The 72,089-nt window shown below is 45.2% G+C and overlaps 1 protein-coding gene across 2 annotated transcripts; it reads left to right on the top strand.

The window, feature by feature from the left end:
- Positions 1 to 2,361: 2,361 nt before the first annotated feature.
- On the top strand, positions 2,362 to 56,844 carry znf385a (zinc finger protein 385A). 2 transcript variants are annotated; one of them, XM_071524885.1, is made up of 8 exons: positions 2,362 to 2,622; positions 30,333 to 30,484; positions 37,236 to 37,346; positions 43,175 to 43,349; positions 50,657 to 51,016; positions 55,312 to 55,496; positions 56,075 to 56,167; positions 56,596 to 56,844. In XM_071524885.1, exons 1-8 carry the CDS (start codon positions 2,613 to 2,615, stop codon positions 56,842 to 56,844), a joined length of 1,335 nt encoding a protein of 444 aa, XP_071380986.1. In that variant the 5' UTR covers positions 2,362 to 2,612. The 2 variants fall into 2 exon arrangements, with proteins under 2 accessions (XP_071380986.1, XP_071380987.1); XM_071524886.1 differs by lacking the exons at positions 2,362 to 2,622; positions 30,333 to 30,484 and adding an exon at positions 33,993 to 34,408.
- The last annotated feature ends 15,245 nt before the right edge of the window (positions 56,845 to 72,089 follow it).

Consider the following 72,089-nt stretch of genomic DNA (forward strand, 5'->3'; position numbering starts at 1 on the left):
ATGACAGAGGATCTCCGTGCTCCGATTTCACCCTCTCATCATGACATCCATTAAAGTGGTGCTGGGCCATGGGCCCCTGTCGGCCCCGACAGCACATTAGCACTCGGCCCATTGAACGGCAACAAGGACCAGCTCTGAATTATTGATAGCAACACAACTAATGAGGGAACCTTATCCTGGTTCTTTTGCTGACACACACACACACACACACACACACACACCCACAGATGCTCACAGAGGGACGTGCACGCATAGGCCGATTGATGATAGCTATTGTTCCAGCCCGCCAGTGTCCCATACTCAAAAACTCAATGTCTGATGCTCAGTCCACCCACTGCAGAAATTGTGTGTGTGTGTGTGTGTGTGTGTGTGTGTGTGTGTTGAGGGGGCTGGGGATCCAATGGGCCCAGGGGGCTCAAATTCCATTTCCAAGCTGTCTGTCCTTCCTCTGTGTTAAAAGACATTTGCCCCACATCTACCACTTAGTGAGTCCATTATTTCTGTGTGTGTGTATGATAAACTACTTGTTTTTATTGCTGTCGCTAGAGTCAGAGCTTGGTGGCGGTAGAGGGAGTGCGGTAAGGATTTATGCACCTTAGCTAAGAACACCCTCATATGCTAGATAATACCATAGCAGCTGTTTGTGAGTGGAATTCACCATAAGTTACTATGTGTAAGAATTTGTGTGGGTGTTTGTGGCCCCCAGTATGCCAGTGTTTACATACAATGGCTTAAATGTGTGCAGTGGAGCTGCTGTGCAGTGTGCAGTGAGGTATTGGAGGTGTCAGCCAGCCTCTTTAGTATTCACTCCAACACCCTGTGACTCACAGCCTCAGCCTGAGAGAGAGAGAAAGAGAGGGGGGGGGTGTAGAGGCAGAAAAGGAAAGAGAAAGAGAGAGAGCAGGACAAGGGGAGGCACTATGAGCGACAGGCAGCGTTTTCTCTAGCCCCAGGCTCACGTGTTTGTATCTGTGTGTTTGCAAGCATGCCCGCCCGAGGGGATTAATTTTTTGACAGCTTTGTTAAGCCTTCTCTTAAGCGCAGAGCTTCTCAGTAACGTCGTGGCTGTGTGCTTTTCAAAAGGTCTCTCTAGCTATCCTGTGATTCCTCTTCACAGGCGAAGTTGGAGAGAGAAAGACAGAGAGAGAGAGAGAGAGAGCAGAGCCCGGACAGACTGTGTGACAGCAGACGTTGCTTGAGTGGCTTTTTGGTTGGGAGGAAGTGGACCATAAGAAGCTGGCTGTGAAGCTCCTTTTCAATTAGTGACTGCATTGCTACAGTCCGCAGTTTAATTCAGCAGCCCCTCTCCTGTGTCCAGCTCCCTGTCTCTCTTTGTCTCCCTCTGTCTCTGCGTTCCATCCTCCCGGTCGTCTCCTCTTGTCACTCCACGTCTCTTCATCCCTCTGTCAGTTTGAATTTAGTTTCATCTCTGCCCCTCCTTCTCCTGCTTCCTCCGCTCTGTCGCTTTCTATTTCATCTCTCCTTTTTGCCTGCCCCCCCCCCTCCCTCCCCCAGTCTAAATTCTATCCTTTTGAAGACAGCACAGGGGTTGATAACATGTGTAACCTTGCCCAGGCAGGTTAAGAGGTGGAGAGGGAAAAGGGGAGAAGGACAGAGCCACAGAGATAAAAGGTTAATCCTTAAACAAGTCCACGTACACATGGAGTCAAAGAACAGAGGGGGGAGGGGGAATAAACAACAAGCGAACAGACGCAGTAGACAAATCTGACCAACAAGCTATCCTTATGACTGGAGAGAGAGCGTCAAGGGGAGATGGGAGTCGGGTGAGGAGAAAGGGGGGGAACAGAGGGAGAAACAGTGGGTGGGGGGAGACGGGCATTTTCAGTCCAGCTCTGTCTCTCCTTCATGACTTCCACTCTGCATGATGACAAGTGTCTGCCGCTGTTCCCATTGGTCGAGGCTGCCACCAATCAGAGCGGAGGCATGTAAGGTGCCTTTAGGTTATACCCAACCCCAAAAAACAAGAAGCAGAGAGAGGGAGAGGAAGGCAGAGAGTGTGTTTTACAGGGAGAGAGGACCAAAGCAGGCAGCAGCACTGAAGACCTTTCCTCTGAAGCCCCTTTGTGAAATGTTCGAGTTGAGAAGAAACTGCTTGTCAGCTGTTTGTTGGAGACCACTGCAATTCCTCGTGGCTGCTGTGGAGGAGAAGATCTGAGCTCTGTAGCCTCCCCCTCTGATTGGCTGTCACACTTTAGGCTCCCCCTCCTTGCTCTGACTCCCCCCTTTCTTTCTCCCCTGCAACTCCCCCCCCCCCCCCCCCCCCCATACTGTCCTCAGGCTTACCTGAGACAGACAGCACAACTGCAGAAACACGGGACCCCTCCTCCACACACACACACACACACACACTCTCTCTCTCTCACACACTCACTCTGTGCTTTTCACCTGGAGAGGGCAGACGCAAGGGACGGCATGGGCAGCAGCAGTCTCTCCTCACATCTAGTGGTGCCTCTCTGACTTGCCTCTTTCTGGAGAGAAGAGAGGAGCGCTGAAAAGAGAATTTGGAGCCATTGTCCCTTGGCGAAAGCGGGAGAGACGGGGGGAGCGAGGGAACACTTGTCAACCCGGGGACAGCGAAGGGAACACACAACATGATTTTGGGTGAGTTGTCGCTTTTGGTGCATGGGATTTTGGAGAGGTCAACCATGCTGTCGGTTCACTAATCCCTACTTAAACTTGGCCAACAACAGCTCTCTAATCGTCTGCTCTGCTTGGTTTCCATTCCACACCAGCCATCTGTCATTATTGAGCACGGGTACGAATCTATATATCATGGTTAGTGCTTGTAATTACAGTAACAGTGTGCCATTAATATGACAGGTGTGAATGATGACAGGGAAGGTCAAAGTGTTTGGAGCTGGACCATATCATTATGGGCTGTTTGGTCACATGACCGCGCTCCACCATTCTCATGTCCTGCCAGGAGAGGTGAAGTGACGAAGACAGTTCTGTACCAACTTAATGACAAGGCTGCAATCCAAATTTATGGGTTAGGTGGTAAACACAGAAATGATCAAGTAAATAAAGGTTTGCAAGGTGATTTGTCACTCTAGCCGACCTAGCACCTACCTAACATTTACTTTGATTTCCTTTTTATCCTGCTAATCAATGATGAGCAACTGGTCATACCACGAAAAAAACATTTTTTTGAGGAAAACGAATAAATGAGATTCAGTCTTTGGCATGCAGCACAACGTAGCCGTTAGTTATTATGCATGCTAGTTTTTCTATTCTGAGTCAGCCAGCGCTTTCTTCTTTAGTATTCTGGTCTCATAGTGGCCAAGTCTGAGAGAGGGGATTCTGTGTGGTCTCTGTGCTCTAGATAGTCAGCGTTCACATTCATATGGAGGATGGGAGCTCGCTTTTACCGCCACTGTAAGTCCAGTGATATGACCAATCCTGGATAGACTGCGTTTCCGTGTGCCGCTGTGTGAACGGATAGGAAGATTGTGTTTGTGTGTGTGTGTGTGTCTGCTCAGAAGCAAGGCAGTGCACGTCAGTGTGCGAAAGTCTTCGCCAAAGTGAGAGTCATTCCTAATTTGTGTATGGCAGTGTCTGTCAGGCTGTGTGTGTGTGTGTCTAACTGTGTTTATTGTGTGTGTGTCTGTTTGTGCCTGTGTTTGAAGTGTGTGTGTGTGTGTTGCTATGTGCTCTGCCAGAGAGGCCACATTGTTTTAACGCATGCCTGGGCTGATTCAGACGTTGCTCTGCTGCTCTGCTCTCCCGGCAGGCATGTTTTTCAAGGAGACAACTCTAATGATTATAGGGAGTCATGTAGTCTGAGGTGTGCGAGTTTGAAGAGCGCGTTCTGAAGAGTGTGTATTCCCGTGAGCTAAGGGCTCTGTGCGAGTCAGCAAAGTTCATGTCCATGTGAATATAATATGCATTTTGTGTATGGGTGACTTTTATGTTGTTTTTTTTCTCACATTTTGTCTTTTGTTTGTTTTACAAGGAGCTCTGTGTTCTCCTTTCTGTTGTTCTGTAAATGTATTCATAGTGTGTGTGTGTGTGTTTGCATAATGCTTTTCCAGTTTCAGCAGCTGGTCAAAAGTGACAGATTACCTGACTTGAGCCTCATTTAACAGTAAGACAAGCACCGTCTTGATCGGGCCGGTTGCAGCTCACCAGAGGCCTAAATGGTGTTTGAACAGGAGATCTGTTAGCAGCAACATTAACCCTCCACCAGCAGCTGTCTCAATCCACTTTTATTGTATAACGTAGGTACTTTGAACTGGCTCAATGGAGGAATGGCTTGAGTTCAGCCTGATTATTACAGTGCAGTCATTTTGGTTATTAACTGTCTAGCGCTACAGATATGGTAGCAATACTGAAAAAGGGAATGTGAGCTGTTGTTGTAGTGCAGTGCCATGAATTCCGTCTTCACAAGAACGCTGAATGCTGCCAGTATTAATTCAGTGCAAATGGGGCAGATTGAAGGGTGTTTAAAGAGTAATAATGCACCTCAGAGATGCACAATCCGGTGTTTTCCATCACATCCAACGGTCCGTAAAATCTTCCCCCCCCTCACAGATGCGAAAAAGCTGTAAACACCTAGACTCCCCCATATCAAATTGTCACTCAGATAGGTATCTTCCATTATTTCTGTCCGAACAGAGATTTTCCGCTGCCTAACATTCTGTTCTATTTGCATGATGATTTGGCTGCTGAGCGTTTTGACATTTCTGCCTTTCCTCCCCCGAAAAGGGTAATGTCATTGTAATGACCTTTACGATTCCGACGCCGGCCGATCTGGACCTCCCCCCACCTCAAATTTCCTGATTCAGCCCATTGATATCAATCGGCAAGATTCTGATAACATATCTCTGAGAAAGGGCACTATATCTCATTTGAAAATAAACAATCTGATAAAAAAAAGGTGTGCGCGGTGTGTGTGTGCGCGGTGTGAGTGCGCCTGTGTAAACTGCGTGCATCACCGATTGTGTCTGTACAGCTATTAGCCTATTCCCATCCTTTGTTCCATATGACCTTGAGCAAATAACCTTTCCCTGCGCTGCTCTATCCTTGATGTTGTATGCGCGGGTCTGTGATAACTAGCTTTGCAGGCAATCCGGGGCCCTGGCAGAGCTCTTCTTTGGCCACTGTGATAGCGATGACAGTCCTGATGCTGATAATGGCAATGGATGTGTGGTTGTGTTGTACAAAGTGTGCTCTATACACAGCCGCAGGCAGCCAGCTTAGCTCTCTGCCTGCCATGGGCTCTGCACCAAGTTAGGGGGTATGGGGCTGCTGCTGCTGTTTGTGTGTGCGCTTGTGCGTGTGTATGTATGTGTGTGTGTGTCATCTGGACAGAGAACAGAGCGAAACAACGGTAGGCTAATAGAGAACATGATCACTGGGCTCCTGGTGATGTAGAGCCACTCTATTCACTGTGGTGTCATTGTGATCAGCCGCCATGTTGTCTAAAAAACCTCCTACGCTTTCAGCACCCTGACGCCTGAAGGGAGCTCCTGGTATGGAATCGTCTTTGAGGAAAAGTTGCCTGTAAAGTCCTCTTATTGTCACCCAAATTGCTAGGAGATGACTCATTGACATGTGAGGAACATTCCCTGGGGGGGGCGTCACTTTGTTATAGCCTCATCTTTACGTTTTTTGGGGAGCCTCAATCAGGTTGGGTTCATGTTCGGATGTTGTGTTATGTCTCATCTGTCTTGTCTGTTTGAGTCAGAGCTGACCTCCTGAGCTCAGGGCCATGCAGTCTATCTGTCTCTTTGTCTTTGCGTTTTGTGTGCCCACTCCAGCCTCATCTGTCTTCATAATCTATCAGTCTCTCTGTTGACCTGTCTGCATAGCTATCGCTCATTCCATTCATCCACCCTTCCAGCTCTCCCTCCCTTCCTCCTGCAGCCTGCACACACTCACCTGGCTCCAGAGGTCGGCTCAAAGACAGGCCAGAATGTGTTGCTTTTAGCAGATCAGCGTTTCTCCCCCATTTTCTCCATGACTGCTCTACTCTCTGTGTTTGTGTCAGAGTGACACAGTAATTATAACTTTTTAATGAGCCAGATATTTGGTATGCGTGGCACAGTTTGTCCCTTTAGGCTTCTTTGCATACCCAACATATAATTGGAATGCTTTAGTGCAGCTGAAACTTGAGAGATCTGCAGCGAAACATGCTGAACAAACTCTTGTCTATGAATGCGTATTTCTTGATGCCTTGGCAATACTCAGACATCAACTTCCATAAGCCATTAGCACCTGTGAATGCTGAGTTGTCACTAAATCACTCAGCAAGTGAACTCACTCTACTAAAATAGTTGTTCCCTTTGGTTGATACTTAAAGCTCAATGTGAACTCTTCAAAAAGGCCATGGCTTCAAAGTTCACCACAGCATTTTGCAGAATATCCCTTTTCCTTTCTGCGGGAATAATCTTTAGGTGCCTGCGACATATGGCTGTGTGGTGAGATATTCCACTGCACTTGACCCATTTCACCTTTCAATGGCCCCTCTCTGTGACAGTGCTCCCATTGAAAAGACTTATTCCTATAATGGTAATTACAATAGGCTACATATCTCAGGAGTGACCTAGGATGCAAGATTGATGTGGCAGTCATCTCAAGAGAGACTGCAGTGTGTGTGTGTGTGTGCACATGTGTGTATGCACATGTGTGTGTGTGTGTGTGTGTGCATGTGTAGGTGTGTGTGTGTGTGTATGGTTGGAGGTTGGGTGGAAGTAGCAAACCATCACTCTTTTTCTCTGCTCTTTCTTCTTTCTCTATCTTTGTCCCACTCTTGCTTTGTGGTCAGGACACTACACAGATCTCTTCCCTTCTTCCCTCCCTTCCTTGCTCTTCTCTATTGCTCCATTTGTTTATGCTGGAGTGACTGTGTGTCAGCAGGTTGTCAATACTGTCTGTAAGAGACTCTAATGAATAGGCCTGTTATTGGACTGGTGGGAGGGCAACCCATTGTGTCTGTGAGTGTGTGTGTGTGTGTGTGTGTGCGTGCGTGTGTGTGTGTGTGTGTGTGTGTGGCCCATCGGCGCGTGTAGCACTGCAGAGCAGAGAGAGGTGGAGGTGTCTCTGCTCCTGTGCCTCCCACTGCTTCATTGGCCTCACTGCGGTGCCCTCTCTCAAAGACCATTCACTTAGTAAAGGCCAGCATGGCAGGAGGGGACGCGTGGTTTCCCTTTGTGAATTACAGTAATGAGGTCTTTTTCATCCAGAACACACAAGGAATGTAAACATGGTGCAGTTTATCATCCCATATGTATACACTTGAATAAAATGTACAGTTTATGTGACACACACCAATGCACCAGTGCCAGCACCTGCCACCACCAGCAGCCCAGTGCTGTTGCTCTGTGAAGCACAGAAGTGCACCTGTGCGTGATTATGGTGTCACATTAGTGCATTCACCAAGGCAGGCTGGCTGACTAGCTGACTACTTACTGGGGATCCTGGGGCAACAAGACACCTGGGAGTTGGAGCCTGGAAACTGTTCCTGCATGCTTCAACAGTCACTCTGATCACAAAGTGGAAAGAGGCACAGATGATTCTTCACACTGCAGCTCTCTAGTGTTTGCAAAGTGGCACTGTTACCGTCATCGTGTAGAATATCTAATGTTATCTCTTGTTAATGGAAAAGGTTTTTCTGAGAGTTAGACAGTTAGGACAGTGCAGTGACAAAATGCAACTCTGTAATGAGGCAGATTGCACCCTCACTGCCTGTTGTTGACACTGAGATGCACCGCTGCCTCTGTTTGCACACATTAGCATCAATATTGATACTGTAAATGAAATTCAGGGACTCAAATATAGACTACAGATGGACAGTGTATACTGAATGAATTAAGTTCAGTGTTGTACAAGGCCTTACAACTGCTGCGGCCCTCTTTATTCCAGAATGGTATGAGAATACATTCCACCCAGCTACATAGCACACATGCTTGGCCATATTTAAGAGCATTTGGTTTCACGGTGTGGTTCATTTAAATTCCACTTCACAAGAATTAAATGCAACATTCTGTGCTTTGACAGTGCTTGAAGAATGTTGTTTCCTCCTATAAATCTACCGCTCAGATTTTATGAAAATAGGGAGTTAGAGAGATACATGTGTAATGGATGTCTGATTCAGCCCTTGTATTTTCTCTTTACCAACCCTCCTCATCAAATGTAAAAAGTCAAATGAGTCCAAATTGCTCCATTGATCAACTGATGTGATAATTCAGCAGCGGAGCTGGAAGGTGCATGAATAACAATTTCCAAAACAGCAGCCAAGCATAAAAAGGTTGAGCAAAGCTAACGTTCGGCGGCGATAGATGTTGCATTAATCATGCCTGCTCTATTTCTGTGTGCTCAGAAGAGAAGAGGGGAAGAGAAGGAGGGGGGAGAGAAAGGCAGACAGATAAAATGGAGTGAAAAGTGTCCTCATGAAAGAGAATTAGCTCCATCCAGCTCTGGGGGGAAGAGGAAATTCCTCTGAGTGCTGTTGAGATAGGGTTTCACACAAAGACCAAAAGAGAAATCAATTCTCCTTGAGATGCAGCAAGGTCAATGCATGGGGGCATGGCTAGAGAGGAGGAGGCACAGGGGGAGGAGGAGGATGAGGAAGTTGATGAAGCGACTGAAGAGTGAGAGAGAGAGAGGGACTGAGCGAATAGTGAAGGAGGATAGAGATTGAGGGAACAGGGAGAGGATAAAGGCAGAGAGGAAATGAGCAAAGAGTGGGATGAGAAAGACTGGAGATGGGGTGGGGTGACAGTTTTTCTGCAAAAGCTGGCCCACACAGGGGGGAAATGGATGCTTCCTTCTACCAACATGCACAGAACCCCAGTCTCCCTGTGTATTCTGACTCAATGCAAACAGTGGATGTGAGCAGTATCTCTGGCATGCTGCTTTAATGAGCTATCCCCACGTTAGGAGTATCTTCCTACAGCCCTGCCTGACCCTTACTTATGGCCACAAGGACATCTCCTCAGTCTCTGACCCCATCCGTCCATTCAGGTCTCACTTACTACCACAGGTCCAGCCGGGCACAGCCGCACGCAGACTGATGGAATAGTACTAGCCTTTGCTTCCAAGAGGCCTCAAGCTAGTTTTTAATCCTTAATGTTACATGAACAGCCCAAAATAGCCTAAATCTCCACCCCTACCGCCTTCCCCCAGGCAGCTAAATCTGTTCCAATGTGTTTTAATGGTGTGTATAATGGCTGCTGAGATGCAAGAAGGCCCGGTGATAAAAGGTGCCAGTGGGTTGAGCTCAGACCTGCCCTGTGTGGCGCCATGCCTAGTAGTGACAGCTACTGTAGCGATACCTAGCAGTAGGCTTCTTTGGTAAGGGTTTGGATCAAGGTTGGACGAGAGCCGGGAAAGCCACGCTAGCAGGTAGTTATGGGATCGGCGTGGCGCAGGGCTCAGCGCAGGCGTCTGGTATGCACACCTGTCTCCACACAAGCTCTCCCCTGAACAAGCAGCCCTGCCCTCAGAGAGAGAGAGAGAGAGAGAGAGGGAGGGAGGAGAGGAGGCTCTGCCAGGACCTGCACCACAGCACCCTGCCTCTGCCTTGGGGGAGCGGGGGAGGGAGGGAGGATCAGGAGTGTAAGGTGCCAAAGAGAGGTGTGGATTAGAAGGCTGTAAGGGACACAGGGGTGGTGTGGTGTCTGGAGTGAGCCACTTCCATTACCACATTCATTTACCTTGTTAGTGGTGCTTGCCACATGCCGCACTCTTTGGAATGTAATCACTTTAATATGATATGTAAACCAAGCTGCAGCACAAGGTCTCTTGCTTTCCTTGCAGTGTGACTTGCTCTTATGACAGACACATGCTTTTACTATGACAATGATTTATTTTCTTTGTGGTGTATGAAGCTTATCTATCTGCAGATCCTATAAGGAAGGGACGAAATGGTTGCCTGGGCCGAATTCCTAATCTCCCACTGTCAGTTTCCCCTAATGCACTAGCAGTGTCTATTATGTGATACACGGATGACTGAACTCCAGTATACATGTTCAACACAGCTCTCAGCTCCCACTGAAATTCAGACAGTGGCTGTTAACGCGGTTCAAAAGAGCACTGATGAAATGTAACAAATGGGAGGCAGAGAGGAAGGATGGAAACAAGCATTTCCATAAAATTAGCATAGTCAGGATCGGTGCAATTGGCCCGATGAGACAGAAATAACAGCATAAACATCAGCGACTTCACATTGCATTCTTCACATCTGAATAATGTTGGTTAATGTTTGGGCTTGTTATGAGGTTGTTCATTAATTTTGCATCAGGGGTTTGACAATGTGTCAGAGCATGGCAGTAGCCCCTATGCATTGTAACAGCGGCGTTTTTGCCTCCATCCTATATTTTCCTATTTGCACCTATGATGGCTTGTGTAAATGTGAGAGATTGTATTTACAGTAGTGCCGAGGAAGTTTTTTGTCTCTGTGCTGGGCCAATAATCACCAACCAGCCACTGCCACAAATCTTCATTAGAGGATAAGCCAGCAGGGAGACAGCTTGTGTTCTTTTGCTTTTATTGGTTGCCCTGTGTCGGGCGCTTTCAGCCTCAGCTTCTCCCCTTCCTGTCTCCTCTCCTTAAACCTGTGAACATGGCTGCAGCTTACCCGAGAGTCACACACACACACACACACATACACACACACACACACACACACTGGAACACTTGCTTACTCACAAACACTCACACCTGCACACCTACACATGCACACACACTGTCTCTGTGTCTCTGTCTCTTTGTCTCCATCTCAATCCTTGTCTCCCTCTTTCTCTCGTTCTCTGTCTTTCTCTTTCATCTCTGTATCTCTCTCCCACATATGCTCAAATCCACATGTACATAATGCACACACAGCCTGTCAGTTTGTTCCCTTGAGGTGCATCAGCAGCCCAGTGGGCACTCATACTCAAGACAGAACAAATTAAGGTCACAGCAGGAAGAGCCAAGCCAGCAAAGGACAACATGGTCTGGCAAGTGTGCATGTGTGTGTTGTTTTGTCTCTGCCGACCTCTAAAGAGCCGCACGACTCCAGAGAGAGCCATTGTCATATGGCTCCCGTCCCACTCAAAGGAAAACCGACCCTCATTGCACCATTTTGCAGGATGAAAGGTGTCATTCCCCCTCTTTGAATCTGGGCTAGAAAACAGGGTGATGAATGCTCTTTTGAAGGCTCTTTGTGGGCTTGCAGCTCTTTGATATCACATGAGGAAGACTATGGGATTAGATTCCCTCTAGTGCCTGCTGGGAGCGCCGTGACTCATCTAGGGCTGTTGTTGGCCCATCAATGCTGTTCTCATACCTGAGGATTCCTTTCACACACTTTGGTGGAGTAATGGCCGCATCTCATGCACAGCAGCCCGGGACGCTTAACTGCGGCACACTGGTGTGTCTGTTCTTCTTTTTACCTGAGGCGAAATAAGAGAGAGAGAGGGAGGTAGAGAAAGAGGGAGGGAGAGATGCATTGTGAAGAGTCACAGCTCTCCTTGGGAGGGTCAGGATCTTGAATCCAATGACTTTTACATCTTCATATGTCATGCCGCTGTGCTCTTCATCTAGTCCCTCTCCCCTATTTTGCTTCTTTCTACATCGCAGCAGTTGTTTCCCCCTTCCTCTATTGCCCCATCTCCTTTCTTCATCTTTCACTCTCCGTTTCATACATCTGTTGCCCTCTTCTTGCACTGTCTGCCCCTGATCCTCTTCCACCATGAAGCACCTTGACTAGAGGTGGCTATGGCAGCGGACTAGCCGGTCCTGGTGGGTCCAGCAGTTGGAGAGGACTCCTCACTGTCAGCCCGAGCCCCAGACCTCCCCTCAAGGGCGGTATCGTATTCTGCCTGAGTGTGCGCGCCTGTGTAATCCATAGCTGCAGGGAGGGTGACCTTCACAGCAGGCGGCCTCACAGCAGGCTGCGACACTGGCACACAGGAAAGAGGACAGGCATGGCAGCAAGGGTGCTAGGGGCAGGACACGGCAGTTCTTAGATAATTACCCTTTCATATTACACTCTCTACATGTGGTTGTTCTCTTTCTCATATTCATCAGCTATGATGAATATTAAAGTGCTCATTTCCAAAACGCTACATATTCATATTGAAAAGAAAAAAAAAACATTCCTAAAGGTCAACATTTAGTATGTCTAAAATATAGTGTATCCAGTCTGTAAATGTGTTGTCATTTTGTCAAGTGTGGATTTAAGTTCCTATCCTTCCAAAAGTAACATCATTTGTTTTACTCTTTGCTATGAATCATTTTGTAAAAGTCACTCTTTCTCACTGATATCTCCTCCTGGAAAGAAACTCCTCTTGGAAAGAAACTTTCAAGCTGCTCCATGTTCCAGAAATCCAAGTTGCCTCCAGTTTGCTTTGGCGCACCAGCATGAATAAAACCATAGCTAACTATATTAGACATTCCTTCTTGCCGTGTCTAGGAAACGCTGCTATTTATTATTTAACATTTGCTGTTTATCTATGAACCCTATCGGCCGAGTAAAGGTGAAGCCAGTGAGTGACTAAACTTATTGACATACATGTGAGGAGATGACGCAGTCAAATACATCCCGGCTCATGAATGATGCATCTCCCCACTGGCCCTGATGGAGAGAGAGAGGGAAGCTGGGTGACAGCTGGGGTGCTGTGTGTGCATGGTGCAGAACAAGGTGAGTTTCTTTATGATACGCCCCAGCTCTGCCTCCCTCTCTCTCCCTCTCCCTCTCTCTGTCTCTCTCCCTCTCCTCCTCTCTCTCACTCACTCACAAATATACACACCATCAGGAGTTCTCACTGGAGCTGTTACCCTCTGCTAGTCTCCCCTGAGCCTATATAGCCACACAGTGACCTTAAAAATGGTCAGCTCTAATGCTCTCTCTCTCTTTCTCTCTCTCTCTCTCTCTCTCTCTGCCTTTCTTCCGTTCTCTCTCCTTCTCTTGCTCTGTCAGCCTTTCAATGACTCCCCCTCTCTTCTTCTAGCGTCTCCCTCTCACCGAGCCCCTCTATTTTCGTCAGAAACAATCACTGTATTTTCCGTCTCACTGCCCCGCACTGCCGCAGTCTGAGACTCTGATAGCAGGATGGAGAGAGAAGAGAAGGAGAGAGATGAGGGTAGGGGGTGGGTGGGATGTGTGCAACATGCGGGGCAGAAACAGGAAAGGCTACATAATGGTTTCTCGTCGTCGTCACCGTAGCGTCACATCTGTCTGTCCTCTTAGCAGCACTGGAGCAGCAGCAAGCGCACGAACACAGACCGTCTGCATCACCAAGGCATTCCATCACAGTGCCAGCGCCCTCACGCACACACATGCACAGTGACACGAACAAGCACGCACCCCAAAAGACAGATATATGCATATTGCATCTTCGCCTTTGAGTGGATACGCTGCTGTCTAGAGACGCTGCCATAATGCCTGTGGTTTTGTGGCTACGTCTGATACATAATCACAGAGCAAGAAGACCAAGAACAAGACCACAGATGTATTATGTCCAAGAGCAAGAGCAAATTTTGGATTCTGATGCCATAACTGTATATATATATAAAGCTGTGGTCAATTCCAGAAGCCCTCAGAGAACTACATTTGCAGCCTTTGATATGCGCATGTCATTTTAGCACAGTGCACAAACTCAAAATAGTAACAACTAGGCAAAGAGAGGAGTGAAAGGGAAAGAGAGACAGTCCTCTGCTTGTTTCCTGTGGCTGTTTGGATTGCTGCAGATACAAACCAATCCACCAGCTGATCCTCACTGGCTTCCATGTTGGGTCCACACTCACAGACAGGCACACACACACACATATACATATGTCAGCATTGGCCTAAGGGGCTGCATCAATATTCATTGAATCAGAAACTCTGACTTGTCCTATTTGCTTGGTCCGAGACAGACGAAAGAGGGTATTACTTGGAGGATAATTGCTGGTGATAAACTACCTCTTCAGACGGGGCCACATTGATTTGGACAGAGGGTTTGTGTAAGGGAAAGTAACAGTGATAGATCTCAACACTTATCACAAACGCACCCAACTCCCATTTAAATAAAACATTGGGCGAGGGAACGACATTGTTGGGGAAAGCCATTAAGTCATAGATTAGTAGCGAGTGGCTAATGCAGTCTGTCGCCGCGCAAAGCTGTGTAGCCCTGCACCACTCAAACAAACACATCAATCTGACTAGCGGTGTGTGTCAACATGTAGACGATTACCATGCTAATCCCAGAGCAACACACAGGAGACATGCAGGAGATCATTACATTCAGACAAGCACACTCAACTATAGTCTCCACTCAAACAAATGTAACATTCATATTCATACACTAGTATGCTCCATTTTACAGGCCATTGGTGAAGTGATGTTTTTGACAATCAGCACACTGTAAATGGGTTCTGAAGCTCCTGTTGTGCTTTGCTATCACACTCACATACATGCACACACACACACACACAGAGTACATCTCCGCAGTTGCTATTCAGGCAACAATTTTATAGCACTTCAGCAGTAATGTCATGTAAATGTGTTGTGAGTGTTAGAGATTTCATGGTGTGTTAGTGGAACGGGGAGTGCCTGGAGGGCAGAGAGGAGGACTTGGTGTATGTGTGTGTGTGTGTGTGTGTGTGTATGTTTGTGTGTGTGTGTGTTTGTGTGTGTGTGTGTGTTTGTGTGTGCAGGGTACATTGTGTTCAGCTGCTCTGCAGTTTTGGCATGAGGACAAGACCCCTTCAATTAGCGCCTATTAATTTCTCATCATTGATGGATAGATGACCGTTGAAACAGACGCAGACAGGAAGGTGGGGGAAGGAGGGATGGGTGGAGCAGGGGGGGAAGGTTGTCCTGTACTTCAGAGATGAACTGTAAGATGAGGTGTGGATAGTAAATGGCCATTGTTTAAACCAACAGTATAGTGCCCCACTCGAATGTGATGTGAAATGGCAGTGTGCCCTTGGAATAATATATGGCTATTAAACTTACTCCCACTCATTTTACTCTGCTGCAACACACACCACACTTTATTTCCAATGAATCCGGATGAATTATCAGTAAATTCAAAAGAACTTCATACATCAACTGAATCTGGGCTATTCAAACAGCACCTACCACATTCTTGGGATAGGACAAACATTGGCAAATTAAATCCAATGAGTCAGGATTACTCCTGGCATGTTGACACTATTGAGATTTCCCATTTGCCCTGCCGTGCATATTTGGGATATGAGTACTTCTGTGTACTTGACATATTTCATTGTCACCTGGTCTCCTCAGGAGTGGAAATGTGCTGGCGCTGCACATCCCAGGCTCATACACCCACCCCCCCCATGCACATGCACACACACACCTACACACACACACACACACACACACACACACACACACACACACACACACACACACACAGCATGGTACCATTGGGCTGTCCTCCAATATTAATATAGAGGGCTGATGATGCTGTGGGACTGCATGCATGTCACACTGTCACAGCAGAACAGAAGAGGACAGAGAGGGTAAGAGAGAGGGAGATGGGGAGGGAGGGCTGATTTTGGATGCATGGCACGTGGAGTTAGGATAACCATCTTTTCTGCAGCCCTCCTCCGCCACACTGTTTGCTCAATCACCATTTACTGCAGAGAAAGAGAGGGACAGACAGAGAGGGAGAGAGAGAGGGAGAGAGGGAGGGAGAGAGAATAAGGGAACAGAGAGAGAGAGAGAGAGAAGAGCAGAGAGGCAGCCAGAGAGTAAGTGAGGGCGACGGAGGGAGAGCGGAGGAGGAGGAGGGTGGGGGTTGCTCAGTGATGCAGGGAATGAGGAAGTAGATGTGAAAGAGTTGGGAGAGAATAGAGTGAGAAAAGAGAGAGGGAGAGGCTGAGAGAGAAAAGGACAAATCATTCTGTACACAAAGGCAGGTAGAGAGCAGAGGACAGGGTGTGATATGTGGCGCAGAGCTGAGCTCACAGAACGAACACACACACACACACACACACACACACACACACACACACACACATGCGGCCAGCTGTGTCCATGTATGTGTTAAGTGCAATGTCCTTATAGTACATGACAAGCCCTTCTGAATCATACTAGTAGTACACAGGATCTCGTGTAGTCTTTGCTTTGGCTCGCACATTCAGTATCATAAAATGTGTACAATATAATTGCCTTGTACAACAGCTCAGTTGTAGGTAGGATTTCTATTAAGAATGCTGCCATTGTTTCTGGTTTGATACGGTCTGAAGTGTCATAGGCTGTAAGTGTATATCTTTAAAAAGCTTATTCAAACAGCCAATCCCCAGCTCTCTGCATGGGGTCCCAGTCGTACCAAATTGAGATATTCAGAGATCTTGCTGGATCCACCAGCTCCTCTCTTTCCTGCATCCCTCCATTCAAATCCAAATCCCTCCCTCCCAATCTTCCTTCAACCCCCTCCTCCAAAGTCCTGTATACTCTCTCTCTCTCGCTCTCTCTCTCTCTCTCTCTCTCTCTCTCTCTCTCTCTCCCTGGCTGGCTCTGGCTCCAGTACGGAGCAATTACAGAGATGATATCCACTGTCAGTCAGCGGCTCACAGATGAAGCTGGGCCTCTTTAACATGCTAATGGAACGCCAGATTCAATCAGGCCTTTGTATGGCGGAGGGGAGGGCAGCGCCGCTCATTAAAAAATAAATCATAATAACAATGAGGTCCTGGCCGCAACGGCAAGCAGCACCTCAGCCACAGTGATGAACTCTCTCCCTCTCTCTCTCTCAAAACACTCCTGGCCCAGTCTTCCCTTCTTTTCCACCCTCCTCCCTTTTTCCTTCCCGTCTTCGGAAGGCACCCGGCCGCCCAATAGCACCCAATGGTGTGGGGGTGGGTGTGAGTGAGGAGGAGGAGGAGGAGGAGGAGGAGGAGAACGGAGGAGCAAGGGGAGGGAGGTAGGGTTCATGAGGGTGCAGGCTCCCTGAATCATCAGACAAACAAAAAGAGATTATGTCAAGTCAGCTCTCTCTCTCGCTCTCTCTCTCTCTCACTCTCTCAACCCTCTTTCTCATTCTTTCTCACTCCATTCTCATTCTCTCTCTCTCCATTCAGGCTTCTGCCCTCCCCCTACACTCTTCACCCCTAATTTGTTTTCTTTCACTTCCCCAACTGGAGCACAAGGTCATCTCCGGTTCTTATGTAAGTCCCGAACCACTGTGCCTTTGTCAGTGGTGCTACTGCATGAGAATTTTAGGAGTTTAGAGCAATTAGTCATCATATTACAGAAAGTGTAATTAGGAATTGTTTCTTTGCATAGCCCACTGAGACACATAATGTCTAAATGTCCTCAGAAGACAGTGGCAGCCAGGTGTTCAGTGTTACTGTAAGTTCAGTGTCTTTCTCAAGGACACTTCTACAGGTACGGACACATGTGGCTTTTTTGAGGCTATGTGAGTCTATGACCTGTCAGTTATGGGACAGTGTTGCTAACCACCGGGCCTCCCTGCTACCCCTGTTTCCAGGCTGTGTGTATGTGTGTGCGTACCTCTGTGACCATGTCTCTGTTCTTGCAGCGTGTGCTTAAACCTCAAGGTGAAATTAGAAACGTTTGGCCGTAGGACAGAATATTTGCTTCAGCAGATCCTTGTGTTTTACTTTACTGAGATGAACCTCTGATGTAATTCAGCTGTCATATTTAACAAGCATATTGCACCCCGTTCAGTGTCCTCATTACTCTCATTACCATGCAGCTTTGGATAGACTTTCAAAAGCCCAGCTCTCCTTTCATCCATGCTACGCTTTGTTTAAGATCTCTCCACAGAGGTGTGATTCTTGGATGTGTGATTCCCTTTATTCATCATGAATCAACACAGGAGAATGCAAGTGTGTGTGTGTGTGTGTGTGTGTGTGTGTGTGTGTGTGTGTGTGTGTGTGTGCTTGCGCGCGTGTTTGTGTCCATGTGTCTATACACCAAAGATTTATTATGGCCAAGATCAACCAGAGCCCCTTGAATAATGCATCACCTGCTATCATGGAAAAATATGCTGAATACGCCTCAGCTGAACTTGGGGGTGTGGGAGGTGATATGCAAAAGCTTGAAGCTTGTTCTCAACTTCACTTCTATGTATGAGAGGAGAGAGGGAAAACATTGTTCTCTACTTTGACAAATGAGTTCAGGTCTGGTTCAAGGGAATTTTCCTGTTTCATATAATGAGCTACGCCAGGGGACTTGGCATCTATAGGGAAGCTTTTTTTTTGTGATTATCACTTGCAAAGTTTTCAATTACAAGATGCTGCTGTATAATTTCTGTCCAACATTTTAAATTGCAGATCTGTTTTTAACCTTTAACTGCTCTCTGTGGCTTGCCCTGATTCTCTGAGCAGGCACGCTTCCCCAGCTGCCCAGAATCCTTTGCAGGGGGAGGTGATGGATGCTGATTTAAACAAAAGTGTCATTTGTGGTCACACCAATGACAAGTGACATTACAGCGGAGTCCCCCTCAGCACTTAGAGAGATTGGGCCGGGCTTGGATTGCCCAGGGATGGACAGAGAGCACCGTGTTAGAGGACATGCTCGTTTGTCAGGCTACTCCATATTCATAGACATACTCCAGGGCCGTAATGATAGCGGTGGCCGTCAACCACATAAAGTCACCTCCCCCACTCTATTAGGCTGATAGCACCCTGCCCTCTACCCTCCTTGGGGAATGGAAGTCAATGAAATGGACTGGCAAAGACTAGCAGGGGTAGATTATGGTAGGTGCTCTTCAGAAAGTACAGGTAGATTGTTTTACACCTCCATCCCCCCCCCCCTTCTGCCAAACTCCACATCTCTCCTCCCATCTTCTTCCCTCAGGGCTGGGGGTCTAATCTCAGAGGGAATCATGGTGCCTTTGTTGCTTTCCTCCGAAGTGTATTTGGGTTGATCCACCTGTTTGTTGCTGAGTGATAGAATTCCATACCTGAGGGCACAGGTTTCTGGGAGGTGCATGGGAATAAAAAAGCTGGCTATTGTTGTATTTGGGTGTGTGACCACCGCTTTGAACAAGGGAGAAGGGGAGGGAGATGTGAGAGAAATGTTGGGTTTGGGTGGGGGCGGGGAGGCAGGGAACGAGTGGGAGTGGATGGGAACAGGCTGCAGGGAGAAAAACAACGGACAACAGAGGACAGGTGGAGAGAGGCAGAAAGGGTACATGTTCCGGTGTGCTGCCTTCTCAGACGAAGAATGTCACCTTGTCCGCTCTCTCTCTCTCTCTCTCTCTCTCTCTCTCTCTCTCTCTCTCTCTCTCTCTCTCTCTCCCTCTTGCAGTGCACTGATATAGAGCCCCCCCCCCCGTTCATTTTGGATTCAGTTTGCACCCAGAGACCATTCTCCTCACCTCTGTGATATATGTTAGTCTTTACAGCGTATTCTCTCCCTACCAGTGCCATAAGTCTAATCTCCCTCCGCTGCAGTGGATAACTGTCTTTCACAAATACAACAAAGCAATGCTCTGCTTCCTCCTCTGTTGCATTCCAACAGTCCATCCATCACTGACTCAGACGTAGCCTACAGCCAGCGACATTCAGACACATCTTCACCGGACAAGACCGCGATCGTCTTACAAGCCCGGCTGGCCCCCAGCCAAGGCAGGACTGTTTATTACAAAAGCAGTTAAAAAGATAGAAACCCGAGAATGATTCAGAACGGAAAATAAGGCGGACAGCGGGGAATAGAAAGAAAGAGGACAGGGGAGATGGAAAGGGAGGAATGTGGAATCTGTTGTTATTACAGGGTAGATATTTGTCTTGTCTTTTTAGTGCTTGTGTGATGCAGTCGGGTTATTCCCTATTAAGGTGTGGTCACTGGAACCAGTTCATGGGCTGTACATAACTGGCATTGTTGCATTAGACCAAAACAACAAGTATCTACATGCAGCATCAGGCATCAGGTATTCACCCACCCACCTGACCTTTACATGGCTATTGAACTCTTATAGAACTTTTTATACAATAATCATATAATTTTTACCCTTAAGCCTAAGATTTTAGGCTTAAGGCTAAAGGTTAATGTTAGAATTAGGGTTACAATAGGGTTAGGTATATAATTGGATGCGTTAAGGTTAGTGTTAAGGGGTAGAAGTTAGGGCATGAATGTAAGTCAGTGTCCTGACAAGTGTAACCACAGAAGAGTGTGTGTGTGTGTGTGTGTGCGTGTGTGTGTGCGTGTGTGTGCGTGTTTGTTTGTGCTCTCGTTATGACCCTCTCTCTGTGTGAATACTGTAGCAGCGCTGCATGGCTCGTCTCTGCAGTCGGCCTGCGCTGCGCTGTCCTGCTCTCTCTGTGTTCCCGTCATCCCTGGCTGTCCCCTCCCATTAGCCCTGACAGCTATTTGTCTGTCATTACTGACCTCAAAACAGCACAAACACTCTCCGTCACCACACACACACACACACACACACACACATACACACATACACACAGCGGCCGTGCCTGGCACTGCAAAACCATTCGTGCCTGAATTGTAGTTTAAACTAATTGTACAGCATGGTTTCATCACGCTATGTGTGATAAACATCACATTGGAATGTATTAAGACTGAGGCCAATTCAAACATATTTTGATTAAGTCTATTAAGCCTTTCCTGAATTGGTTGGTACAAGTTGTGACATGAAGCTCACATATTCTCTCAAAGCATCAGCATTATTGCTGCTGTCATTGATTTTAAGGTGGACCCAGAAATAAATGGGATATCAGTCAAGTGGGCAGGAATAGAGATATATAATTTACTGGCCCACCTTTACTGCCCTCGGATAGATATCTAATACAGTTCTAGAGTAAAAGAAATTGGAAAATTACTCTGAGTCAATGGATTTTGTTTTAGTATGTTCATAGGAGAGCTACAGCATATCTACAGGCTGAATCCTGAAGGTCACAACCTGCTCTAGAGAGATCCGTCCACAGATCTGTGTGTGTGTGTGTGTGTGTGTGTGTGTGTGTGTGTGTGTGTGTCTAACCCGGCCTGGCACACACTCCCTCACCCTGCAAGTAACAAAAGCCACCAGCCTCCAAAAGTTCAGTTGCTGTCGGACTAGGAGCCAGCAGGAGATTTATCCAAAGGATTAAGGGGTGTGCATCTGCTTCTGTGCCTGGAACACGTGCGTTGGCCTGAGGGGAGCCAGCCAAGGTAGCGGAGGGAGGAGGGGTGTCTGATGCCCGCTGTCTTCACCCTGGTTCCCTCCCCTCACTTTTACGTCATACCTCCTTCCCCCTATACCCCTCCTCTCTCCCACCTTTCTTCTCCCCGTCTACCTTGGAATCCCCAGTCAGCTCCTCTGTCTCTTCCAAAGAGACAGACTGGCAATTAAATCGTCCCAGACTTGATTCAGCTACTTAGGAAAGATCAAGGTTGGATCTTTTGGGGGGGCTTTCTGAGGCCTGCCACTGTCATATTATCTCACTAGGGTGTCATTACCACCCCATCCACTCTGTCATTACTCACAATGCTCTCCTTTGGGAGGCACTGAAGGTCTACCCAGCCTTAAATAGAGAATTTGTGTGTGTGTGTGTGTGTGTGTGTGTGTGTGTGTGTGTGTGTGTGTGTGTGTATGTGTGTGTGTGTATGTGTGTATTTATGAGGAACTGGTGTGTGTCTGGTGTGCATCTATATTTGTGAGGAACTGAGTATGTGGTGAAAATTTGGAAAGGGAGCTGCTTTTGAAATGGACCCGTCTGGAATTAAGTTCTCTGATTGGGTTGCGAAGAGCGAAGGATTGAGTTTCTGGTGTGTGTGTGTGTGTGTATGTATTTTGGTGGGGAGGGGGGATGGGTGTGAGGGGGGTTGGACTCATCCTCTGTTCTCCTTTCACCCAAAAATGTGAACTCTGTGTGTGTGAAAATTGAGGTTTCGGATACTTTGCTCGTTTGAAGCTGTTTCACCTCAGGTGTTTCTTTGACCTTGTCTCCATAGTTCTGCTATTTGGGGATTTTTTTTATCGCAGCCACAGAGCGTAATACCACACATGCCGCAGTCTGTACTTAGCACAAAAAAAAATTAGTGAAATTGCTGTTCTTCCAAATTGGTAGGTAGGCTAAAATCTAAACAACCTACAATTATTGGGGAGTATTTAACACCCGCCCACTGATGCAGAAAAAATGTATACAGACATACTCATGTCTCCTGATGGTAAAGACAGTATTCATTTGTAAGTGATTTCGATATCTCATTATATACCACTGAGAGAAACACACAGTATACGTTTGTCTGCATTTTTGTGTGTATATATATATAGTATGTGTGTTTCCATGGGTCTCACTGCAGTGTGTATATATGGTGTAGGCACTGAGACATGCTCTGACTAATGCATAGCACTGAACCACTGTATCATAGCCCAGTGACTAAGCCCTCATAACCTTATCACACTACCCCATCGCTACCCAACACACACACACACACACACACATACCATACATGCAACATGCATACAGAGACAACAGAGAGGCCGACACACATGTATGGCAATGAAACAAGTTTCTGCTTCCCCCCTGCATAATCCGCCCATTAAAGCGTAGCATAACACCAGCAGTTCCAGGCAGCAAATCAAACAGATCTTTATCTCCATCTCACTACCTTGTATGCATGTATTAACCAGCACAGGAAGCCAACAATTAACATACTATGATGAGGAAAGATAGGGAAGATGATACATTTTGATAAGAACATACAGTTTTTTGTATTTGATTATCATTTTCAGGTTGTAAAATAAAGAAACTTAGTGGCTGCTTTGAAGTCCACAGTGGGGCTCAGCAGTGCACTCTTGTGGTCAGTCGCAGTATGATCAGGTTTTCTGTTTTCGGGGTGGGGGTGGGGGTGGGGTGCTTGGCAAGGAACTGGAAGGCTTCACCGTGTGACTCCCAGCAGCACTAGGTGAGTCTTATTCTAGTCAGTACCTTTTCTGATGAAGCACATCACCGCCTGTGAGAGCAGCCCGGCCGACTCAGAGGCTGCATGTCCATAATTCATTCTTAGCTGCGGCTGAGGCAGCTATGTGGAGGTAGGCTTGGATACTGTTGCTGCCACAGCTGGCTGTGAAGTGAGCATCCAGGAAGGTAAGTAGCTGAGCACACAGCCGGCAGGCAAACGCTCAGTGCTAATGACCTGTGCAGCGCTCTGTGCTGTAGGAGCTTGTTGCTGACTGTCTTGAAATGACAGCTGAGGCATTAGGCTGATCCCATACTCAAAAAGAGAAGTGAGGGAACAGGGAGAAAGTGAGAGAGTGTGTGTGTGTGTATGTGTGTGTGTGTGTGTGTGGAGGCAAACTTAAAAGGGAGTCATCTGCTGAATGATGGACACAGGTATAAAGCCAGAGAGACGTGTGAGTCAGAGGAATGCTGCCCTTTCATAGGCCTGACTGGATAACCCTCTCAGGGTGCATAAGAGGGTGTATTGAGCTGTAGCTGTGTGTGTGTGCGTGTGTGTGTGTGTGTGTGTGTGTGTGTGTGTGTGTGTGCGTGTGCGTGCGTGTGCGTGTGTGTGCACATACTGTGTGTTTGTATGTGTGTGAGAGAAAAAGAGAGAGAAAAAGCATGTATGTGTGTGAGTTTTGGAGCTTTTTTTATACTGTGTGTCTGTGTGTATGTCATGTGTGCATGCATCTGTCTGTGGCTGCTTTGTGTGCGTGTGTGTATACGTGTGTGTGTGTGTATGTGTGTGTGTGTGCGTGTGTGTGTGCATGCTATTGTCTTTGTGCATTTCAGCAGGGCATTTGGCCAGGCCTGTGATCCTGTTGATTGCGCTTGTGGTCAGGTGAAAGAGAGGCACAGTATCCTGCTGGGCTTTAGACTGGAGGGGAATACTGAATGGAACAGGGCCAACTTTCATTCTCCCTCTCTCTCTCTCCCTCTCTCTCCCTCTCTCTCTCTCTCCCCCCCGTCTCTTTCCCTGTCTCTGTCCTTTATCACCCTGCCTCCGCTGCCTAAATGAATTGGCCATTCCTGAAGGCCTGGGCACAGCTGTGTACAGCGCAGGATACACACTGAGCTGATCATGAGGGAGGCAAGGAGCGAATGAAAGCGAGAGAGCTGGAGAGATGAAAGAGAGATGGAAAGAGAGATGGAGACAGACAGACAGACAGATGGCCAGCCATCCGTCACACACTACGGCCCATATGAAACAGCAATGCCAGAGAAATAACAGAAAAATCACAGCTTTGCCTAAGCCACAAATACTGTAATAATAATAAGCCAGTCATTTTAGCTCATGAGAATTTTCCTCCTCAGTGGTTATGAAATAGGCTGGCACCCCAGTCTGTCTCTCTGCCATGAGTTAGTCAATAAGCAGACAGCCACAGCACTCTGAACTGTCAAACTGGTTTTTGAGCGGCTTCTAATGGTGTTTCTACAATATGAGTCTGGTGTATTCTGATGTGTGTGCATATGTGAGAGAGAGAGTGACAGAGGGAGGAAGAAAGAGATGTGATGAGAGAGACTATGCTGGGGGTGATAAATTAGGAAGCTCCCAGTGCAGCCCCAGTCTCTTTAAATCATCTCACTGACTCAGAGTTCTCTCAATAATGTATACATGAGCTGAGGGCAGGCTTTCTCAGGATTTAGAGCCAGCAGTTAGTCTGAAATCTCAATGCGCAGTGCACACTAGGTCGATAAAGTAAATTATGTACGCTGTGCAGTTAATCACTAAAGCTGCCTTCATGGCACAAAACTTTAAGATGCCAAAAATTATTTCTCATAGTTGTCATTTCATTATGGAAAGTTAATCACAATCAGGTCCTGTATTATCAAATGTATCTAATCTTATCAACGTTTCTCTCAGTAATAATTCCAACATCAAACATAGCAGCAGCACAAACAAAACCTAGCATATATCTTGTTGTTGTGGTTGTCCTGATGTCTCCTCCCCTCTGGGCCATGTGGAGGACAGGTGCCTGCTTCGCCGCCCGGCAGAAAGGCGAGTTGGCAGCCGGGCCGCTGCCTCCTCCTCCTCCCTGCCTCCTCTGCCAACAACCCCGGCACATCTGTGCCTGTCCAGGGTGCCTAGTGCCAACCACCCTGCTCCTATTGTTCTCTCCTGAATGCACCCAACGCCCATGGGAAAAAAGGCTGAATACAGTGTGGTACCACCTACACAGCCTGTTAGATAATCTCAAGACATGAAAGACTCTCTTAGCCTAGATTCTAGCAATGCCCTCTGATACTTTTGTCTTGTAGCATTACACAAGGAAAACACCAAATGGTAATTTCCAATAGATGCTTCCTCTTTCAGCTTCAGTCCAGTTCAGTTCAGAATTAGACACTGACTAAAGTGAGCACAATCCTCAATGAACGTAATAAGCTCCAGTGTGCATACTGATAAAATCATATCTTATAATATACCCTACAGTTGCAGTATATCACTGTTGTCATGTGAAAAACCTGTAACTCCAAATTTGGTGATTTTCTTAACTTGAGTTGAAGGATTACACGCTCCTCTGGTTTGAGAAAATTCTGATCTCTTGGGCTGATGAAGCCCTTTCAAACCCCATTGGATAAATTAGTTAAGCTAAGATCAAGGCTGTTTTTCTTGTTCCTGAAAAGATTACATTTTTAGAGATAAGAGGTTTACACTTGATAGTGACAATATCCTATATATTGTATTTACCATATACATTATATCACCATTTATAAATTATACTGCATTATATCATAAGGTGACAAATTATTGGGTGAGATAGAAATCTTGCAGGAACACACACATGCACACAGCCATAATGACATGAGCAATAACCATATGGAAATCCTATTTTGCCATATATATTTCTTTATCAACCTCCATCTGTTATTTTCTCTTTGCCTATATGTGTTATTTGCCTGCAATAGTCCAAACCCAAACACACACACACACATACTGTCAGGGAATTACAAATGTGTCCCAGTGAGAAATAGGATTGGGGAGCTTTAATTTATCTGTGCGTGTGTGTGTACTCATGTTGGAGGTGGGGGTGGGGGTGGCAGTGCGGCCAATAGCAGATTTATCAGGGCCACGCAGGCTGGCGAATTATTCCAAATAGGAGAATCAGCCTCTCTCGCCTTTGATCTCTCTTCGCCCTTCTCTCTAATTTTAACCCTCCTTCTTCTCCTCCTCCTCTCTGTCTATACTGCACCATTCCAGTATTCTCCTCCACCTCTCTGCCTTCTGCCTCAGCCTGCAGACAGCCTGTTTTACCTTCTGTTGCTGCCCTTCTCCTTCATCCTGTCTCTCTCCCTTACTGTTATCTCAGTATGTATGTGTGTTTGTACGACAGGAGGAGAGTGTGAGCATGGGTGTTTGCCTGTTTTTGTGTAAGTGTGGGTGCTTACACACAAGCGCGCGCACACACACACACACACACACATACAAATACAGCAAGCTGCTGGCTGCAATACTAGGCCCGCTGGCGGCGTCCCTGTACAGCAGGCTGTTTAAGAGCTCCGATTATGGCCCCCGCCAGCGTGGTAGGATTCCTGGCGTGTCACAGGATTTAACAACATCCAAATCACTGTCCTAGTCTCTCTCAGCTCTTCCAGACTGTCCTGTCTGTCACTCTCTCACACACTCACTCACACACACACACACACATACACACTCACACGGATCGGGTTCCATGGGGCAGTAGGGAGAGCAGAGGGAGGGAATATGGCAATATGCAGAGTGAGGACACTGTTATGCCCTCGCTCATAAAACGTCTAGGCGACACTAATATAGTTAGCACTGTTGGTACAGCTGTACACACAATGTATCCATGGCAGCGATGCAGTGTGAACGTTGGCCGTGGTTTTGTTGTGTCATGTTGCGTTTATGTATAGTGGCGAGTCTTGTTCTGTTGTTACACAACCGATTTTGTGAATGAAGAATCACTCATGACTTGCTATTTTATGAGGTCTGGCTCAACTGCAGGGTTACGTCATTGTGCAGAGTAGAGTCCGCTGGGACCACATATAAACACACACACACACACACACACACACACACAGATAGACACAAACTTGCACGGGTCACACAGGCACACTCCTGCACCATACAGCGATAGTTTGATTTACATTGTGAGCTGGTCCCCAAAGAGAGCTTTAATTTAATGGGGTAATTATACACTGGGAGAAGGAAGCAGCCGCACTCTGATTTATGCACACACACACACACAAATACACACACACGTACACACTGTCCCTGATGGGACAGGCTCTGTCTTTGCTCCAAGGACAACTATCCTTCTGTCTCCTCTCCCGTTCTCTTCCTCAGTTTCATTCAGTTCCTTGGATTTCGGCTCCTCCTGCTGCAGAGACAGGCTCTGCTCCCTGGTCAGCCTCTCTCTGTGTTCGTCTGCCTGCCTGGCTGACCCACTTCACAGGCAGTTACAGTCTCCATGTTCCAATGCAGACTCACTGGGGAACAGCAAACATTACTACTGTGCAACTTCAACTAAATGGGCAACACTCCCTCCAAGCAAACCACACACACACACACACACACACACATAACATGCGTGCACGCTCAAAGACACAAGCACTATACGAGAACACAGGCCATGTATCAACATGCGGTGCAGAGTGTCATGATAAATGCAGTCAAGAGGCAGTGTATTAGTCACGTTGTTAGTGGCCGCAGCCCCAGAGGAGGAGCTGCCTTCATCAGTCATGGAGGTGGAGGTGGAGGAGGGAGCAGCCACAGGGCTTCCCATCCCCGCTCATCGCAACACACAGCTTCTAGGAGGAGCTCAGCTCAATGACTGTCTGGGGATAGTTGGACGTATGTAGTTCTAAGAAGTGTGTGAATGTGTTCTCTTTAAAAGAATGTGTCATTTTCAACACATAGATGTACGTGTGACTTTTCAGCATGTTTTACTGAGAACATGTATTGTTTGTTTGTTTGTTTATTTATTTATAAGGACAACACACATTAATCAACATTTCTGTAAATGTGCCAGTGTTAGCCAGCTGCCTAATTTTCAACTGTAGTCCTTTTGGCGAGATGTTTTAAAACCTATAAAGTGATAAGAATTTACAGAACAAAGACAACAACATGCCATAGAGACAGCAACAAAACAAGGCAGAACACAAGCCATGCAAAGCAACAGGAAACAGCAAAACATCAACACAACAATACAGCAACAACAAACACCATTTCGGCACATAATAGTCATGCAAGCAACACGAAGCAACAACACACAGCCAAGCAATACTGACCACAACCAACTTATGATACATGCAGACATGCAGAGCAGCAATAACCAGTAAACATAAATAAAATACAGCAATCATTATTTAGATCTTATTAAAGTGTTACCAAATTGTTTATTATTTATTGACCTAGTTTGTGTTGAAAAGTACCACAAATGTGTGTTTTCCTAAATGAGTGATAAATGAGAAATAGTTGAGTACATGTAAAGAGAGAGTAGTGCAGGCAAAGAGAGACCGAGTACTGAGTCGGCCTGCAAGGATGAGACAAGTACAGTAAACCAGTCGGAAATCTAATTGTGTCTGGAACACCAACAGGCATGGAGCAACAACCTTGCTTCTCATAGAGTAAGGGTGTTTGCGTGTGTGTGCATTCTTGCCTGTATGGGTGTGTGTGTTTGTGTGTGTATTCATACATGCATTTGTATGGGCGTGTATGAGTGCGATGTGTTCAGCGGAAGAAACTTACACGCCTAACCAGAGGTAATGATGCAGTCCTCTCAACCTCAAGGCCCACAGATGCGCAGCAAAAAGCAGCTGGGCCTCAGCTGAGACAGCACATTCTCCGAGTCTGACAAAGTCAATCTTGCTCTCTCTCTCTTTCTCTCGCTCTCTGTCTCGCTCTCTCTTACTCTCTCTCACTCTCTCTCACTCTCTCTAATCCAACTTGGAGGCTGCATCTGCTAAAACCATATTCCTCCATGCGGCAGCCATGCTACTTCCTCTGATCACATTCAGTTGACTTAAAGCTTGGCGGAAATGCAGAGGTGTCAAATAAATGCAGAAATTACCATGAGAAAGTGGCGAGGCAGGTAGATTGGTGGAAACGAATTGCAGTGGGAAGCAGAGCGAGGGAGAGAGAGAGAGATGGAGAGGAAGGAAGGGTGCGGGAGAGTAGCTTAGAGCAATCCCAAAAAGGAGAGCGGGAGAGCTTTAAGTCTCGGGGGAATTTGAAAGCCGCAGAAATCCAGTTGCGGATATTAAGAGGCTTAATCTAAGAGCTTGCTGAGGCTGAATTTTGCTGTGTGGGCCCCATCACTATCATCCTTGACAGAGGTTAGAGAAGAGACGAGGGGGATAAGGAGGAGAGGAAGAGGAGGCAGATGGGAGCAGTGACGAGGATAGGGAGCCGTGTATCATAATGACAGCCTGACATCCTTTTATAGGAGAATTAAACATTGACATAGCGCACAGGTGTGTGTGTGTGTGTGTGTGTGTGTGTGTATATATGTGTGTGTATGTGTGTGTGTACCCTTTCACTGGTGTTCATAAGAGACCGGCTCTGTCTCTCAACTCCAGTGGAAATCCATTCAAACAGCATGTTGGATATAGTTAAAGCCAGGGAGTTTGCGTCAGACGTGAGTAGAGGAATCAGAGTCTAATTCATTCATTCCTTAATTAGACATAACCAAGTGATCCAGCTCTAGTGCGCTAGCCAGGATGACATAAAGCAACACATGCTGAGATGAAACTCATTATCATCAAGCTGCAGATGTCTCCCAAGAGAGGAGAAGAAAAGAGAGGAGACTGGCAGGCAGGTGGATGAGAGGAATCCCCACTGTCTCTGTGGCATTCTGTTCTTCTCTGTGGCATTCCTGCTTCATTTGATGTGAATGTTTTAGTATAATGAAATGCTTCGGTGATGTAAATTGTACAAGGCCCACAAAACCCTCACTATCACAGTGTTTTTGCGCGGCAGTGCTGCTACGCTATGGCGCTTCGGTCTCGTCAAGTTGACAGCAAAACCAGAATGTCTGTCCGTGACAATCCATCAAGTGTCTTTAACGGCCCAAACGCTGCCTCTTCTCACAGATTCATGATTGTGTGTTGTGCTGTGGAGCCACGTAGCTTCGCTCTGTCTGCAGGGAAATAATTGCGTATGCACAGCAATTAAGTCTCATTGTGCTTATTGGAATTCAATGGCACATTCACAGGAACCATCAGTGCACCATCTATAATAAGCAACACAATGAATGTTTTAACCCTCTCTCTCTCTCCCTCTCTCTCTCTCTATCTCTCTCTCTCCCTCTCTCTCTATTCAATTTTATACTTATTAAACTCAAAGAGCTTTATTGTCATCACAATATTGTCTTACAAAGCCGATGCAAACATATGGAAACAGCTCAAGTCTAGTGCGTTCACTCTGTTATATACCTATGAGTTTTAAGAATATTATACATGTTTATATGACTCTCTCTCTCCCTCTCTCTCTCTGGGTGTAGGAGGTATAAACCGGGCAGGCGCGGCGGTGCCGACGTTCTTGCGGACCCCCACGGTGATCCAGCCCCACCTGGACATGAAGCCTTTCCTGCAGTTCCCCATGGAGACCGCCCCACCCCCACACAGCATGAGCCTCTTCCACAACTTCAACACAGTGAGAGCTGACCACACACACACACACACACACACACACACAAACACACACACACACTGCAGTCATTTAACACGCCCAATGCAGTATAGACTCAGCACAAAATATACTCAGAAAGACACACAACAGTGATTTTTAAACTTTTTCCAGGGCTCAGATTTTAAACACATTTATTATGCAAGACCCAGTTGCCTATTGTATGGGCTAATTTGATATTTAACCTTCTTTATAGGATATTTACATACTGGCTTACATCTACCTTATCCAGATCCTGGGAATGTATGGAGGGAGTAATATAGCCAGTAGCTTGTACAATAGCTTGTTAAATTATAATTTTCCTGTCAAAATCTATCAAGTGTTTTTCAAGAATAATTTGGTAACTTGTTTTTATGTCCCGCCACCCTGGTACATGGTATGCAGGACGTTCCGTTGTCATGGTGGTGTCTTCGTGTATAACTCCTTAACTAATTAATAAAACAGATAATTAATACATTAATTTGCTTAATTAATTATGTCATTGGCATATGTTTAATATAGCATGGTGATTATGACAGGATATTAGGCAGTTCAAGTGACTAATTTTCAACTTTGGATCATGGCCCAGTCTCAAAAATGCATATTGTACAACACTTAGACAAGCTTCCCTGTACATTCTGCCTGTAAATACTGTCTTGTAGGATGCATACATTATTTCATGTACACACATCTAGAACTACTCACAATTTCCCATCACTTAAAAAGAAATCAGAATTAAAGAGCGGTTCCAAGGCCAGCTTTATAGCACTGTGTAGCTACTTCAAACACCATCCTCTGTACAGTGTGTTTGATGTGGAATTTTCTCCAAGGGAGAGGAATTCTCCTGTGTCCCCAGGCCATGACTAACGTCTGATCATTTAGATTAGACCATAGGGACATTTAGCATTTCACCAACTCAGCACAATGTGCCGCCTGCTCCCCCAGACTCCATTAGGGAATGTAAGCTCTTTTCTAGTCAGCAATATGTAAAATCCAGTGGACTTTATATGTAGGTGTATATGGGGCATTGCTATTTCTGGACCATGTCTGGAACAGAGTTATTCTCTGTGTGTGTCAGCCTTGCATATTTGGCTGCAGTATGCAGGGGGCCGCATAGCAATCTCTTGTAGCTAAATGTAAGTATTTGTCATGTGTCTTGACCGTGTGTGGCACTACAGAGACAGTAACAGCCGTCCAGAGACCGTTAACCACAGTTTGACTATGCAGCCATTTTAATAGCCCTCCATGGGCCATAACTGGAAGCACTGAGGTTAAAACTACAATGCACCCAGCAGACATGGATTAATAGAGTTACTGTAATTATACAGGCACTTAGTTTCCACTCTCACATCTGTTAGCACGACCCTGAAATCATTCTCTTTTCATGTCTTGCTTGCTTTCTCTTATTCTGTCTTGCTGTCTCTGCCTCTTCATCACTCTGACTCTCTCATTCTCTCTCTCTCTCTTTCTCTCTCTGTAGCATTTCCCTCATGTATCCCAGCTCCCCATACTCCTTTACAGAACGTTAACTATGTCTACAGGTCCACAGGGACATTGTTAATAGCTGGTGCTGCTGATGACTGCAAGCCAGTCCTGAGTGTTTTACAGCCCTGTGGCCAGGAGATGGGGCCATAGGAGAGGCATGGAGGACATCCTGACCTTAACTTCACTGCATACTGGCACATACACATGTACAGTATTTAAAGGCTTTTACTGCATTGTGAGCACTAAAGAACAATGGGAAGTGACAGACACAGGAGGAGGATTCACTCATCCTGCTGATGCAGTAGGTGTTTGATTGAAACGTGGGGGAGAGAAGACCATAGGGGGCCTGAAGTGAACAGGCCAGGCTCAACTGTTTTGGACCTGTGATGTGTTATAGCGCATTTACAACAGATGTGAAAGAAGATCCATCTGTGGTTTTTGCTCATGAAGACACTGTAATGTGTTTCCATGCAGAGAAAGTCACTGCCCTCAGCTCTCCAAACTTTGTGTTTGCGTTTGAATTAGTGTTGAGTGGTTGAGTCAACTTATATTGGAACACTGAGAGTAAGAGAGTAAGTGTTTGCAGCTCTGCTTTCATCACTGACCAGATTTTATGGCTTGTCGGGCTTTTAGGCAGAGGAATGTTTAAACAACCAGAGATTCATACTCTGCTTGGGTTTCATGTATTTCATATAATTGAACGAGTGCAGGGTGAACAAGGATTAATTTACCTTAAAGGTATCAATTCCACTGTCTTAGGTTTCTTTGCTTGGTGTGTGTCTGCACAACCCACTGATGATAAATATTGATATGTACTATATTTCAATGAATGTATAATAGCAGAAATAAGACAATGTCCCTGTACAGCAGAGCGGTGCTTTCAGACTACGCTGGCAGCTAGTTAATGCTGTTATTCTATCATTCTCTCTTAATAAGTGATCTATGCTGAGTTTGTACAGTCTTAATGAGACTGCACTTCACATTGAGGGTTATTAGCCCCAAAGCAGAGGAATGGCCTCTCCTAAAGCCCTATACAGCTTTAATGGCTCTCTAATGTGATTTGTCCTCTACCTGCCTGTCTCGCCCAATGCGCCTCTAGACAGTGACGAGGCTGAATAATTTATCTGCAGCAGCTGGTGCCGATATGGAGACACACACACACACACACACACACACACACACACACACACACACCTCTGAGCCGAGTTGCCTGCCCCGACGCGGACTCGCTCAGGCTGCAAAGTCAGGAATTTCCGATGAAGGTGTCTAATCATGCGAAGCCATGCGCAGACTTGTTGACGCTCACCTGCTGCGGTTCCCTCCCTCCTCCTCCTCCTCCCTCCCTCTCCCCCTCTCCTCTTTTCCAAAACAGCTTTCTCCATCGGTCCAGGTCCTTGTTTACAACACTTTTCTTTTCTTTCAACACTAATCTTCCCGGACTAGTCCCACTCTAGTTGACTTGGGTGTCGTCATGCCTGTTCCCTCTAAGGACCCCTACAGGCTTCAGTAGACTGAGGCTGATTTGACGTTCATGGAAATGAAAACGTAAGCCTGTTAGAATATGTTTTGTTTTGTGCAGTTACACAAGGGGCTTTATCAGTTCTGATGTCTTACTGAAAGGGCTCACATATGTGCATGTGTTCGAGCAGATGCAGCGAGAGGCCAGGGAAGGAGGGAGTACTGTGTGTATGTGTGTGTGTGTGTGTGAGTTTGGGGTTGAACATGTGTGTGTGGTTGGGGGATGTGGTCGGGGTTGATGGGCAGGGCAAAAGCTCCACTTGCTCACGATGACATTTGATAGACGGTGAGAACAGAGGGAAAGGGGGGGAGTGGGGCAGGAGGAGAGAGGGGAGCAGGACGCACAACACTGACTGCATCTGGACAGGCTGAGTATGCATGAAGAAGAGAGAGCACGAGCGAGAGGGGGAGGAGAAAAGTGGGAGAGTACAGTGCGGGAAAAGTACTACAGGGAAGCGTGAGAGAGAGAGAGAGGAGAGGAGAGAAAGGAGCTGAGGCAAGAGGAGAGGAGGAGGAGGCTGAGCAGAGGAGACAGGCACTTGTTAGATGATGTGTCAGTGAAGAAAGAGAGCGAGGGAAAGATTTGGAGAGGAGGAAATCCTCACGGCAAACACTTACTTCTTCTCCGGCAGCAACTTAGATTCAAAGAGAAGCAGAGAGTGTTGAAGGGGAAAAAAAACAAACAGAAATCTTAGTTGGCAATGTATCACTAGGCGCAAGTCCTGCTTCTACCTAGTTAGTTTGTATTCAGCATTGACAACCAACCCAGGAGGCTGAATGAGTGAGGAAAGAGCGCCACACACTCTCAGTCTCGCACACGGCGAGACTCAAACACACACCACGGCCAGCAGCACACACACTGGAGGACCGATGCAGCTCCAAGCTCCTGCAGACACGGAGGAGAAGAGGGTGAGTACCTCAACACAAATATGAGCGTCGGACACACGCGGAGACATGGGTGCCAGTTTGGAGCTATTCAAATCAGGCTGTGAACTGTGTCTCAAACTGGACACAACTCAAAAGTAGAACTTCAGGCTTCAAAGGCTGTTTTTATCTGGCAAGGCACAGGATTTACTGTTGCTGCCAGAGTGGTCCCACCGAGAGTCACAGAGCAGTGCATTCCTCACTGCTGGAATCCAACACTCCCAAACATTTCGTTGCAAGGGCATTGACTGAAACACACTTTGGGGAGAGGAGAGAAACAAAGAGAGAATGAGACAGAGGGAGATTAGAAGAGAGAAAGTAAGAGAAATAAAGACAATAGAAAGAAGATGTTGGCACCTAAACCTGGTGCATGCAGTCGTTTTGTGTGCTGTTGATGTATGACCGGTCAGGCTGCTGTTTGGGCTGTTTCTCCCTGAGTCTGGAGGCTGCCCCATGTTAACAAAAGGCATTAGGGCATTAAGGCGTCAAGGCCCCGTGGAACCGTTGACGTGGCCCCTGAGTGATGCTAAAGTCAATGGTCTGTGTTCTTTTACTTTCACCTGCCAGGGTCCTTGCCACATTCAAGCAGCACTACTCCAGTTACATCACAAGACGGCTCTGCTCTTATTTCATGAGGAAAGGTCTTGGACGAAGTTTGGGTATAAGAGGCCACAAGAAAAGCCCCTTAAAAAGCCTCGCTGGCTGCTGGACAACGTTTGTAACAGTTGAGAACAGTTGACTGGCTTGGTCATAGCTGACCCACGCCCAGAAAACTGGGCTGGCTGGGGAGGAATCCGATGATTCAGTGTACAGTATTCCACCAGGCTTGTTCAACTCTTATTAAACTTTCTGTAAAGGGGTGATGGGTCACAGCGTGGACACCCACACATTCAACGCACACCCATTCAGATATGTGTGGTTGGTGGGAGTTGGCATGATTTAATCTGTCTGTCACAAGTAAAAGAAGGCAGTGTTGATTGTCGAATGGATATTTTATTATAGTCACTATGTTGCACAAGCTATTCCATAGGCTTCAGCAAGCTAATGCACAGTCATTGCTAAGCTGTTCATGCAGTTGTTTAGATAGTTATCATCCACCGGCGTCATTGCTCTATATCCGTTCCCCCCTCTATCCATCTGCGTTCACAGCACCAGCAGTGGAGCCTGATCTATAATGAGGTGGAAAGGATCAGTTTTGGGGGAGAGTGAAGAGAGGGAGTCATGGACGTCGGACAGCAGGGAAGAAAGCCAAATGAGATAAGAATTTGAGATGAGGATGTCCGGCCTGGGCCTCTCTCTCTGTTCTCTCTCCCATTTCTCTCTCTCTCTCTCTCTCTCTCTTTCTCTCTCTCTCTCTCTCTTTCTCTTTCTCTCTGTCTCTCTCTCTCTTTCTTTCTCTCTCTCTCTCTCTCCCTCTCTCTCTCTATCTCTCTCTCACTTATTCTCTCCTCCAGATGGTGTGTATCTGCACCGTCTTGCCACCCAGCTAACTGTGTCAGCCCTCCTCCCTCTTTCTTTCTCTTCTCTGTTTACCCTTTTTCCTTGGGGTTGCCGAGTAACAAGCCCTGTGTGGATTTTCAAATTGTTTTTGTTTGACTTATGAGAATATTCATTTCAGCCTCTCCCTTCTCTTTGTCTCTCCTCAGGCCAAACTCTTGAGCCATTTTTATATTAGATGAGACTATGGCTCTGGGTGCAAGATAGCTTGAGGGAAAGCTTGGTGATTAGCCAAATTAAACTTAGTGATGAGCCAAATTGAGTCATTTAGACTCTGTCGGGTTCTCCAAATCAACAGAGTTGCATCAAAAGCTCTTTCTGGAACATTCCCTCACTGCCTTATGAATACAGAACACACAGCATCATATTCAAACCATTTTGTCCACCAGACCAGGGCCTTTGTTTTCCCTTCATTCCTTTTAAGTACGCATTCAGTGTCTCATCAACTTAAAGTTTGCCTGCGTGAGCTGCCTGCCAATGCTTGCATACACAAAATGAAGTGCCAGACAATTGTCTGTGATGGAAATCCACACCAGCCATTGACTCCAGACAAATGCTAATGTCAATTAGCCATGATCGCTAGATAAATTTTGCTTCAGACATAGATAGATAATGGCGCGGAGCCTGGTCAGATCAGTACAAGCAGGATTTCTTGGGTCTTTGTGTCTGGGGCAGTGTTTAAATGGGGGGCTTAGCCACCGACACATTGGAGAGCTGCTAAAGCGAGCCAGTTAAATTTATACGAGGTACTTAACATCCCAACAGTGATGGACGTCCCAGCTGAAACAATTAGTACAGGGCCAGTTTGAAGCTATTGTAACAACCTGGTTAGGGTCACAAGTCTGAGCTTGGGTAGGATGCAACAGGTGTGATCCCAGTTGTAGCAACACTCTATCAACACTGTTGACCACTGACTACTGAACACACACACACACACACACAGACACACACACAGACACACACATGGGTTAGGCTCTGTAAACACTTCAATGTGTGCTAGGGTCTGGGATGAGCATGCACAGATGTGTATGGTCATTTAGTGTCTTTTGGGCAGTAGCGCGGTGGACCTCAGGTGTTCCTGGTGCTACACATGCCCAACACACTCCGCTCAACACTGGCCTCTACCATCAGGTGTAGAGGGCAAAGCACGTTCAACCCCCTACATCATTATGATGGACTGGCCTGTCGACTCAGCACCAGGACTTTGGGAGTACAAAAGTGTACAAGTATGAATTATTTCTCACACATTTCTCTCTCTCTCTCTCTCTCTCTCTCTCTCTGTCTCTCTCCCTCTCTCTCTCTGTCTCTCTGTCAGATGGACCCGGTACAGAAGGCGGTGATCAACCACACCTTTGGCGTTCCGCTGGTCAAGACCAAGCGGCCAGTCATCTCCTGTAACGTCTGCCAGATCCGCTTCAACTCTGAGGTACAGTAATAGATGGTTATACTTGGTTTTGAAAGAGTTTCGTAAAGCCAAGGGTTGTAGAATACCCTGAACCCATAGAGGAGCGTGGAATCCTTCAGTTGAAGTTAAAACATGTAAATCACCAAAATGGGCATTAGCCTACAGGGTTTTCACCCAACAGCGACAAATATTGCTCTCTCTCCATCTCTCTTGATCTCTCCATGACCCTTTCTGCCTTAAAGGTGCTGTATTTCCAAAGGGTACACACACACACCTTTCACCTAACACACATATCCCTCAGGAATGTGTTTGGAGGGTCCCCTATCCTGTTTGCTGCTGTGTACTCTCCCCAGACAGGGTATTGACACAGAGGACGTGTCTGGTACATTTGTTTGGGCTGTGTTTTGGCAGTCGCGACCCCGTTGGAATTTTACTCATTTCAAAACAGCAAAGTGAGGAGTTTGTAGAGGCAATAAGCACTGCAGCTGAAGGCCTCGAGTGCTGCCGCAGAAGCCGAGACCGTGAAATAGGATTTTTTTCCTGCATTTTCAAAGGGATTTTCTCTTGCCCATCAACACTGAAAAAGCTTGATTAAGATCTTGGACATGCGGGTAAGTTAATTTCATATAAGCATACCATGAAGTTAAAATCTCTCCAGAATTAAATGCGGCAAGTATTTTTTTCTTGCTTTTATATAATTTGATCAATCTGTTTTATAACAGCAGTTTCATCTGTTTGTCCATATGGTGTAGTTTATATCTCCAAACTCATAATGGGAGTTTAATCGCACACCCACTGGTACATTACAGATGACGAATGAAAGAAAACAAAAATCATATGGGAGTATTTCATGTGTAGTGTTACCAATCTATTCTCAGTCTTTTCTAGAAGCTTGAGACCGATATGATAGACAAATAACAATATCAACGCCAAATTTCATAGTAATTCTGGTGTGCAGTGTATAATTTGGCTGTGATGGTCCCTATTCTGTGGTGCAACCTTCAGAACCAGGGCATCCATCCATCTGCAGTACACAGCGCTAGGGAGTGGACCAGAACTATATATACCCTGTGGGTCTACAATCATGGCTTCCGTGTGGTCAGGGAGCTGCAAGGCTGTAATCTTAAGTCTTAAGTCTCTGCCTGTACATCTTCATAGGCAACAGGAAACAGTAAGACAGGGATGTTTACACTGTGAAGTACTTTGGGAACCCAGAGCTAGAGGGCAAATAGTGGCTACCTCAGTAATGATATGGCCTGTTGGACAAAGTTATGATATACACTACCAGTCACACGTTTGGACACACCTGATTGAATGTACTATTTTTTTCAATATCTTAAAGCCATTTTGATCTAAAGGCTTATGCTTAAATGCTTGAAATTGGTTTCTTAGACAAATACAAATAGTGAAGTTAATGCCTTTTTTGGTGACTGCATTATTCCATTTGTGTTATTTTATAACTTTGATATCTTTGCTATTATTCCAAAGTGTGACAAATAGTCAAAATAAAGAAAAATGCATGTGTCCAAACGTTTGACTCGTAGTGTAGCTCTGTGTGGGTATTAAAAGATACTTCAGGTGAAATTATTGTTTTAATGATACTTTGAATAGTGCCCAGCTAGAAGATATGACATGGAGGGAGGCTACAGTAGAAGCACTGAATGCATCCAATGGATCCAATACATACAATACAGAATCTACTGTATTTTTGCCATTATATCTAGCCTAATTCTTAACTGAACAGACAAGATTATAGTATCATGCAAGAGAGAGCATTACTGACGCATAAAGCATGTGAGGAATACTGTTTATAGCCTAGCATGTGACCCTTCTTTCGAACAAATCGGACACATAAATATTCTGGTAAACACTGACATTACCAGCTAATTAAGGACTAAGCACTTTACCTCTCAGAGAACCATCTTTGACCCCAACAGCTGTCGCTCTCTGAAATGAACCTTAGAGGGCTGCCTGCCCTCCTCCTCAGAGTCCCACTGAATTTATGTTTCACAGAAGTGGGGACTCGAGACTCGACTGGCTTAGGTTTCATAAGAACAGAGTCACCCAGTGAGGCTCATGCAATTTGTGTTGTGTATGTCTGCACGTGTGTGAGTTAACATTGGGTGACATCTGTAACAGTGTCTTATGTCCTGGCTCCTGACAACAGATGACAGACGGAAGACACATACAGACAAAAACAAACACACACACACATACACACACACACATGCAGACATATACAAGCACCTGGAAGCTCTCAGGCATGCAGGACTACACCGCCTCTCTGCTGTCATTGTCACTTTCGCTGCCACTGTAAACAAGAAAAAACATACACTGCAGCATATCAGCAATGTCAAATATACAGCAGGTTCTGTATAATCTGTACTGTCCTACTAAGCTAGGTTGGAGAAAAACACTCCTCCATATCACCACAGAAATGGCTCCCCACCCACACCGTCCTCTTTTACATAATGTCAAGTCTGGATGAATATTTCATGGATGAAAATACAGCGAGATACACTTCGAAGAATCCGGTGCTCCAACCCCAGCCTCATTTTTCCAGTTCAGGCTCTTTCGTCAAAAAGAAAAAGGTTATATTGCCCTTGACGTTGACATTTCACTGTCTTTATCTGCCGTCTGTGAGTTGATTGCTTATAGGCCAAACAAAGCAATGGGGGCTTGTCATGTAATGTCATGATCAATGTACCTCTCCTCAGAAGATCCAGTTCGCCCATTCCACTCCCACCCCATGCTCCAGTCATTTCACGCGTCATTTTGCCTTCATATATTCCCATCCCATTTGATCTTTCTCTCTGTCTCTCTGTCTCTCTGTCTTTCTCTGACTCTCTCTCTCTCTCTCTCTCTCACCCTGCTTCTCTCTCTGTTTCTATCTCTGTCTCTCTCCCTCATGCCGCATTATTTACAGTGTGGAAATGCCTCAAATTGGCTGCCACTACTTATTATAAGATGCATTCGTCAAGGGCATGGATTAGACTCTGGCTCTGACAGCCCCAGTGCATCTTGGGAAAGAGCAAGAAAGGAGAGATGGGGGGGAGGAGGGGATAGGAGGAAAAATGGGGGAGGGCTGCTGCCCCAGTGTCCCTGCGTCCTGTGGTGATGTGAGGTGCTAAAGGCTTGTATATGCAGAATAACCTTGGTGGCATGCTGCATTAGTGACATCACAGGCTCTGTCTCGCTGCATTGGCCGACGTCACCGGTGCTGCAGCAAGACCAGGCTGATATGCTTCCCTCCTCCTCTTCCTCTTCCTCTCTCCTTCACTGCTCTCCTTCCCCCTCTCTTGTTCACTCCCCCCTCACTCTTTCCCCTGCTTGCTCGCCCATTGTCCTGGTCCCTCTCTTATTCTCTCTCTCTCTCTCTCCCTTTATCTCTCTCTTCTCCGTCCCCGCTGTCTCATCTGGAGCTGCAGCTGCACTGTGCTGTAACATCACAGCTTTCTCCTCAAAATGAGAGTCACGCTGGAAAGCACTTTTGTACAATTTGAACCCTCCACATAATGAAACACATGCATCACAGGTTGATGTGATGCAGCTTTTCTGTGATTTTTGCCTCTTTTCTATCGTTCCCACTTTTCTCAGTCCAGCTCTTCAGTTTCCTCGCCTTGTAGTTCCCTGGCTAGACACCATGTCTCCTATCTTCTCTTCACTCTCTCTCCCTTCTCTCCACCCAGGACCTCACACTGACAACCAGCTGCTTGCCGGTTGATCCCCCAGGCTTGGCAGTAGAGGTTAAGAAAGCCTCTGTGGCCGCTTCGCCATGCAGCACCTTATACCTCTCCCTCTCCCTTTATCTCCCCTCATTCCCTTCTTCATCTCTCAGGGATCACTTCTCTTTTACCACCATGCCCCCCACACGCATCCCCCTCCACCTTGATCTGCAGGCTTTGCCAGGGCAGCTCCTTAAGACCCCTGGCCAGTCGGGGTACAGTTACAGAGGATCTGCTATATCCAGAGCCCAGTCCGTCATCATGAATTATAAGAGCCATGTGGCTTAAAGACTGCAGGCACTGCCCTTGTTTTATTGGGTTTTACGGTGCCAGGGCATGTCTGCTGCAGGGTGCCATCTCAGGCACACACACACACACAGCAAACATACACATTTAGGATCTCAACCACTACCACAAGAGGGGATAGACAGCCAAGCCAGTCTATCCCCAGTCCTGAGCCCCTGGTCAGTTTGATGCTCTCAGTGCCACGCAAACTCTCCAAGCCTTTCAGCACCTGTGGCAGCTGTCAGCAGCCCTCCAAGACCATGTCTCTGCCCAGCAACGCACTGTAATCCAGACACTTAATGATCATCTTCATCATTGCCCCCTTGATACAAATATTATTTGGCCAACATGCACACCGGCTTACTCCCTGGACATACCAGGGACCATTTTAAAGCCGTCTAATGATCAGATACAAGTGCAGCACTGGTGTGTATGTGTATCATCAACGAGTGTGTTTGACTGTGTGTGTAAGTGAGAGACATAAAGCGTGAGAGAGAGAGAGAGATAAAAAGAGAGGCCGAACAGATGGCAAACATACATTAATATCTCCCTCCTCTCTCTCTGTGTATCTGTGTGTGTGTGTTTGTGTTTCACAATCACCGTAATGAGAAGCTAGACCGCTGGCGACAGCTCGGTATAGCAACCTCGCATCTCATCCGCCATGTTGTCCCGGACACACATACCTCTCTCCACGCACAGAGACAGTCTCCCCTGATGTCCCTCTACTTCCCTGATGGATGACTCACCTCTGTTGTTTACTCTAAGAACAAACACATTAGCTACTAGCTAGCCTTTCAACAGGAGATTAGCCACAGCAGCCTCTGTAATGGATCTCTGCACATCTCTGTGTTTTTTTCCCTCTGCTGGAATGCAGGACATTCTTCAGCCCCTGAAAACCTCCAGACTCAAAGTCCATATCCCCCTGTTACCCTTAACTCTGAGATATTACAGATATGCTCTCTGCTGCCCGGTAGCATGTATCTTTAGAATTCAACTGCAATTAAATCAGGGTTTGTGCATGGGCCATCTGACCTTCTCCAGCAGCTGAGGGCGATCACTGTATTTATGTCATAAAAGCCCACGTATGCCAGCCTCCTATTGATAATGTATACTGTACTCATGTGTATGTGTGTGTGTGTGTGTGTATGTGTGTGTGGTGGAGGGGATGGAGAGAAGGGAGCAGGGCTTATGGGGCCTCATATCATGGCATCCCACACTGACCCAGAGTTCAACTCCCGTTGGCATGTCTGTCAGCATGGCTGTAGTAATGAATGCTCCCTGTAGTAATGAAAGCAGGAGCCAAAGTACTGTCAGGGTGTATGGACTACAGGGATCTGCGGAGGATGCATGTCAAAACCATGAGCAGAGTGGCGATGTCAAAGATAGATAAACAGACGACAGAGAAACAGGCATAGCTGTCAGGTATAAATATACAACTTGATAATTTATAGTTAACTTGAAAACCCGATCGAGAAACAGCGAGACAGGATGACAGAGGGAGAAGGGGCACAGACAGTTTCCAGGACTCTGGCGTTTCCATCACTTCACGGGGCTCATCATCGTATCTTTTGTGTTCCCATGTTGCAACCCAGCTATCTATCCACTGTAAGCCTGCCTGCAGTCTGTGGTCTCCAGTCCCCAGTGTATATTGAATAACATGCTATCATAATGACGTGCATGTGTGTGTGTGTGCGCGCGCGCGCGTGTGTGTGTGTGTGTGTGTGTGTGTGTGTGCACGTATGTCACAGTGAGCCAAAACCAGCCGGCAATGTTTTATTCACCTGTCGGCATTAGTTTTCACTTAATAAAACCTGTTTTCTTTCCTGTGTCCTCCTATAGAGCCAGGCAGAAGCCCACTACAAAGGCAACCGCCACGCCAGGAGAGTGAAGGGCATCGAGACGTCTAAGAGCCGTCCTCAGGAGGGGGACAAGCCTCCGTCTGCACCCCCCACCTCCTCCCCTTCTCCACCTGGAGTCCCCAGCGCTGCCCCCGACAGCGACCCCAGCAAACCAGGTGAGAGAGCAGTATAGAAACCCCAATAAGAGCAGCAGAGATAGAAAGGAATGGATAAGTAGCTTGTGTGAGTCATGAATTCCCATCAGTGTTGTGGAAATAATCATTGCCCACGATGGCCCGAGGCTTATCATTTTGCTGGGAAATGAAATGGAAAATGTAGAAAATGATTGCGCCGCATATATGAAGGAATAACAAACACATCTAATCACAACGGGCCTTTGAGTATATTGTTCTTCTTGTGAGCGACTCTTCTCTCTGTGTGGTCTCGCATAGTTAAATACTAAGGTGCCTTCCCAGCAACAAAGCTCCAGCATTATAGCCAGGACAGTTCAACATAGCTCAGAAACTGTTTACGCTGACAACAGGCTACATCACATGGGGCACATAACAATTTAAATAGATGTTTTAGAGATTGTTGTTTCATGAAAGAGAAGTAGCTGAGCAAAAAGGAAAAACAAAAAAATACAAATTGGGGAACTGCCAGAACTTGAAATGGCCTAGTCTAATGTTACGCTTTCTTTTTAAATGAAGGAAAGTTTTTTTTAATGTTAAAGTATATTTGACTCAAAATACTGAGGAAATTACTTTAAAAGTGGGCCACAGATGTAGCAATATTCCTTGCAGAGGCCCTAGACACATGAAATCACATTAAAAATAGAATAGTCTAGTCTTGAAATAGAATCTCACCTTCAAATCAGTCGGTCTGAGGCTACTGTTTTGAACGTAGCCATAGCTTTGTAAGTGTTGGCAAATGCTTGGTGAAAACAGGTGAAGATCAGCCAGCTAAAAGGAAACAGGTTGATATTAAACTAAAATTAAAAACAGATGGATTCTGTCATAATTTTTCCACCATGGTTGAGAAATCATCGCCAAAACTGAAACCCTAACATATCCTGAACAGAATATTAAATATATAATTCCTAAGTGATTGATGTGATTTATTCAATTCATTCCAATAATTTGTATCTTCAGTATTTCAACTGGTATTTGCACTTGTGCTCCCACACGTGTTAAGTGGCATACACTCAGCATATGTAGGAGATATTTGCACTGGAAACATTGCCTCATAGGCTGGAACACTGATTAATGAAATAGTGTATGGCGCACAAACAATTAAACTGTTGTCTCGCTGGGGAACATGTGTGTAAAAATCTGCTTTTGTTTTAATTTAGGACAAAAGTGATGCTGGGAAGTGGGGATCCCATGAACACTCAGTTTATCTTGTCTGGCCAGCATGAAAACCAGAGACCAGATGTCTTGCGTGTTGACTGACAGGTTGATCTAAGTACAGGCATCATTATTGCACCAGAAACTATTCTCTGTATTGCTCCGGCCAAACCACAGTAACGCTTTGTTCAACTGGAACAATGCGACGCTGGTTTAGTGTCCACCCTGTATAGACTATGAGCAGGTGACTTGGCATGACACAATGACATGGAAACATGGCAGGTTTTTGGCATCTTTTCAAGGAGCCCCATTGTAGTGTGTGTGTGCGTGTGTGTGTGTCTGTATGTACAAATGGCACTATGAAGTGAGTTATTGGGAAGTATTACACGGATTCAAAATAGACCATGTTGTCTGAGCCTGGTGGGGGTAATGGGTGCTAAACTAACATGTGTGAGGCATTGATTAAGAAAGATAAAGATGGCACTGTTATTGAAGAGGTTAATAGACTGAGTGGAATCTAAGCCGGCATCTGAAAGGACAGAGACAGCACAGCTGATCTGACTTTAATGAAAAGTAATTCACTGTTGGCATGTTATTTTATTAGTTGTTATGGATGCAGGGCATGATCGAGGCTGTTGCAGGCTCTCTCGCTCTTTAGCACTATCTATATTCTTGTTTTTTTCGGTCTGTCTCTGCTGTTCCTGTCTGTCTTTCTCTGTCTGTCTGTCTTTCTCTCTCTCTCTCTCTTTCTCTCTCTCTCTCTTCCTCCTATTTCAAGCTATAACTCGGAGGCTGGGTAGTCTTTGCCTCTGCCCTTCTCCTGTCTCCGCCCAGAACTTTCCATTCCCTCAGTGTCACCACTCCGTCCTTGGATTAAACACTAAGCAATGAATGGACCGGCCATGTTTTGGTGACATTTACAAAGGTTTCTATAGCTGACTGTTTACCAGACATTTCCACCTCATTGACAGGAGGGCACAGTGCAAACATGAAGAAAGAAAAGATGAAACTCAGATCCCAGTAAAGGCCAAAATACCACATCATGTCATAGCAAAGGCCTTAGCTTTTCAGCGTGTCTGCCTCCTTTTCTATCCATAAATGTAGCCCTTTCTCTGTCTAGTGGTTTTCTCTGGCTGACCCCAGAGTAGTGAAAGGCCAGTCCGTTTGTCTCTCTCCTTCATGGGGGATCTGAGGCCAGCTTGAGCCCAGCCGCCATTAATGAGAGATCCCTGAGCGAGCTCCAAGAGCACGGGGGAGCCAAAACAAGCCTGCCGTGATCTAAATCTGAAAGTAGTAACATGTGAAAGAATGCCTTTTTCCATCCAAGCCTGTTTCTCGTGACCCTGGAACCTCGTCTCTTCCTGGTTTGCCTGCTTGCTTGCTTGCTTGCTTGTGTGTGTGTGTGCGTCTATATGTGTATATACAGTGTGTGTGTATGTGTGTGTGTGTGTGTGTGTGTGTGTGTGTGTGTGTGTCTGTGTGCTCAGTGTGATACTGTCCCACTGCACCAGTAGAATAACAGCTCCATGGTAGGGGATAGAGCTGTGGGAGCAGCCAGCTGCGCACAGCCCCAACTGGGAGAGGAGCGTCTGGAGGACAGACACTGTGGCTTGGGCTAGGAGCTTAACATGGGTCACAGTGGGGCATTAACTCTGAAACTGACAAAGACAGATAGGCTATACACACGCACACACACACACACACACACACACACACACACACACACATACACGCACACACACACACACACAAAGAATGTGGTCAGGACCTGTGAGTGCAGCCGGAAGGACAGGGAGAAGATTTCCCACATTGCAAACCCCTACAACACAGTGCCGTGTTTGTTGTTGATGCTCAATGATTTTTCTGGATGGTCTGTTTGTTGATCTGACTCATGGGCTGTTACACAATTTCATATGCTTCCGAGACATTTTTATTGAGATATGGCACCTAGCACTAGTACATTGGCTGTCTCTTATCACTGACTGGCTGCATCATCTCCAGCGAAAATATGCAGCACATCCTGTCAACAATGATGACGATAAAAACGGGGAAAATTAAGGGTTTGCTGTGGGCTAAAACTGTGAGGATGTCAGTTACAGTACTATTGGAATGGATGCTGCCGGTTCTTCAACCGTAAAGCTATTACAGCAGGCAGGCCTGTGAGTGTTAGGCCTCAGAGGGGGTTGTGGTCAGCCGTCCCCCCAAAGAGGAGGGCCTTGGCTTTGGGGGATTTGGCCTGGTGAGCTGGGGGTTTGGCTGGGCCTGCGGGAGACAGAGAAGCAGCTGTTTACTTGGAGAGAAACTCTGCTCTTCCCTCCCTCCTTCCTTTCCTCTTTATCCCTCTCCTCTCCCAGACACTCCCACTCTAATGAAGGGCCCTGTTAAAACCACCCTCATATTATAGCACTCTTACTCCACACACACAAACACACACACACACACACACACACACACACACACACACACACACACACACACACAGACCCAAGGTCAATTAAACAGATGACTTTCATGTGAGGGCTAGGGTTGCATGTCTATGTGCTGACTATAGTGTTGAGTTACGCAGAGCTGATATGCTTTTCATGCTCTGTCTATATTTGTTTGTCAATCCTGGAGTTTGATATTCAGTAAATCAACTGATAAACCACTTCCTCCTGTGGTGGACTGTTCGATCAAACTCTGTTCACATTTGATCCTCAAATGGTCAACATGAGTTTCTGGAAAATAAAATATAATTTGCGTGTGTGTGTGTGAGTGTGCGTGCGTGTGTGTGTGTGTGTGTGTGTGTGTGCATGTGTGAGTCAGAGTTAGGATGCGGGCCAGGCTGGGAGGAGAAGGCACCCTACTGCATTATGAATGAGGCTCAGCTCTCGTTAGGACAGCATTGGGTTTCTGAGCTCGTTAATCATTAAGAATAGGCACAGGGGTGGAGGGGGGGCAGAGGGGGGCAGACGGAGTCATCCTGCCCAAGTAACCCTTACACCTGATCACACACAGGAGGTATACACACACACTGGGACATGCCCGCCTGCAAACTGTCATAGCCGCGGCCGGTCAATACCCTGTTCCTGTGGTAAACCTCCTCTGCTCTCCTTGCTGGAACAGTGCTTACATGGCTTATAACCCAAAATAAATGGATTCTGTAATTTGTTTACCTTGGTTTAAACTGTGCTGCTTTCATTTGACATTTAAAAGGAACATACTGTATGCATCACTACACACTATTCCACCTACACACAGGATTGATTATGGCAATAACTCCCTGCTGTTCTGCTTTCACCTTTATATTTTATGTAACAATAAAAAGTGTACTCTTCTTTTGGTTCCCATCCCTATGGGATCTCTTGCATTCTTTATACAATAATGTGTAATAATATGTTTGCTTACATAAGCACTGTCCTAGCTTATGCTACCTCCCCCACTAATCCCATAATGAGATACTGACTTTTTTCTGCATTTGCAAGAAGCTTGCAGACTAGAATATTTGGTGTTTCACACTTAAGGAACAGGGATGAACCTTGGATCTAGTGGCAAACTACAGCGGAAGCTCAAATTCAGTCTCGGACTGAATTTAAATTAGTCTTTATTTAATCCTATGGTTTGATCAACAAAGCCTCTCTCCATGGGCTGCATACTATACATAGTTTTAATTTCCCGAAGTGAATTCAATGCAAACACACCGGGCTATACTTTAAAGCATCTGGATGGAGTTATCTCCCTCTGCTGACCTCTCCCAGTGAATAATTCCTTCTTCTGTTTGGCTGTGAGGCCAGCTAGCAGGGAGGAAGGTCAGTTAACGGCCTTATCAATGTTGAATTAGACCTACAGTACATCCCTAGTTTCTGGAGAATTGAGTAACTGAAAATGTTCTCTGAAACATGCTGGGCGACAGGACTCCCCAGGCAAGGAGAGAAAAAAAAATGCAATTTCTCTCTGCAACACTGAGAGAATAACAATTTTAAAATTAAAGTTTCATGGTTTCCACTCTGGTAAATGAATGTGACAAAAAGAAACGCTTAGCTGCTCAGAGAGAGTCCTGATTCTGGGTCGGTGACACAGACAATGAATTACTGGGCTACGAAGGCTTGGATGAGCTTAGCCTGAAGCTGAACTTATTTTAAGGGGGGCGAGCGTAGGAGGCACTCACTGTGGTATGAGGTGAAACAGTGAGCAGGACTTGATGGTTTCGTATGGCAGACCTCCAGCCCATCAAGGATCGTGAAATCCCCTATCACGATTTGGCCCCCACCCCTCTTCCTCCCCACTTTAGCTTAACTCAAACCACATGTTATGGGCGCTATGGATTCTGGGTTTGTTCCTCGGCACGGTGATGAAGTCATGCGAGTGTTTGTGTGTTTGTACGCGTGTGTGTACACGTGTGGGTGTGAATGGGCGTTCATGTAAAACAACTGGGCACAAACTTCAACCACAATGCTAAAGCGCAGTAGTTTAGTTTTGCGATCAGTCTGTTTTCCTCTTTTGCCCATGCAGTGTACGAGCTTAACTTAACCAGCTCAGTGAGAATCGTGGTGAAGTGGGTACATTGTGAGTGTGAAACTCCTCCACTTCTGAGCCCTAAGGAGCGCTCACCCTCACCCAGCACTTTGATCCAGCCCAGTCAGAGTAAGAAATATGTATTTTTAACGAAACATCTGTTTGACAAACGCTCGGTACAGTCAGCAGCTCAGCAGCTGGAAACTTCCAATATGGAAAGAGAGCATTTTGATCTTGGAAAGCAGTGGAATGGAAATCATTCACAATGGCATCTTCATCAGAGCTGATGCAATGGAGGAGGCGGGATAACTTTAGCTACCTCCTTATACAATACATGATTCATCGGACAGAGCTTCAGAAGGCTCACTGCTGTCCTATATACCTCACAGGGTGAATATATCATGGCCACTATGGGCTGCAACATGTGACAAAATGACAAAGCATATGGGAATCCTAAAAAGGAAATTAAGCAGTTAAAGTCAATATTTGTCTTCTTCCCAGAAATACTCCATGTTATAACACTTTAAGACCCATAATCCCGTGGGGCTTTTCCATCCCCTGCCTGTGGCGCTGCATCCTGTGGAGGTTGGAGAACAGCCTGCTGGTTCCCCGCTGATGGGGGGCTGAAATGATCCCCACCCAAATTTAGGGGGTCTTTATTCAGCCCACATCCAATGCCTAGTGAATACCAAAGGCATTGCGTATGGGAGTGGCTGACCAGAAACATGTGTGTGTGTGTGAATGTATGTGTGTGCATGTGTGTGTGTGTATGTGTGTGTGTGTGTGTGAGAGAGAGAGAGAGAGAGAGACTTTGGCTTTTGGCTTTTTATGTTTTCTTTAATGAGACATCTCACAAGAAAACAAAGGAAAAAGTAGCTACACACACACACACACACACACACACACATACACACACACACACACACACACACAAGCAACAGCAATAGAGCTGCATATCACTATCCACAGAGAGAAAAGAGAGGAGAGTGAAAAGAGAGTGAGAGGAGAGCCCTTTATATGATGTTTTCTTTGGACTTAATATCTTGCCCGGTGAAAAAACAAGTGCCATTTTGCTCCCGTCCCAGCCAAAATCAACAGGTGTGTGAGAGAGTCAAAACATCCACAGGCTGAGGTATCTGCTTCTTATTTCGCCCTTCGGAAACATTTCAAAAAGATGAGACCACATCAGTGAAAGACGGGCTCAAAAAACGCTTCAAAAAGCCTACAAACATGTCTGTACTAAACATGTGCCTGCTCCTGTACAAATGAAACATACAACTCTTCTGATCCACTTTATATTACTGCTGTTTAAATTAAAAGGAACTCTCAACACAATTATGGACCATAGGGAATAGAAAACACTTCCGTATGCAAGCTCTTTACGTCGGTTCGTCTGATCTTCTCACCAGACCGTGGGTTCCACATTCAACTGGGTGTGGTTAGCGATGTGGTTGAAATAGCACAGAGTGGCTTTTTCTTGGGGACTTTGCTTCACCGCAGACTTGAAAGGCCATAAAGTCAATAGTAAAACACTTTATTGTTTGAGTTATATAGCTTTTGTGCTGGAATATCAGCTCTTTGATATTTGTCCATGCTGCATTTGACATTATTTTATTCCTCTCTCTATTTCTCTTTTGTTGCAGATGAAACCCGGCCTCTGTCACAGTTAAACGGGCCCCTGCTGGCCCCCGGGCCCCTTCCTCCCCTCACCACCCCGCCTACCCCACCCATGGACTCCCCCGTGCCCTCGGTGTGCCCCCTCCTGCCCACCCCCACCCCTCCCCTGATACCCCCTTCCTCCTCCTCCCCAGGCTGTGGTAGTGGCAGCGCCAACCCAGAGCAGCCCGGGTCTGGACCCCCGGTTTCAGGAGTCGCAGGAGCCTCGGCATCCAGCAGCCCCTCCAACCCGGAGACAGAGGAGGACAAGGCCAAGAAGCTGCTGTACTGCTCACTGTGCAAGGTGGCTGTCAACTCCCTGTCACAGCTGGAGGCTCACAACAAAGGTAGGTCAGAGTGGTAATCTGCAAGATCTGTGTTTGATGACATCTTTGGTGACAAAAGGTCAATGCAACGTCCTTTTCCTTGGATTTTCTGTTCATGAATTTGGGTTTCTGTAGGTACCGGTCTATTCTGTGTCTGTTCAGCCATGGTGGCTATCACAAATCATGGAGACTATTGTGTTCTTTTTCTACTTATTCCAAGCAAACCGCTGTTGCTGCTGCCAGAAACGTAAAATGCATCACTTCCTGTGCACCAGAGGAATTTTCCCAAGAAATACCTATGTAGCAACTCATTGCTGCTGCTGGAGAATGTACTAACTTGTCAAAATGTAATAAAAACATCACTCTAAAATGGTCAAAAATGTAATAAAAACATGTCAATGTAATAAATTGCCAGATAATGGAATGACAAGTGGATTTTGGAGGGCTTAGAGACCAAAAAGCCCTCAACTGAAGGGAAAAATATAGATATAACTACTATTTCCAGATGGGAATTCCAACAACACTGGTTTGTACAGAAGTGTAATATTTCAATTATGAAATTCAAAACAGCCGACTATTGATCACACTTGGCTTTTCTCATGTTTTCCAGTGTTAACCAGTGATTGTTACTTCATAAGGGGTGTAACATATTTTTAACTGATGATGTAATAATAACATTTACTAATAATGTAATAACTCAGGTTATTACATTCTTCTTATTCTTGTAGATATATTATTAGTCAATATTATTATTACATCATCAGTTAAAAATATGTTACACCCCTTATGAAGTAACAAATGCTGGGTATGAAATAATGTGGTGTTATTACATTGTCTACAATATCAGGTTTTATTACATATTCAGCTGATTTAGAAGGACATTTTTATTACATTTTGTTAGGTTATTATATTATCTGAGAGTTATTATATCAGTTGCTACAACCTACCCATCACCGGGTGTTTAGAACAGTAAATATAAAAGCTTTCATGAACTGGGTGCAGGATGAATCATAATTGTGTTATATCAATAGGCGATAGAGAGTAACAAAGCAGACATTTATTTCTATGAAAATGTCACTTTATTATTGATTATTACTTTAAACTGGTCATAGTTGCACAAACGTAATGTACATACACCGGCACACAAACACATGGCTGCTCTCACTGTTGTCTCCTACAGTCTCGGTTCAGGACTTTGATGAAAAAACAAGGCCTGTGTAAGTGTTTCAGGTTGAGTCCGTCAGTCCGACCTAGATGAGGGTGATGAGAGTCGCACTGATCAGCAGATAACTGATCTGTTTGACACTGGCTGAGCACAACCTCTGTAACCAAGCACTGCTCTCCTGGTTTCAGGAGCTGTGTCAAGGTGCCCTGTGGCAGCATATTCTCCCTCACCTGTCTCTGCACGCTCCCTCTCACGGCCAACACACCCACACCCGCACTCACCCAGGACATAATTATTTAAAGAAAACTCTCCCCCACTCAAAGATTCATGATTTGTCTTGTCGTTCGTGGCACGCAGCAGAAAAACTGTTCCCCGTAGCCCGAGGCGCTCCGCTCGAATAAGTAGCAGAGGAGGACGGGTAAAGCTGGTAACCACTGCATGAGGGATTTAAGCTGGGAAATAAAAGAAGAATAGGCTGTTACGTGGGTGAGCTCGCCACAATACCAGCCTCAGCATTCTGTCAGACAGCTTTCACACATGACCACACATTCTCAGGGCTCCAAATGCCCCCGAGGTGCCCACTGCCTGCTCCCATCCTTTATGCCCTACCAACTTACCTCTCCCTGTGACCTTGTTTCCCACTAAGGACACTGTTTGCATCCACTGGACCTTAAACCTCCACTCTTTATTTTGGGAGTTTTTAGCTCCCTGGGCATATACACCCTCACAAGCACAGACACACCACACAAGTGTATCAGACTGGCGTTGATGTCAGTAGTTGTCCTTGGAGCAGCCGGCTCGGCCAGACATGACAGCAGCCAACAAATGCTTCTTAATGTTGGATAAAGTATCAATCAATAAAAGTGTAATCACTGCCACCATTATGGTTAGACTAACCTCCGGGAGACACACACACACACACACAGATAAAGAGGATAGAATGATTAGTTTATTGTTTTGACCCAACAGTTATCAAACAATAAATTTATACGACATCCGCCTGTACACACATGCGTTCCAGCACATATCCATTATGTACATGCACGTGTAAGCATAAACTGAGATCACACACAGTATAATACCAATCTAAAACAAACATGACCCAGTGTCACAGCCTGTGTGTCAGCTAGCAGGCCCCACACTTCAATCCCCGGATGATTAACAGTTGAGAGCAACTCCATGGGGGAAAACGATCTGGAAGCAATCACTCCATCTCATTCTCAAAAAAACAAAACTGTGCATGTTACCGGCGTCCAAAAAATGAAGCATATGCCGCACAGACATCAAGACATGATCAGTGTGCGTGGCGCAGAATGAACAGCAAAAAGAACGGGAGAAGAATGATGATGTGTATGTAACTTTATTTCAACATTTATGCAACGGTTTCCTCTCAATCCATTGTCTATTTTCATGTTTTGAAATGTGTCTTGTCTATTTGTGTGTTGCTTTACACCATGAGTCAAGCTTACAAAGACAAAGGATCCACTGGGCCATCCATTGTCAGACCAAAATAGAACAAAGGCAAATACAAACACCCCAAGTGCACGTTTTTGGCCACAAGTGAAATCGCTCATTCCAGCCCCTTCCTTCCCCAGTGGAGCCCGCAACCTCCATCTTCCCCACTCCCCACCCCCCACCCCGATGTTTTCTCTCTCCTCTGTAACCTTAACTCTGCTCAAAGAACAGGGATTTGAGAGAGTGACTCAAATTCACAGGCAGAGCCAATGAGAGTGGGATGCTTTACTTTGAGGGTAGGGAGGAACAGCAGTATGGAAGGAGGGGGGGCAGAGAGGGAGCGAGAGGGTTGGACATGACTGGAATTTTTCAGCCAAGAACAAAACATGTGATTAGTTAGGAAGAAACTATTTTGGCAAATCCTTTGGTGTGCTGCTCTGCAGACCACTTGAAACGGAAAGTAATGTGGGCTGCAACCTTGCAAATTCAGCCTCTTGGAACGGGGTCTGTCAAATGTCTCAAATTAGGACAATGTTCTGATCGCCAAAACACACAGAAATACCAAATATATGCTAAAACTATTTAAAGTATTAAATGCACCCATACTTTCTAAATCTCATGCTAATCTATTGTAAATTCCAACGAGTGGGTGAACTGCTTTTATTGCAATGAGGCTGTTCCAGTATTTGAGAGAATATCATTTTGAATTGCATGTTTCAGTTTTTATTGCTGCTTGGTTCACATTTGGATTAACAACAGAGCTTACAGGACTCATGCTCTGGGGCTCCAGACCACCAAGGGCCTGAAAGCCCTGGGTTTGTGTGTCGATAAATTGGTAATTTAATAAAAATGTACCTTCTCATACAAATATGCATTCTATTTTAGCTATCTTCAATAGTTGTACATTGAGCAATTTGTAGTGCTTGCCTAACCTGCCTGATGGGGTTGACTGCATAGGTACTTGACGGATCGGATAACTACATAAAATTCAGATTTCTACATAAAAGAGATTTCCAAAATTTCAATTTACTGTTAAAATTAAACAGCTTGAATTGACACTGAGGGTTGAGTGGTCTAACACTGAGTCACTGATATTTACACCTGTGGTGACATAATTTCCTTCACACCGTGCACACGGTGTGACTTCGCCTCACCCACTCCACTGAATCAATTCTTAATCAGTTATTACAATATTAACATAGAGATGGGTTTCAGTTCATCTAGATCCCCAGCCGCTAGAGAGATTCTGAGTGAATCATGTTTTGTAACCAAAACTCCTCTGCACAGCTGCCTGACTACACCCCTCTAGTGGTGAGAGGTCAACACTACACCTTTATCCCTCTCCAGTGACATGTGCTCTTCATGCTGCACACATGTGTTCATTTATAGGAGAATCCAGCCACTGGTACAGAGTCGTTTCTTTCATATCCTGATATCTGTCAATGTCACTGTCTCTCCATCAGTGCTCTGAGCTACAGAGGAATGCTGTCCAGACTCATTTCAGCTCAGACAGATGGAAGCAGCATGACTCATATGGCAGATCAGCATCGATGTTATAAATAGTGATTCATCTCCACTGTATTATTTCATTATATTGTAATAGCTTCTAAATATATAATGTCATCTTGGCTAATGGCATTGCTGACCAGTGTTTGTGTTTGTGCTTGTGTGTGTGTGTGTGTGTGTGTGTCTCCAGGTACCAAACACAAAACCATCCTGGAGGCACGGAGCGGGCTGGGGCCCATCAAGGCGTATCCTCGCCTGGGCCCCAAGCCCAGTGGAGAGCAGGGAGGGGGGCCGGTGGACCCCAACACTCAGGAACGAACCTTCCACTGTGAGATCTGCAACGTGCGGGTCAACTCTGAACTGCAGCTCAAACAGGTGGGAGGAGGAAAGAGCAACATGTCACCCTGTGGTAGTGCATTTGAAAATTTTCATTCTTAAGTATTATATACATTTTGTTTTAGCATAAATATTGCTACCTAAAATTATTTTTTTTATTTCAAAAATACAGATGATTCTGTACTCGAAAACATAACTATTTTGGAAACAAAAGTCTGAAGATGACTCATTATTTTAGTAATAACCCATAATGTGCTTTATTTTCATGCCAACAATCATTTTGCAAGAGTAGTAGTAGTAGTATTTGTTTTTAAAAAAATGGTTATCTCATTATGGAACAAAGTCTTATTTTCATTACAGCAGTCTTGAGTCTTTGTCTTATTCAAAATATGTGGCATCTATTCACATACATTCCAACAACTGCATACAACTCATTATTTTCATGACTAGATTGTTTATCTGTGACTGTTTTGTTAGCCAGTCAGTTTGAACTCCTGAGTCTATAGGTAATTTTTTTAACTGCCTAATCTGTCAGTATGTATTTGCACTTGGGGAAGTGGGAATGATTTGTGATGCAGTCTAACACTGCCCCCTGTCTGTGCTCCTCCTCCATGCAGCACATATCAAGTCGAAGGCACCGGGATGGCGTGGCAGGCAAGCCTAACCCCCTCCTCAGCCGGCACAAGAAGCACAGGGGAGCTGACCTCACGGTAACCTTTCACGTTTCACCGTTGAATTCTAACTCCTCCGGTGACACAGTTAGCAAACCTGAGATGAACAGATCAGATAACCAGTGTTAATCTAGGACAGAAGGTCTGCAAGGCCTTGGAGTGGCTCGTACTTGTTGAGTTAATCCTGACCAGAGCCCCCTAGTCGTTCCATTTTTGGCCGTGTCCCCTTCCTGGAAATGTTACGTGATTGAACTGAAAACCTCTGCATTACGACAGATCAAAAGAGTCTGCAGACGAAATTGAAGTTCTATATCTATTTCTCCTCCATGTGTTGACCTTCTGGAACTAATCGTTTTATCCCTCTCTCTGCTTCTCTCCTTCTCTCCTTCATGTCCCCACCTCTCTCTCTTTCATCTCTCCCTGTCCCACTTTCCCCTCTTCATTTGTCCACCCGCTTCTTTCTTTAGTCTTCTTTGACCTTCTCTAAGGATCTCACCAAAGCTCTGGGTGCAGGCCTCTTGCCCAACCCCTTGGCTGTTGCTGCAGCAATGGCCGCCGCAGCTTCCTCGAACTCACTGGCTCTCCGTGCAGCAGCTTCCGCCCCCCACCCACACCACCACCTATTGCAAGGCCCGCCTCTCAGCCACGCCATCCTGAGACCTGCGCCCGGGCCCATCCGCACCACCCACGGGCCCATCCTCTTCTCCCCTTACTGACACACCCCCCTTTGACCTCGGCCAGTCAGGAACAGCCACTCCAAAAGCACACTGTGAAGAAATAAACATAATCAACAGCAATTGATAGGGGGAAAAAAATCCAACCATTTAAATATCTAGATGAGAGAAAAGCAAGGGAAAAGAGCACCGCAAAAGGAGGAGAAGCATATGTCTCTCTTTTTCCCTTTACCTGAAACTCTCCCTCCATTTCAAAGACTTCTGAGCGATCGGCAGATGGAATGAGCAGAGGAGAGATATTCATTATGCATTGAACTCCCTTGTACATCTCTCACCTCCCCTCGTCCCTCTCCCTTGCACTGTGGCACTGTCACGGTCGCCTTGATAGCTACAGAACAAACTGACAACACATGCGGATCTTTCTAGAAAAACACTCAACCACACCTAGTGTTAAGTAATTATACTGGGGCAAGTTGATTTTCTCCTGTCCTCATGGTTCAATGTGTTCTTCTCATCCTATGCACCTCCAAAACCAAGACGATAATGTTATGTCAGTAGGGTAGCTGCTTCCATTGGTCTTTGCTATAATCAATGACGTGCGTGCGCCCCATATAGCTGTGGCGGCCTCCGCGGTACTGTACATGTCTCTGTCTGTGCCCGCGGCCGGCAGCGCGGGCAACACTCTTCAACGTGTGACACTAGGTCCTTGCTAGATACAACATGACTTCGGCTGACAGGCGGGCGGGAGCCGCATCTGTACATGTGTGACGATGGGGGGGGGGTGAGAGAGCAGAAAAGTGACTGTGGGGGATTGCACGCCCCTGTCATTTCCTGGGAGGGTGAGGTGAGAGGAGGGCTGGCACGGGTCAGCGGACTGATTGACCCCAGGCGGCACGCAGACACACACACACAGGCCCAAACGAATCTGTGTTTCAAAATAGACTGTACCAACAAAAATGGCCAGGGGGCGCATCTGTCATCCTCCATAACAGTCAGAGAAGGGCCTCACCGAAGGGGAGAGAGGATAGGAGAAACAGCAGAAGTCATACATTGGTACATACTGTACTGTTGTTACATTATTAGTTGCTACATATCACCATTTTGACCCAAATGAATAACCTGTCGATATGTTAGATAGATTGCTTTTCATGGCAAGTTAAATATTTGTGCCGTCACTTAGGATATACAGTAGTGAGGAAATAGGTGCTGGAGAGAGTAAAGTTCATAGGCATTAAGGGAGAAACCCTAGTAATAAAGTCTATTCACATCCAGCAATCAAACAGCAAGGTCATTCTCAGCATCTTCACATCCGTTCTTCACTCACAGGCTGATTCACAGTGTAGGTGGTGAGGTATGACTTGAGTATGACCCTGTGCACCGCTGTATTTATCTCCCTTGTCCTCTCTGCATGCGGCCGCGCACCAGGGTCCTGCAGGGTCTGGCTTCTGCATCACTGGGTTGACCTCTCCCCTTCCTGCCCTCGCCTCTCCCTCACCTCCCCCATCCTTCACACCCAAGGGTTCAATTGAGACTACAGCAGAGGGCACATTGACATTGGCAACCATAACGCTGCCTATTAAATCCCCGGGACACTGAGAGGGAGGGAATAAAAGAGAGAAAGAAGAGAGAGAAATAATTTCACAGGGGGATGATCCTGAACTGGAGTGACAGCCGAGCCACAAGCCCAGCGAGGTCACCCAGAGCGGGACCCGAGATGCCCCGGCCCAAGGCTATCTATTGATACTTCCTGTCTTACAACTGAAAGCCATGAAATGCACCATGATTTGTTTTCTTTTACAGAGACTGGTTAGTGCTCTGGTTTTGTTTACTTGGGATGTTGTTGGTTTGCATTTGTAGCACACAGAGGTCTAAAAGAGCAAAATAGCAAACGCGCACATCAAGGAAAACAAAAAATATTTTTCTAGGTGGGAAAGGTTGCTAACTGCACTCGGGAGGGGAAAGGAAGGAGGGGGTGGAGTGATTGGACGGTAGACAGTATGAGTATTGACCCAGACATACTGACTGACTCAGTGGGGAGCCACGAAGGTAGCAAAGCAGACACAGACTTATCTTGCTCAACACCTTGAAACTATCACCATATTCTGATCGAGATGTACACTGTGCCCTTTCATTGAGAAGCAATGAGCTCTAATGTCTTACCTTTGTCTGAATATTGCAATGCAATGAGCAATTTTTAGCAGAGTGACTTGTTATCGTTGTGACATGTCGTGACATGTTGTCCAGGGTCATGTGTAAATTTGGAGCATGCCAGCTGACAGGCTTTTCTGTTCTTCCATGAGGAGTACAAGCCCTGGAAGGGATGGAGAGAGGGACAGAGAGAGAAAGAGGCATAGCTGGGCTTAGGGACCGGCCCTTCATATTAAAGGGCCTTATTACTATGGTAATCTCTGCTTGGGGAACAGGGTACAACGCCAGGTATCAAGGGATTCAAATTAGATTCGTTCATCAGGCTTATTTTTTTTAGTTTAGTTGGACATTTTGAGTTGCATTGTGTTTTTCTTTTTTTCCGTGTGTGAGAAATATGTTTAAGTAAAAATCCTGAGAAACTATATCAATGCCATTACTTAAAGAAAAAGCTGGCTTGGAAGTCAGTTTCCACCGTTGTGCTTTTTTTTGTTGTTGATCAAAACCTTCTTGATGGAGTTCATTTTATGAGTGAGTTACTATTCCAGGATCCGTGCTCTCCCTCCTGTTGGTGTGTGTACCATATGTATTCTAGTGTGTGTTGGGACCTGCTCTCTCCCCACTCCCCACCAATCAGAGACAGAGGCAACCTGGAACTAAAGTGGCCTATCACCGTAGAGGAAACAAAAGCCTGCACAGGTTCGGCTGGGGAAGATTGATCCATCATCCTGGATTCTGTATCACTTGAGACTTGAACAATGACCCGACCTATTCAGAGTGTTGCAATCTTGTCACTGGTAGTTCAATCAAGTAGCATCCCCACAGATATGTTCATATTGTGCTCGATATGTTCATATTGTGGTCATCCCCAATGATTCATCCTCATTATTCACCTATGGGAAATAAATGTTAGATTCCTATTTTCTGGGCAGGTATTTCATGTTAGCTGTGTTTAGGCTACTAGCCTTAGCCTTATTCCGCCCTCAGTCTCTCCTGGAGCAGAGAGAGAGATGGAGAGGCTTTGGTGTAATTTTGTCTTGCCAATAAAGTTATTTTTGAATTTCATTGTCAGAGGGACAAAGAGTTTGTATGGCGAATTGTAGCAATACCCGACTCATTCTGGCTACTCTTGTTTATTGCAATAAGAAAATTAAACAATAAATGTGTATGTGAGTAAAACATTATAAATGTAATTTAAATGAAAAAGAAACTTTATGGTAAATACTATTGGTATCAAGAGAAACCATGGTGGAAAAAAGTAAATGTCAATAAATCATCAAATAAAATTTGATCTCCAGTGTTTTACTGAGTGAATCCTGCTGTGACCCAACATTTCCTATCTGAGATAATCATATCTCTAAATATCTCACATCAACACAATATTCACAATATCTCTTTATATTATACCATTATAATATCATTGTAGGGATTTGTAGGGATTGCAGAAAACGGAATAAAGGTCTTTCAAAGACTTAGTGAACACTTAGAAAAGCTTTAATGAACCATTTGTCTCAATTGGGACCAGAGACTGCTGAAGCTTCTCTGAACAGCCGACAGCGGGAAGAGGCGTAGTTGACTGGTGCTGCATTGTGCTGTCTGATGAAGAGCAGCATTGTACTCTCTGCTGAGCGTTACTACTTTCCCATAATAGACTTCCTTCATGCGAGGCCCGGGGGACTATAGTATGTGGGTCTTCCTGCTTCAAGCATTCTTAAAGAGACTGACAGCTTGCCACCAGCAGTCACTCATAGCAGCTGCTCTCGGTTCAGTCTGTGACAATACACACCTCAGCCACTAGATGGTGCTACTGCCATGACTGTGCAGAAAGCCCTTGTACCAGTGCAGTGCAGTATGAACAAATGTAGCTCCTTTCCCAGATCATACCCATTATATTTAACATACTGTACAGTGCATAGTAAGCAGTCAAAATTATATCCATATCAAGCTTATATTACACTGCGGTAGTTTGGATTTATTAGGACTGATGAAGACAATCAAGGACATTCAGTACCAGTTTAAACAGCTATTGCCCTCAAGAGAATACATATATATTCTACTGCTGCCCTTTCAGATCTGTAGACACAGATAAAAGTCCAGCATGTAAACGTTATGGTAGAGAAAAGGCCACAAGCAGACGGGGCAGATGGTTGCTATGCTGTACTTTCTTTATTATCATGATCTTCAAAGACATTGTAAAACTCAATGACCCATGTGATTCTGCAGCCAAAAAAAAAAAAGTCAAATGTCACCTCTAAAAGATGGATCTTCAGACGGTAATGTGTTATCTGCAGTGCTGCAGTCCCAAGCAACTAGACAGATTAACCACGCTGAGATATATAGGCTTCATTCCAGATAAGCATCGGTTTGTCAAAAGAAATAACTCTCCACATGCAACATATTATTGCAATATTATTCAGTCATTTGTTGTTGTTTTTTACTTCTGACTCATTCTAGTTTACTGGAATTCTCAATTTTGCATTTATAATACCATGGCATGTCATCTGATTTTGTCCATACACACATTCTGTTCATTAGAAGGTTTATTTTAGTCATTTTAATTACAGACCATTAAAAAAGGCCTGACAATCTTTTATGGAAAACAGCAATGACATCAGCGCGATATCGTTTAGGTTTCCAACTGGAAAATTCAATCGTTATGCTATGTCTCATCTTTCATGTGATCATTTCTGCAACACCACATTATCATGATTCATGAAAACAAAGACACAACGGTTGGCCCTGGGAATGTTTTCACCGCCCGTAGACCTGTGAGTCCAGTTGTGCATTTGAACAGCTGTTAAAAGCAGGCCGAGCTGACCTGATCCTGAGAGCCTCATGCGCTGACATGTGGCGATTGTCAGATAAAACAGTGAGATGGTCAGATGGGGATCCTCAAATGGAATCTGGAATCAGTGCCTTTCTAAATGGAAATCTTTGCGTCAGCAGAGTAGGCATGTTCTTTGGTTTCTCTCTCTCTGTCTCTCTCTCTCTCTCTCTCGCTCTCTCTCTCTCTCTCTCTCTCTCTCTCTCTCTCTCTCTCTCTCTCTCTCTCTCTCTCTCTCTCTCTCTCTCTCGCTCTCTAGGGAGTAGAGAATATTCTGAAGTAGTTGTATGAAGCCCACATGCTATGTTGTACATGCTGTATGACAGACGGAAAGTCTTTTTTCCATGGTCAGGGTGGATGACCTGGCTTTCATATCTTATTGTATTAATGCAGATTAACCATCAAAAATCGATTTCACAGATCAATTAAGGTGGGAGGGAAGGAAGGAAGCAAGCGAGGAAGGAAGGAAAGATTAATGAGAACCTCAACAAGTTCAAGAACTAGCAGCTGCTACAGAAAATGTAATATAAAAAATGTAAATCCAGTGCTTTTGTTATTGGACCAAAGACACTAATGAACTAATTGAATTCAGAGCTTCAGGGGCAAAATCCAAACTATCTGAAAGAAGAGGGAACACACTGTGTTTGTGCAGGATAAAGGTTGCAGTTATTTCTTTAAAAACTAAACAAGTTGAGAGCATTGGAGCTTTGGTAGAAATTTGTTATATAAAAATAAAGCCAGTGTTTGCTAATTGGACCCAGATGAATACATTTATTGAATTCAGAGCCATTGGGGGAAAAATCCTAAGAACTGGAAAAAAGAAAAGAAAAAACAATCCAGATCAATTTTGTGCAGGACAAAATTATAATTGCAAGCTGTACACGCATTTTCAATCTAATTTAGATAACATATTCTTTTCCAGGACAAGATAAGCTCGGAGAATAAGAGATGTGAGAGATTTGCATTAGAATTACAAGCAAACAGTGTATAAATTGAAAAGCAGGAATTCAAGGATCTCTTGTCACATTTACCTACATTTTCACCTTGTTGACTCATGAAATCTGTGACTCTTTAATATGGAACTTCACATTTAGGAGGCTTAATATTAAGGCCCCTAAGCGAACCCTTATGCAGAATCACTTGTTAATGATAAGCAATTGAAGGAGATTGACACAGGTTGAAAACAAAAACACTACACACTAAATGTGCTTTTAAAAACCTTGGCTTCAGGAAGACGATGAATTACTCACAGGGTGCTGGCCTATAATTTGACTGCAGATAATGAGGGAAGAGTCAGAGTAGAAACGAGAGGCGGAAATGTCCTTCTCTCCTAACTTCTGAAAGTAGTTAACTAGAAAGGGAAATGCTAAGATTTGAAGTACTGCCAAATGTAGTTAAACTAGTTGAACTAACTCTTCCCCATACCTGTAACTGGTAGATACATAGTGTAATACATACATATTTTATGGAATAAAACTATAGAAGTCCTAGCTGTCATCGTCTATGTGCCATCAGACACAGAATTACCAAGCTGTTCTCCCACACCTCAGCTTCTCATTATGCAAACAACACACTGCATGTTGCATTACTAGGGGGGGGGGGGGCTTCCTCTACCCCAGATATGCAGTAGCCATAGAATGACTGTTCATTATGATTACTCGCAAAGAAAACACATTCAGACTTCAAAGGAAAACCAAACACAATCCAAATAATTGGAAAGAAAAAAGTTCACAGCAACCATTCATTTTTATGAGGTACTGCATCTTATGAGCAAATAGATGTCACCGACTGAAACTGTGTACACATTCCATACCGCATTTCAACCAGTCATTGAGAAAACAAGCAGATGAAGAGTGAACAACCTCAAGCATGTGATCACAATGCAAAATCTCCAGAACCTCAGTGAACTGGCACGGCAGCACAGTATCTGCATAAAAACAGATCCTCATTAGTAGGTGTGTCAGTGTTACAGCTAAGACTAGGCCTGTGTTCTCCTGTCTCCCGCCACAAACAATGAGCAGTTTCAGGTTCAGGTGCATCCTCACTGAGGAGATAATTAATCCAATATCCACAGACACTCTGGGAGGAGAGAAAAGAGACAGTGGAGCAGGGGAGTCACCAAACCCATTTCCTTTACAATAGCCAAATCAAGGAATCATGTGGAGGCCAATTGTACTTTTGTAGCAGTTTGGGCTATTATACCTGTTCATAACCTTCCTTGAGTGTTTCCTACTAGCCTGCAAATTACACATGACAGTGTGGGCCCATCTCAGAAGGAAACAGTTGCCTCCTATCCGATTCTCAGTCTTTATTTCCCTCCCTGCCTCTATCCAACTGCCTCGTGCCTCCTCATGCTACCACACTTTCATTCCTCCTCGCTGTCTTTCTATATTGTGTCTTCCCACTCAGACTAAAGGCAACGTCCCGCTGTGACAAACATTCATCGATGCTCACTTGGCTGTAGCAAGTCTGCTGCAAGCTCAAGACACAGCACAGACACCCGAGGAAGAGAGGAGGAAGAGGGATCGGTCCTCTGACTAATATCTTATGCTCTACCGGGAAATTGAGTCAATCCTCAACAATTCACACAATAACCAAACTCACATTCTGGGTCAGGCATCAATAAAGCTACATTCCTGCAGGTAATCTCTGGATGCAAGGGGAGCATCATACAATATTCATAGGTGCATGTAACTACAGCTTGTGTCTATTACGCTCACCCTCAAGGGCTCAAAAATGACAGTTACCCAATATGTTGTTCTCGCCAGATGCCTTTGTAATGTCTTAATAGTTGGAGGGCAGAGCTGACAGCAGCTGGGTGGCTCAGCTGTGTTGGCATGGCAGCAGCCACAGACAAAAACCGCCATTGTAGGAGACTGTAGAGAGAATGGTCTGGAGTTCTTTGTGGCGGAGTGGGCGGTCAAGGCAAGCTGCTCTCTAGTACTGACGCTAATGTCAGTCAATACAGGCCATGGCAGGAGTGAATCTAATTAAATGTCTACAAGCAGTGAATAGAGACAGTCCAATAAAATGTGTGGCTGCTGAAATCTTACTTAATGTGGTTGCATTGATTTTTAACCTTGAGGGGGATTGTGACTAGTAAAGGAAGAACTTGTACTGTACATACGCAAGTTTCTCAACTCGCAAGTTTCTCTTTCTTCAAGGTGGTCTGTATAAAATTACAATGTTGTTCAACATTATTCACTCTCACTTGAATTGTAACTGATGCTAAGTATTTTACAGTAAAACACTGAACAAAAGGGATTCAATAGTGTTGTGTCTATGCCACAAATTGAAAAAAAAAAAAGATTATTCAGAAGCAAGTCTCTCTCACTCTCTAACACTAACCCTCTTGGCATCCAAGCATCTGCTCAAACATACTGTGCACACAGTGTATACTGCCCAACTGATCCACTACTGTCCATACTGTACAGTGCTTTGTTGATGAGGTTACCCAAAAGGCACAGTGACTCACAGATGTCCTCCTGAGTATTTTCTATTTAAATCTCCCACAATACATGCAATGTAAACCCTGGAGCATTTCAGGAAGTGATGGTGATGAAACTGATGGTGCAGCGGGTGGGAGGTGGGGGAACAGTGACACTGAGGCTTGATGGTCAGACGTTGGATGTAATGTGAAAGATAGGGCGCCACTTTTAATTAGATGATGGGTTACTGACGGAAGGAAACAAATAATGTTGTCATTCAGCAGTATCCTGTTGTGACAGCCACTCGCTAATTATCTTTCTCTCCTCCAACGCCTCTCTCTCGGTCTCCTTAGGTCTCAAGCTCTATCTCACTTTCACACTCTGCTGTAATCATATATTCTGTATCAAACCGCAAGGTTTGTTTGATGAACACTCAAAAAAACAGACATTTGAACAAGTGTTTGTCTTTGTCTTTGAGATTGAAAACTAACTTCAGTACAAGATAACAGGGAGATTCGAGAGAGGCAGGAATAACCAAGTTCAGAGAGAAGAGCAAACCAAAAGCTTTTTAGTTACTGATATACAAAGTAGCAAGAGTTAAAATAATCAATATAAAACTCAGCCTTGGAGAGGTTTTCCCAAATAGCAACGTTTTATTTCAGACAGGCTACTCTCGACAGCAGCAAATTCTGCACAATCATTATTTTACCTTTTCAGTTCATTGCAACATTAGACATCCAGTGGAACCACATATGCCATATCAGTTTATCAGAAAGGTTTACAAAAAGTAAAAAAAAAAAAAAAAAAAGTAGTTTTTCTATATCATTATATTCTTCCCTTTCACCACCTTGTCACTCCTTTCCACTACCCATAAGACACAAAATGTTTGAGACCATTGTCATATCACTGTCTAGACACCCAGCTAAAAGCATTCACATTCCCTCATCAGTGGATCATAGAGAGATCATAGAGAGATACATTAAAAAAAAACAAAAAAAAAAAAACACTAGTGGATATTTCATGTCACTAACACATGGAATGTTGCTCGGGATTATATCATCACAAGCAAATTATATTCACATTACAATCATTAGAATCAGGACATGACTAAATCAGATAACAATCTCATTATACCAGATTCATAATGTATTATAATACATGTGATTCTCAGATACAGTGATATATGTCATAATAAATGAGTTTATAATGTCCTGCCGATGCTCATGATAGACTTAAAGTGCTCTCTTAGTATCTTATCAGTGTTCCGTCCTTTATCTCTCCCATCATACTTAGCGCTCACAGACATCCACTGGTTCAGACAGTCACTGCTGCTACAGTAAGTGAGGTGGAATTAAGGCACAGTCCATCCATCTCTCATGTCGCTGACAACCCTCTATGTTGAGACCAACCTGAAACCACCATCCATAATTTTACATAGAGTGAGCAATTTACCTTCATGTCTAGCGTGACAGACATGGTGCCAGCTGTGTTTACCAGGACACCGTGTGTTATGAACATAATCACTTTACCAGCCCCAGCTTGCCTGTTATGGATGGCACTTGTCACTTACAGAGGAGAGCCCTGGGCCATCCATCTTCTGTGTGTGCGAGAGTGTGAGTGTGTGTGTGTGTGTGTGTGTGTGTTTGTGGGCGTTTTATCTGTCTTTCTGTCTGTGGCTCCATGGAAGACAGCTCGGAACAATCAGCAGGATGCCATCTCCTCCTAAATAATCACAGCACAGAAAAAACCTGCTTTACTGGGAACACACACAAGTACACAGACAAGCACACACATGAACTGACATACACATACACATACACATACACATACACATACACATACACATACACATACACATACACAAAAATAGCCCATTCATTGCCGTTGTAATATACCTGATAAACGCAACCTGTGACCGCATAACTATGGAATGGAAATCACCTCATACAGTATGAGAACTATATTTCTTGGTGGGAAAACAACACTTATTATTTAAATATGAAATAAAAATGTTGTCTTCTTTTCTCATTACAATAGTGTCTTACCACCATTTTACAAAAGCAATAAGCCACTTGAGCCCGTGCTCACATCGCACCTTACAACACCTCATAGCTGTTCTAAAATCACTGTAAAGCACAGCCTCTCACAGCTTATTGCTTTTAACCAGCACAAACATTGTTGGTTCTGTTTTCATTCCCTACAACCGTGGAGCTGAAACCACGTTCAGCCGGAGCCACCAGCAGGAGCTTTCATTCTGGGGCCATGGGGCGGGCTGGGAAGTAAATTCATAAATCAACTGCTGTCCTGCAATACCATCAAACCTGGAAAACCTGCAGCAGTTCTGCCATGGTGCACCGCCAAGCTACCTTGACTTCACTTCAGATCCCCCGTTCATGGGCAGCAGCATTTCAGATGAAGATGTGAACTGTCAGTTCAGTATAATTCAGAATAAATCTCTTGATCTATCTGAATTGATCAATAGCTGACCCCTCATAACATGAAAGCAATAATCACTGTTTCTTGAAGGTAAAGAAGCCACCAAATTAGGTGAGCAGCCATGAATAATGTGTTTTATTGACTTGGTCTCCTGTGGAAAGAGATGGAGTGGAGCACAGAAATGCCTGGGGTCATTCCCAGCAAAGCTTTTATTGTCTCTAAAATGACCTTTACGCTGGAGTCACTTTTGTTCCTGTCTGGCATAGCCCTATATGTCACCATGATGATCTGTAATGTGAAACAACAAATAATAATATAAGCAAATATAAGCATGCTATGTAAAGTACAATGTGACCAATTTTGTGTTTTGTTTTGAAATTCTGCAATTTTGAGTAGGCAGTGAGCACTGTTATCAGCCAATGGTGTCTGATGATGTACTCGAACCTGTAACAGCTTGTCAAGTATCCAACATGGCACCTAATGGCTGTATTAGCAAATGGGGAACAAAGGATTTAATCAACCCCCCAGGAAATGACCATGGTAATTGCTATGGAAAAGAGCCTGGGATGACCCAGAGATCAATTTGGCCTATAGCGTCTCCGGCAACGGCATGGGAAATCTTCTTCAGTGTCTCATGGGTGTCTGTCACATCTTAGATGAATAAAACATGTGCAGTTCGGTAGGTGTTTGTATATGTGTGTGTGTGTGTGTGTGTGTATTCATATTCTTTCATTAAATAGCTTTGTCATGTCGTCATTATTGCCTATGGATACACACACACACACACACACACACACACACACACACACACACACACACAGACATCACAGAGTAGCAAACCACAAAGACCCTAATATCAAATGCTCAAATTCAATCAGTGAGTGCATAATGCAATCGTGAAGTGTTTAGTGCTTTCCAATTTCTCTCTCGGTTATTATGTCGCACACCTTGATCCCCGTGATGCCACAATTTCCATTGCCCTGTTTTTGATGAGCAGGCAGGACAGAATGCAATAAGCAGCAGAGAGAGGTCATGTTGGGGCGCAGTCAGTCCAGCATCCAGACATGATGCAAGCTCAACTGCGATATTGGCTGCTCTCACTCTCACCATGGTAATGAGCGGTAAATTCTATGTAGCATCTCCATCGCCCACCCAGAGCCCCGTAAACAGCCGCCTCCAACACCTCACACTCTACCACTTTGGTCACACTGGATTCAATATGGAATATCAATTAAGCCTAGCCCAGGTTTCCTGCTCTCAAGAAGGCGCCAACTCAGAAAAACTTTGAGTGCCAGTGATTTCTATTGCAGTTACAGCATTAGAGGTGGGCTGCAGTTTCTCAGTCATACACACAAAGCTTCTGATTGGTCCGTTTGGCAGCTCAGTGGCTTGACCTGAATCAGTCTGACCTGACAAACAGAAAGCTTGAAGCTATAGTTCTACGAATAGACCAAACAAATGAACAGGTTGAATGCCTGCAGCTATAGCAAGACAACAGAGAGATTTGACACCTGTCCTGATTAGAGCAAATACTTTGTTGATTGCTTTGGCAATTAATATGCATAAGGCTTTGTATGCATGTGTTTGCACACAAACTCTTTAACACTTTAAACCTTACTCCACATGACAGCTGATCCCTAATTTCATTCTTTTCACTCGTGGGGACTCAAAGTGCTAATTTTTCCATTTTATCATGTGTTGGAAACATGTACACCACACATAACACCCCTAGCCCACCTCCCACACAAACACACAAACACATAAACACAACTAAAACAGTATTCACAGCTTTTTTTTCAGAGCAGCACTTTTCTTTTACACTTTTACAAGGCATTACTCAGAAGGTGCAGTGGCCAGCAGCACTTCCCAAATGGATTTCTGATGTGGTTTATTTTAAAATACATATTCCAAAGTACTTTACCTGTCTCCAGTCAGAGGTTGTTTACCACCCTCCGCAAACCACTGATATGTGTGGACTGTACAAAGACAGATAATGTAAGACAATGATAAATTGCAACCTTAAGCCAAACTCCACTGGGTCCTCATTTGTCTCATGTTATCCAAGTTCTGTAAGATTAATGTAGTCATTACTCCAACAAAATTGTTTTACCTTGGCTATGTGATCAAATTAAGCATGGGGACTGGGAAGAGAATATAAGCAATTGGTTATGAGCATAGGCTGTGGATTCAAACATAGATGTCCGCACAACAGACATCCCTGTCTCACTGACTGCAGTGAGGTTAAAGGACAATATCCAACCAGAATGCAGAAACAAAGCTGTGTGTAGTACTGACAGTCAGTAGCCAAAAGGTTTGGAAAGTTGGCAACAGAGTAATGACCAAATGGCAGAGGAAATAAATATAACATGAAGGCGCTATCATATTCAAACAACATTAAACCCCACATCTCTCCACAGTAGAAAAAAGGAGGCATTCAGCAGTCCGTTGAAAAACAAAAAGGTTAATAGACATGGCATTTCCAAGTCCATTAAAATATCCTCAAATTAAAAAGCAAAACCCTTTTTTTTTTAACTAACCATGCCCCAAGTTCGTCTTATTTTTGATCCTGCACTACTTCAAAATAGAAAGCCATTTTCTATGGTTGAAGACACAACTCAAATGTCTGACTATCTGACAAATGTCTCCCATTTTATTGACTACACATCAAACAAAAGGATGTACTAGCTAGGACAAAGGGGAAGAGACACTGATTGCCCTATGATGAACAGGATGCTAATGTATCTTCCCATCACTAGCACACACCATTCTCACTGGATGAGTAGAAAATAGGCAATGCTGTTACTAGAGGGACCAAAACTGTTCCCTGACATAAAAAGAGAGATTCAAGAGCCTAAACAGCATCGGAGTGTCTTATTTTCTCCAGTGCGTGTCACTGAAGACTATTGTCACAGAGAGAAGATTAAAGTGGACAAAAAGCTTTTGACAAGGAGCGAACACGAAAACACTTTTAGGAGCTCTCTGGGAAACACTGAAAAACAAGAATGTGCTCTGGTTCAGCAATGCCAGAGTTTCCGCTCGCACATACCCCACATGTTCCAATGCAAATAGACTTTCAGATCATATCAGCATCTATGCCAGTCTTAAAGAAACAGCCTTCAAATTAACATTTAGATGGAAGTGACACGTCAAGAACTTGTGAGTCAGAGATCAGGGAGGAGAGGGAGTCGCCTTCAAAGTCATTTTGCATGCCCCAAGGAGGAGTAGAAAGTGGACCCCAAGTTGAATTTCCTCCATTTGATTAGAGCCTATTAACTCAATTATTGACAGGTGCGTCTTAGATCTGCTGTGGTGAGGCGTGGAATCCTCTAGATCCGTTTATTTTAGTCACCATGTCGCCACAAGCAACAACGAACAGCGGGGATGGCCAGAGAGTGTGTGAGGGAGTGTGTTCCCTGTTACTACGTTCACACATACACACCACATATCAACCCCCTCTGGACCTATTGACCAGCGATTCCATGCTGTGCGTCCACTGTTGCTCTGTATATAAATATAGACATATCTGCTCCCTGCAAGTTCTACACACATCTCTGTCATCTCATCTCTCTCTCTCTCTCTCTTTCCCCCCCTCTCTCTCACACTCACTCATTCACTCACTCACTCACTCACTCTCCCTCTGCTTTTCTGCCTCCCTGTAGTCATTCACTCTTTCATAACGTCTCTCCCATATTAGGTCCGTGGCGTCACTGTCCCCTCTCTACTCCAGGGTGGAACTTACTTTATCTTCTCCCTCTCAGGCCATGAAAGCCTGCACAAATGGATGAATGGCAGCTCCATTAGAGAGAGAGGGGAGAGGAATAACAGTGTGACTGTACTCCAGGCTCTATCTGCTGCTCTCCTCCACCAAATACAAGCCTACACAGAGGGATGAATCTGTATTATCATGTCCTTACATGGACTTTCAAACAAACTGAGCTGCCAGACTGCGTTTACAGGTTTGTGTAATCAGCTTGATGTGGCCTTCCTACGTTCCTGGCCGAGTAGGTGACTTAAATAAGTTATGTGAGATAGAGAAAACAAACATGAATTGTGCACACAGGTGCGGACAAATCAACACACAAATGTGTGAGCGCGCACACACACATACACAGTTTTCCTGTCTCTGGGGTCATATCAATATATTCACTCTCTGCTTCTCTCTTTATTCGCGTGACTTCCACAGCAAGGTTACCTCAATCCATTCAGTCCATTTAATCAATGGAGGACAGAGTTCAGCGAGCATTACAGAAAAAGGGAGATCAAAGAAGCAAGATCACTTAATCGAGCTGTTAAACTAGTCAGGATAGAAATCAGAGGAAATTGTGTATGATTGAATAAATACGCTGATAATAGCTCACAGATAAGTGGTATATAAATGCCTGGATGAGGGAATGGTGACGGCCAGAGAAAGTAAATTACACTTTTGACTATTAAACCTGGGGAATGGGAGATTT

Source organism: Centroberyx affinis, unplaced genomic scaffold (genome assembly GCF_046629955.1).
Source record: "Centroberyx affinis isolate AG114_WGS23_722 - 3 ecotype Tasmania unplaced genomic scaffold, CSIRO-AGI_Caff_v1 ptg001245l_1, whole genome shotgun sequence".
NCBI classification, from domain to species: domain Eukaryota; kingdom Metazoa; phylum Chordata; class Actinopteri; order Beryciformes; family Berycidae; genus Centroberyx; species Centroberyx affinis.

Excerpts from the sequence above, each read along its gene's own strand:
- znf385a (XM_071524885.1), top strand. Across the intron at positions 43,350-50,656 it reads CAGCGACCCCAGCAAACCAG|ATGAAACCCGGCCTCTGTCA; the intron begins GTGAGAGAGCAG and ends CTTTTGTTGCAG. Across the intron at positions 55,497-56,074 it reads CTGAACTGCAGCTCAAACAG|CACATATCAAGTCGAAGGCA; the intron begins GTGGGAGGAGGA and ends TCCTCCATGCAG.